The following is a 72,089-nucleotide window of genomic DNA, read 5'->3' on the forward strand; positions in this document are numbered from 1 at the left end:
AGAACTTTCGACAGAAAACAATCAGGCTGAGTAAAGATTCGCCACACTTGCTTAGCTAAAAGAGCTTTATTGAACAGATAAAGATTGTGAAAACCCATCCCACCATACGCCTTCGGTAAGCAAAGTACACTCCACGTACTCCAATGTATGCCTTTGGAAGTCTTATTACTTGTCCACCAGAATTTATTTAAAATTCCTTCAAGTTGTTTACAAAAAGTTTTAGGTAGCTCAAAGCATTGCATAACATAGACCGGAAGTGCTTGAAGCACTGACTTAATAAACACTTCTTTCCCCCCATCGATAAATACCTAAAACTCCATCCCGCAATATGCTTCCGAAATCGGTCTGTAAAATTAGAGAAAGCCCATCTCTTCTTCCTTCCTACCAGCATTGGAAGGCCCAAATACTTGTCTGGATTCGATGCCCATCTAACTCCCAAAATACCAATGATCTCGGATCGAAGTTCCTCTCCCACATTCGTGCCAAAGTAAATTAATGATTTTGACAAATTAATTTTTTACCCCGAGACCAACTCATACTCCGTTAAGATGTTACGAACGGAACAAACACCCTCAAACGTAGCATCTCCAAAAATAATGCAACCATCTGCAAATAAGAAATGAGTAACCGAGAGGTTTCCCCTACCAATTGGAGCACCCTTCAGCTCATTTTTAACCCTAGCCTCCCTCAACAAACAAGAAAGTCCTTCAGCACAAAAGAGAAAAAGGTAAGGACTAAGGGGATCCCCTTGCCTGAGTCCTCTAGATGGACTAAAGCTCTCACTAATGTCACCATTGATACCTACCGTATAGGTAACCGAACAGACGCAACGCATGATAATAACTAACTAATCCTGATGAAAACCCAACCTAGACAACATTCCGGCCAAGAAATCCCACTCCACCCGATCATAAGCCTTACTAAGGTCAAGTTTGAGAGCAAAATTCCCCTGTTTTCCTTTTTTCTTCATTTTTAGACCATGAATAACCTCATAGGCAATAAGGGTATTGTTAGACATTTGCCTTCCCGGGATAAAAGCACCTTGGGCTTCAACAATACAGAGGCCTAACAAAGGGCTCATACGAGTTGCAATAGCTGTAGCAATAATCTTATAAAGCACATTACACAAACTGATAGGACGGAACTGCGAAAGATCCTTAGGCTTATCAACTTTAGGAATAAGAACAATATGTGTCTTATTAATATCACCCATCTCCCTTCTACCATTCAACATCTCCAAACAGAAACTAGCAACCTCATCCCCTACAATATGCCAATATCGTTGGAAAAATAAAGTCGAAAAACCATCAGGCCCTGGGGCCTTCAAAGGCGCCATAGATTTTACTGCTAGCCAAATATCCTCCTTTGTGAATGGTTGTAGAAGCTTATCATTCATGTTCCTAGAGATCCGTTTTTCAACCAGACCAAGTACTCGATCCTTACCTCCCCCTTCCGATGCTGTAAAGAGGTTTGCAAAATACCTCACAGCGATTTCCAACATCTCCTCTGTACCCGTAACCCACTGACCCAAATCATCTTTCAAACCATGAATTCGGTTACGGTTATGACGAGCCACTGCCACCTTATGAAAAAAAGATGTGTTCCTATCACCATACTAAATCCAATCAAGATGAGCACGCTGGGCCCAATACAACTCCTCTTTATCAGCTTCAAAATTCAACCCAAGTTGAACTTCCAAAATTTCACCCAATATTTCATCTGTGGGGTCCTTATCCACCAGCACAGCTAGTCGCTTTTCCAAACCCAACTTATGCCCTTTTTGTTCATGATATCTTGACCGATTCCAATTTTGAAATACCTGCAAATCGCCATGACAACCATCCCACCCCCTCTGAACAACTTCCTCAAAAGCATCATCCAAGCACCACTTAGCCTCAAAACGGAAAGGAAAATTTGACCGGCTAACCTTTTAATATACCTTGCCACTAGTATTCAACAAAAGCGGGCAGTGATCAGAAAAAGCGTGATTCAGATGCTTCAAAGAAAATTCCGGAAAAAAAGACAACCAACAAGGATTAGCAACGCCTCTATCCAGACGTTCCCGCAGATTTGAAGAAGAAACCGCCCCCGTTCCCATGTGAACCATCTACCAGAATAACCTATATCATAAAGTGAACAATCCTCTAAAACTGATCGAAATTCAGTCATTTGACGCGCCGACTTAAGCCGCCCACCTTTTTTCTCAAAAGAACTTAATATTTCATTAAAATCGCCCATAACCACCCTTGGCAAAGACTGATCATGTCCCAAACGACGTAATAGATCCCACGAATTTCGCCTATAGCGTGCATCAGGGCAGCCATAAAATCCCGTAAACCTCTATTTCACCCCAATATCCGGATCAAAGATTATCGCATCCACATGAGAAGATGAATAACTTCTAATCGAAACAAGGTCGTTACCATTCCATCCTAATGACAATCCACCCTTCGAACCCATTGCCCCAATATCAATTCCATTATAATAACCACACTTCAAACGCACTAACTCCATTCTTTTTGCGCTAAGCTTTGTTTCAATAAGAAATAAAACTCGGGGATTCAAGGCTCGTAATTTATTTCGGAGCCTATTAACTGTCCGAGGCCTCCCCAAGCCACGGACGTTCCAGCTTAGCAACTTCATGGCGCCCAGCTGCTCTGCCCAGCAGAGCCAGCCGATAAGTTACGCTGTCGCTCTTTCCCCTCCTTAGCATGAAGCGGATCATTTTCAACATTTAGCATCAAATCCATAGGTTCTTGACCCACCATCAACCCATTACTTGGCCGAAGATCCCCATTTGATCCTAACCAATTCCTATCATCTCCTCTAAGCTCCCGAAGCCATCGACTGGGAAGAACCGTTCGCCTTCTCGCCACAGCCCTAATAGATAAATCCCAACCAAAAACTATATTTTCTGGAGCCAATCTAGTCCGGATCGGGCAAAAACTCTCCCCATGCCCAAGTTTCCCACAGATAAAATAAAAGAGACTTAATTTTTCATACTGGAAACGAGCATAAAATATCCTGTCAGAGCCAACCATTACTTTCTTCCTTCGTTTTAAAGGACAAGTTACATTTAACTTGACACGAATGCGCATAAAAGAATAAGTATTACTCAAACGATCAGACAGATCATATTCCATGAATTGACACAATCCCCTTCCATGGTGGACCAATAATATCCAAATCTCATGATTTGTCTGGCCATTGTGAAACCATTGGCATGTGTTCCGCAAACCCCCTCATGGACTACTTCTAGGATTTTCTTGGCCTCGACAGTATCTACACATTTTAGTAACACCTGATCCTTTCTTCTCTTGTATAGGATCTCTCCATTTAGGACATAATCATTGGTCTGCCTTCTTAGCGTCCTATTATCATTCTTGGTTGTTTGCTTAGGGTATTCACGATTCTTTACATATTGCAATATGTCATGGTACCAAGGGTGATCATCCCTTTCTTTTTCCTCGATATTGTAACAATAGGCCAGGGCCTCATAAATGCTCATATGGATTGCTTTTAGTTCATCTTGTTTGTTCACTTTGACCATAGAGGTTAAGGTAGCCGAGACATCGGCCATCTGATTTTCATATCGCGAGAGGTAGCAGAATATGATAACATTAAACTCCTTAATTAAATTAAGAACCAGCTTTTGATAATCAATCAGCTTGGAATCTCTTGTCTCCCATTCACCCCTGAGTTGATAGATTACTAGTGCAGAGTCACCGTATACTTCTAGCACTTTGATCTTGCGTTCTATAACCGCACGGATACCCATGATACACGCTTCGTATTCCATCATGCTACTTGTGCAATCGAAATCAAGTTTACTAGTGAAGGATAATGATCTCTGTTTGGAGATACCAAGATTGCCCCAATTCCGTTACCCATAGCGTTTGAGGTGCCGTCTTTAGTTTATAGGGATATTCTCTTGGAGCACCTTCTTCAGTGGTTGCAACATACATCAGATCTTCATTCGAAAAATTGAGATTTAAAGGCTCGTAATTCTCTAGAGCTCTGCTAGCTAGGAAATTTTCTATTGCACTCATCTTTACTGCCTTCTAGTTTACATAGATTATATCAAATTTGGAGAGCAAAATTTGCCATCGAGCCATTCTTCCATTCAATACGACCGACTTCATCATGTACTTTAGAGGGTTTATTTTTGAAATGAGCCAAGTCGTATGATACAACATGTATTGTCTTAGCCTCTGGATGGTCCAGACCAAGGCGTAACACAACTTCTCGATTAGCGAATATCTTATCTCGCATTCAGTGAATTTCTCGATGAGGTAATAGATTACTCTTTCTTTCCTCCTCGACTTATTATGTTGGCCTAGTACGCATCCCATAAAATTTCCAAATACTGCAAAGTATAGTATTAGTGATTTATCTAGGCTAGGTAGCATCAACACTGGGGTATTGGACAAGTAATGTTTAGCCTTGTCGAAGGTATTCTACCATTTCTCATCCCACACACTTGGATTATGTTTCTTAAAGAGATGGAATATGGGGTCACATTTCTCGATTAGTTGTGAAATAAACCGGGCAATGTAATTTAATCTCCTTAAGAAACCCTGAACTTCCTTTTGAGTACGCGACGGTGGTAACTCTTATATGACCTTGACTTTATCTGAGTAAATTGTAATAATTTTCTCGCTAACTACAAATCCAGTAATTTACCCGACGTGGCCTCGAAAGTATATTTTGTTGGGTTCAGCTTTACCTGGAATTTCTTCAACTTTAAGAATAGTTTTCTTAAGACTTTTACATGCTTATTTTCTGTTCGGGATTTAGCGATCATATCATCGACATAAACCTCAATTTCTTTGTGCATCATATCATGAAACAGAATCACCATGGCCCTTTGATATGTTGCTTCCGCATTTTTCAGTCTAAATGGCATCATTTTATAACAAAACGTTCCTCACATTGTTATGAATGTGGTCTTCTCTATATCTTCAGGATGTATTTTATCTGGTTATATCCGAAGAAACCATCCATGAAGGAGAACAGTGAATGACCTGCCGTGTTGTCCACTAGGGTATCGATGTGAGACAACAAGAAATTGTCCTTCAGGCTGGCCTTGTTTAAATCCTTATAGTTTACACACATTTGTAATTTCCCATCTTTCTTAGGGACGGGGACTATGTTGGCTACCCACTCTGAATATTTGACCACTTGTAAGAATCTAGCGTTAAACTATTTCTTGACCTCCTCTTTTATTTTCAACATACGTTAGGTCTCATCCTTCAAAGTTTCTGCTGAACTGGCTTGCATTCTTTTATAGGAAGTTTTTGTACCACGACATCAGTACTCAGACCAGACATGTCTTGATAGGACCATGCAAATACATCTTTAAATTCTCAAAGTAACTCAATGAGATCTCGCCTTGTTTCTGCAATGATGCAAGTTCTGATTTTCACCTCTTTCTTTTCTTGTTCATCTCTTAAACTCACAATTTCCACAGACTCTTTGTGAGGTAAGATCTATTTCTCATCTTGCTATTCCATTCTTAGTAGATTAGGAGACAAGTTACAATTTTACTTATCTTCAAAGTCCTGAGGTTCTCCTAGGCACATCTCTTGCTCAAAAGGAGGCTTGGAGTTAGCCGCAACGTCGTTCATATCTTTGATATCTGGATACCTGTTATAGGAATAAAAGAAATTCCAAGGAACAAATGAATTTAAGAATGATTAACTGTACGGTATTAGTATGAATGAAAAAAAAATAGTAGAATGTTTGCCAAGTGGGACACAAAGGTGCATTGTTTTCATTGAAATAAAAATAGTGGACATGCGCCTTTTCACAAAAGGATCCCTATTACTCTCAAGCTTAGAGCAACATATGTGTTTTGAACATTATTTTAAAATAGTCCTAAATACTACAGGGATCTCCTCTACAGTCCAGTTGTTCAGAATACTTTCAGGGGTATAGAGACGGATTTTTTATAAGTTCCCTTCCTTAGTTCCCTCTTCGGAGGCACAAACATATTCCCTTTCTGAATCCTCAATATCTTCAAAAAATTCTAATTCCTTATTGTCCAATAAACTTTGTACTAGATTTTTGAATTCGACGCATTTTTGGATCTCATGTCCTTCCGCAGCGTGGAATTCACATTAGTTTTTTACTCCTTCTGGTACCTCTTCTGAATTTTGAATGATCAAGCCCACGTTTACCATTTTTTGCCAAACCCACTTTAGAGGGAACTGCCACAATTCCTTGATTAATTAGGGGACTTTTCATGTAATGAAATGAATGTAATGAAATGTAATGCTAATGAATAGAAAAGGTGCATGCAAAAGGCGTTCATTCTAGTTCAATTCCATTAGAGTAGATTTACTAGAAAATGTTTAGTCATTGTTGCATATATAAACTATTAATATATTATCAGGGGCGAAGCCAGGAAAAAAATTCAGGAGGGCTAAAATTAAATTGTCTATATCTTTATAAATTTTAAAGGATTAAATCAAAATTTTATCATTTTTAGGGGGCCAAAGTGCAATTTTTCCTTTACTAATATTTTTTTTTAAATTTAAAGGGCCAAAATGGAAAATTAGGGGGGGCTCAGATATTATAGTATATGATATGATGTAGCATTATATAATATAGTAAGAGGACTAACTTTCAAATGTACGAAGAGTATAGGGACTTAGAGCATATTTCAACCAATATAATAATAAACAATAATATATGATAATAATTAATATATATATATATAATGTTCTACTATTATATTGTAGAATATAATAAAAGATATAGTATTACATGATATTATAATGTTTAATTATTAATACATATATATATATATATATATATTTATATATAAACTATTAATGCATTATATAGTATGTGATATAGCATTATATAATATAGTAGGAGGTTAACTTTCAAATGTAAAAAAATATAGGGCTTAGAGTATAATAATAAATAACAATATATGATAATAATTAATATATTATGTACTACTCTTCTATTAAAGTATGTGATATGATACTATATAATGAAATAATATATTTTATAAGTATTAATATGTATAATTATTATATTATAGATTATAATAAAAGATATAACATCAATAGTAATTAGTAATTAGTAATTTAGTATATTAAAATGTATGTTTATAACTATAACTAGAAATATATAAAATATTATTAAAAATTTAATATATTAAATTAGATTTTAAATTGGACATTTTACAAATTGTATTTGGGTGTTGGGTTTAATTTATTTTATTTTAGACTTAAGATTTGGGGTATAATTAGTGTATTTTGAGTTTGGATAATAATGAGTATATTATTTGGGTTCTAAAATAAATATTTTAGAATATGAGCATTAGGTTTATAAATTAAATAAGAAAGATAAAAGTTATTCTATTGCCAATATAATAAAATAATGAACAATAGAAGATGTTTCCGTTAATTAATATAATACCATAAAATAATAAATTTTACATACAATAAGGACTTTAATTATTTTATATAGAATAATTTTATTAATTATTTATAATTTATACTTTTATAAGCCAAATTTAAATTGTGTTGTCATCGTATAAAAGTAAAATAAATTATTACATTCGAAATTAAAATATGCATAACTTATATACTTTAAAAATATTTGAATCCGTCAAAGCCAGATCCGAGCCGAAATCAAAAAAAATTTGAGTTCAAAAAAATCGAGTCCAAAAGACCTCGAACTCATAATAAATCCACCAAAACAATACATTTTTTTGAATATGTTATACATCAAATCATCATTTCTTTTGATCAAATTAGGGATTGTGAAATTTCTTTTTAAAAATGAGGACCCATTATTATTTTTAACTTATCTCAATTTTAAAATTTTGGTAAATAAAAATTTAGTGAGTATCCAAACCAGATATATGAAAATACTTTAAAATTTTGGTAAATAAAATTTTTAATATATGAATAATATTTATTAATAAAAATTTGGTAAATATTAATGTGAGTGAAATATGTTTGAAATTTTATTAAAATTTTTATTTATCAAAATTTCAAAAATTGGCAATTTTCATATATTTGATTCTGATACTTATTAAATTTTTTAATTTGATATTCACTAAATTTCTTATTGCTAGTCCTATATTTAATTTTTTGTCTCTTAGATTTTGAGAGCTGATTGTTTGTCAAATTACCAAAAATGAATGAAAAAGTTGCCACAATAAGAATTAATCATTTTTAAACTTTAAAATTAAAAAATATAAAAATTATTAAAATTATAAAAAACATAAAAAAATAAAAATATTTTTAATTTTTAAAAATTAATTAATTGTTGACATGGCATACACATGAATTGTTACGTCAACAAAATTAACAGACATTAACATTTCCATTCATTTTAGGGTGAATTGATAAGTATAAAATTTGAAGGTTAAAGATAAAAGTGAGAATTGAATTAAATAGAAAAATGCAAGTGTCAAAATGGTAATGAAATGAAGATTTGGTGCATGAGAGATTAGAAAAGACTACATTTTCTCCTCCTCTCTCGTAACAAAAAAAGCATGTTGTTTGTACTGTGGGATAAGTATTGAAGGCTTTTTAATGGATTTTCGTCTCATTCTCCCTAAAATCAAACAACCCACTCCAAAATTATATCTTTTTCAATGGAGAAGATAGTAGCTTTATTGAAGATGATAATAATGATGTCCTGATTGACGGAATTAAAGTTGAGTACCAAAATCAACATTTTCAAATAAGTAGTAGATTAGAAGATTTGGTAACATACAATGGGCAAATATGCTATTATCCCTAATATTTATGCATATGTAACACGCAAAGATGTAACAGTCCAACTGCTAGTAATCTTTTATTAATATATTAAAAGTGAAGGCCAAAGTCGTATCACTTTGAACTAGTCCACATGTCAACCCATATTTCATTTTCCCCAAAATAACAAGTTAGCACCTTCTATTAGTCAACACATAAACAAAGAAACAGTCTAAGCTAAAACTGGAATCTGATGAATCTTTATTGGGAGGGCCAAACTAAAATAATGTATAATGTTGAAATAAGAAAATATTTTATTTCTAAGTACGCATGTGGGAATACAAAATTTGTTTACCAAATTGTCTAATTCCTGATTGAAACCAAAGATACTAAAAATAATTACGAAGCCTATTGGAGGTTTTGGTTATGAAAGAAACTAGACATTAATTTTTGGTTGAGAGGTCAAGGAAAAATATAAATTGTTGGGTCAAACCTAAAAGTTTTATGGTAAAAAGGTTAAGTTGAATTGATAACTTTTAAAAAGAGTCTAAAATTGCAATATAACCATTTTATCTGAGGGGGCTAAGGCCCTCCTGCCCCATTTGGGTTCTCCCTGAATGAAACTTTGGAAAATATATTAAACAATTCGTCAACACCAATTTCAAGTCCTAAACCTTAAAAGTCTTGATTGTTTCTCTACGCATCAAAGTAAAGTACCATATAAAAACTTACGTAATCTGTATCTTAAAATAAAAGTAAAGGAAGAGCTTTGACTTTTGATATCAAGAAATTAAAGATTTTCACCTCATCAAAAGAGACTGATTCAATGAGCTACCTTTTTTCTTAAAACATCTTTGTAACTCCCAGAAACTCTCAAGTCTTCAGGTTCTGCAACTTCACCGAATACACGGACGGCTGTGGTTTGACGATGTCGGTACGAGCTTTTCCAAAATCTCATTCTTTGTTAAGTAGCAATCTAGAGGCTCAGGATCAATTATTCCTCCATTAAAACTTGCTTATTAGCATTTCCATGTTTCAATATCATCTGCAAGACACTACATGTTACATAGACTCCTCATTTCTTTATCAAATATTGCATACATTCGGTTATGGATATATGATCCTGCAATTGTATTAGGGAAAGAAAATTTACGTATAACCATGCCAAACGCATACCTGTATCCGATACTTGAATCCAGATAAGATATGTTTAGATTGGTGAAGTACAATCATAGACTAGAAAATTGCCAACTTATGGGAATGATTCCTATGAATTTAATCCTGGTGAACCTTCAAGCATCCCATGCTTTTAGATAAATAGATATTATTATATAGCTGAGATTTGTTCATATGAGACAAATGAAACCACCAATGTGATCACCATCTGTTTCTATTTTTGTCAAACAAGCAAATTCATCTTCAAGTCATGAGCAATGCTTTGATTGTATCCTGGACTATGCATATTGGCCTTATTTTCTGAATTACAAGAAACAGAAAATACTTATATCTTGGCTTATAGCTTGAAGAAATCATTACTGATCCAACATCTCAATTCTTTTGATCTTTTTTTCCTTTTTCAGATAGACAACACTGCTTTTGCTGGTCTTTTTGCATCCTTGTTGGCTGATATTACAGCAGTCACAGAATCAGTAGAGTGCATAGAAGTAGAGCAGGAGAGTTTCTTTGAAGCTGGATGCTACCTTTATCGAGTTTTTCCAGTGATAATGGAGTTGAAGTATACTGAGAAAACCCCAAAAAATGCAAAAGAGATTCTAGAAACTATTTCCCAGAATGTCAATCTGGCAAAAGATCTTGTGGGAGATTGCGATAAAAATAACCAACCAGTTTCAGATTCTGAACTTGGAAGCATCATAGGCCAGCTGGAAGGGGTGATAAAAGACATAGGTGAGTGTTTGTGCTTGATACCATCTGCAACATTTGGGGGCGAGGGATATGCAGAAACTGCAGTCCGGTCTCTTTCGGAGGAAATGCAGAATGTCCGCTTCAAAGTTAAGAGACCTCAAGAACTACGAACTAAAGAGCTCAAACCACAGATATCTTTTGCAGCAGAGCAGCATAAGAAATCTGAAATGGCGACAGAAAGTTCTCAAATGCCACAACTAACGCAGAATGTCCACATTGAAGTTAAGCAACCTCAACCTCAAGAACTACGAACCAAAGAGCTCAAACCGCAGACATCTTTTGAAACAGAACCGCATGAGAAATCAAAAATGGAAATAGGAAGTTCTGAAATGCCACAACTAATGCAGAATGTCCACATTGAAGTTAAGCAACCTGAAGATCTACGAACCAAAGAGCTCGAACCACAGATGTCTTTTGCAAAAGAACCACATAAGAAATCAAAAATGGCAACAGAAAGTTCTCACATGCCACAACTAATGCCAATGGAATCAGATCTTTACTCTGTCAATGTGGAAGTCTCAGTCTCCACAGAAAGTTCTCAAGCTTCGAACATGCCATGCCTAAATGATTTCCTTAAAATTACGAATCAGAAAAGCCAGAATGAGAACGTAAACAAATCCTTGCCAAGATTGCCACAGGTAGCTCATTATATCGAACCTATGTATGACACTTTCTTCTGTCCATTGACTAAGCAGATTATGGATGACCCAGTTACCATTGAGAGTGGAGTGACATATGAGAGGAAGGCGATAATGGAGTGGTTTGAAACGTTCAGTCATCTAGAGGATATAATCTGTCCAACAACAGGGATGAAGCTCACGAGCAGGGTTTTAAGCACCAATGTTGCTCTAAAGACCACAATAGAGCAATGGAAGGATAGGAACGAAGCTGCAAGGATCAAGGTTGCTCGTGTGGCATTATCTTTGGCTAGTTCGGATAATATGATACTAGAGGCAATAACAGATCTGCAACATATCTGCAAAAGGAAACAGTACAATAAGGTACAAGTGCTTAGTGTTGGAATATTGCCATTGCTTATTAAGTTACTCGGATACAAAGATAGAGATGTCAGATGTGGAGCCCTGGAACTATTACGACAATTGGCTGAGGAAGACAACGAAGGAAAGGTTTGGATTTTTACCATTTACAGATATTTTAGTACACTACTGCATGCATGATTGTAGAGCTTAACCTGAATATCTATTACATATCCTTCATAATGATGCAAACTGTGGTGGATATGAACATTCCTGATCCTGTCTTTATTTGTAATCACCAAAACTAGAAGTTTTAAGTAAGCACAAAGACTTCAGAAAACTTTTCCCTGGAGATATGCACCAATTTCTTTATATTTCCTGCAGGAAATGATTGCTAATGCAATGGATTTATCAACGCTACTGGAGTTGTTATCGAGTAGCCACCAGTCCGTTCAGCATGCATCATTGCTTCTCTTGCTTGAGCTTTCAAGAGGTCAAGCTTTACGTGAAAAAATTGGGTCAGCAACTGGAGCCATTTTGATTCTGATCAGAATCAAATATAACCATCAGGTCGATCCCTTTGCTTCACAAAAAGCAGATGAAATTTTAAAGAACCTGGAGAGATTTCGAGACAACATAAAGCAGATGGCAGAGTATGGGTTCTTGGACCCTCTTTTGAATCATCTAACCGTAGGTAATTTACCTTTCTTTATGATTGACCTTCTTCCAAATAATAATTTTAGAGCATTAGTTAGCTGACACCAACATTTCAAGGGAACTATTTAGAAACTGCACATTAAATGGCAGTTAGATTAACTGAAGAATGTTCAAGTTTGATCATAAAAGTCAAACGAGTTTTGAAGTCTAAGACAAGTATGCTGATGTGTAAATAAGCAGGTTCCAAGGAGGTGCAAATGGAAATGGCAAGCTACTTGGGGGAAATCATACTTGGTAATGACAGCAAAACTTATGTGGCCGAGAGGGCTTCTCCTAGTCTCTTTAAAATGGTGCAAAGTGGTAACACCATTATCAGAAAGGCAGCATTTAAGGCTTTAGCACAAATCTCATCTCACCATCCAAATGCCCGGATACTAGTAGAAGCTGGTGTTGTCCAAATTATGGCTGAAGAGATGTTCGCTCGTAGGATATATGATGAACCAATGAACTCAAAGAAAGAAGCTGCTGCAATACTTGCTAATATTCTCGAGTCGGGGGTTGAGCATGATAGCATCCAAGTAAATCCCCATGGCCACAGGATAAGTTCAGATTATGTTGTCTATAACATTATCTGCATGCTTAAAAACTCAACAGCTCATGAACTCGACATCAATCTCATCAGAATCCTCTTATGCCTCACTAAGTCACCCAAGTCAATGGCAACAATTGTCTCAGTTGTGAATGAGACTGAAGCAAGCTACACTCTCATTGAACTCATCAATACCCAACATGAACAACTTGGGATTGCAGCAATCAAGCTACTCATTACCCTTGCATCACATGTCGGTAACACACTAGCAGAGAGGCTCTGCAAAACCAGGGGGCAGCCTGAGAGTTTAATTGAGAGCCAGACTGAAACTAACCACATCACAGAGAAGCAGGCAGTTTCAGCAAAATTCCTAGCAAAACTCCCCCAACAGAATCTAACACTCAACCTTGCTCTTCTGCACAAGAATGTTGTCCCCACGATCCTTCAGAGAATCATTTTGATCCAAAGAAGTGGAATAAGAACTAGCAGGCATGCAACTGTTTACTTAGAGGGCCTAGTTGGGATTCTTGTTAGATTCACAACTACACTGTATGAACCACAGATCTTGTTTCTAGCAAAAGCTCACAACCTCACATCGGTGTTCACGGAATTGCTCACAAAGACATCCAGTGATGAAGTTCAAAGATTATCAGCAACTGGACTAGAGAAGCTCTCATTAGAGTCAATTAAACTATCAAAGCCACCAAAAATTAAGAAAACCAAGCTTACGAACTTGTTCCACCTGCCAAAGCTTCTATCTTCCAGTTCATTAAAAAGGAGAAAGATACCATTACTGTGTCCAGTTCATAGAGGGGTATGTTCTTCAGAAACCACATTTTGTTTGATCGATGCAAACGCTGTCGAAAGGCTATTGGCATGCCTGGATCATGAGAATAACGAGGTAGTTGAAGCTTCATTGGCAGCTATATGTACTTTGCTGGACGACAATGTTGATGTGAACATGAGTGTGAGCCTTTTGAGTGAAGTAAATGCTATTCAACATATCTTGAATGTGGTGAAAGAGCACAGACAAGAGGGCCTGTGGCAGAAATCATTTTGGATGATTGAAAAATTCCTAGTTAAAGGTGGAAATAAGTCAGCTTCAGACATATCACAGGATAGGTTACTGCCTGCCTCATTGGTTAGTGCTTTTCATCATGGGAATGGTAGTACAAGGCAGATAGCTGAGAATATTTTAAGACACTTAAATAGGATGCCAAACACCTCAACTAGTTATTACACCATGTAAAAAAGATACCCCAAATTCACTCCGATGTTAATTTAAAGCACCTGCCTTTATGAAGTACACCCCTTTATTATAGTATCAATCATTCTAAGTTGTTTCAGAAAGGAAAAAAAAAAAAAAAAACCTTAATTTGTGTTATACTGTCAAATTGTCTACCAAATCTATAAATCTTATTAACCAGAGAAGACAGATATGCTAGGACGATGTTTTCAAGTTCAACTCACTCAGACAATTTTATCATTATTATAGTCTAAGATCAATCCATGATACATTTTATATTGCTCTTTTTAAAGGAATATGAGCAAGTTTTAAACGGTGGAAACACCATTGCACAAAAAAGGGAGAAATGTAGTGGAGGCTTTTGGTCAAAGAGGCAATCCTTTCCAAGTTTTGACGTACCCAGAAGTCCCAGAAATACTGATTAACCATGGAGACATGAACTAGAGAAATAGACAGCAAGGCAGCAAAGAAAATTAGCCTTGGCATGTAGCAGAACCAATTGATCTGTGAAGTATTTGTGGGTTTTTGGCAGGCAGGATTCAGCTGGCAGCCTGTCATATACAGTCGTTGACATAATAACCGTTGTTTTCAACATTCAATACATCTTCCTGATAATACCTTCCGAGACCAAGTCCTTTTTATGCGAATAATCCAGTGATTTGGTCATTTGAATAGTTAGCCAAAGGTTTGATCTACTCATCATCAGTTTTGGGCACAGAAAACAGCATCACCAGAAATCTCCACACGAGCATGTTCCATCTTTAAACAAGTGGAAGCGGACAGCATCTCTTACTAGTATCTCTCTGTGTGTTATCTTAGAAATATACTTAGTTGCATTATGGCAATCCCCACACACCCTAAGATTTTTAACTATCCGTATGGGAAGCCTGGGAGGGATAAATATCAACCCAAATGCAATTGCAAGCCTCTCACTGTGGTAATTAAGCATCTTTTTCTTTTCTGATTCCTCAACATCATGAAGAACAGTACTCAGATCCGGTACATAACCCTCTTCTATCATCTTGTGGTTTAGTTTGTCAAGCTCAGCATATATCTGATCTGAAAATGGACTTGTCTGGTCATCTGCTGAGAAAATGTGCACTTTGCCTTTATATTTGATCCAACTGCATCCCGGTTCCTTTCTCACTCCTTTATCTCTCATTCCCCTCCTTAATTCTGACACATAATCCCATTTTCCTTTAGCAGCATATATGCTTGAGAGTAAGATGTAACCTGCAGGATTGTTGGGCTCTAGTTCCTGAAGGGATGCAGCTGCCCATTTCCCAACTTCCAAGTTACCATGCAGTCTACATGAGCTAAGTAAGGTGGACCAACCAATTGCATCAGGAGGCATAGGCATTTTGTTTATAAAGCATCTTGCTTCCTCTAACCTTCCAGCTCGGCTAAGAAGGTCAATCATGCAAGTATAATGATCAACAACGGGCATGATTCCATGTTCTTTTACCATTGACTCAAAATACTGATACCCTTTTTCCACTAGTCCTGCCCTACTGCAAGCTGATAGAACACCAACAAAAGTAACTTCATCAGGTTTTAGACCATGAGCTAACATTTTTTGAAACAAATCAATTGTTTCATCGGCTTTACCAAACTGAGCATACCCTGACACCAATGCAGTCCAGGAAACTTCATCCCTAAAATTCATCTCATTGAAAAGGCGGTTAGCATCTTCTATACTTCCACATTTGCTATATAAAGTAACAAGTGCATTAGAAACTGTTGTGAAAGAAAATAAGCCAGAAACTATTGCTTGGCCATGAAATTGTGAACCCTCTTCTAAGCTTGCTAGGTTTGCACATGAGCTAATTACACTTCCTAGAGTATAATAATCAGGGTTGATGCCATTTCTCTGCATGTCACAAAAGACTCTAATAGCTTCTTCACTGTACCCATTCTGGCCATAACCCACTAGCAGTGCAGTCCAGGACACAACATTCTTGTGGGTCATCCTCTTGAAAACTGCCTCGGCAAACGCTATCCTTTTGCACTTGCAATACATGTCAACAAGTGCACTGCCTACAAAGACATTATCCATATGATTAGTTCTAATTACAAAAGCATGAGCTTGCTTGCCTTCTTTCAGGGCCATTAAACCCCCACAGGCCGTCAACATACTTCCAAAGGTAAACTGATCCATAACCAAGCCTTCTGTCCTCATCTCTCTGAACAAATCAATAGCCTCTTTATACAAACCATTCTGAGTCAATCCCGTGATCATAGTTGTCCAAGAAATGGCATCTTTTTCCCGCATACTGTGAAACAACGACCAGGAATCCTCCACCATACCACACCTCAAAAACCCAGTAATCATTGTGTTATACATTACCACATTCCGCTCTGGCGTTTCATCAAAAACTTGTTTTGCATCGTAAACAAACCCTGCCTTTGAATACATATCCATCAAAGGACAACTCACAAACACATAAGATCCAAACCCAAACTTCACAATCTGCCCATGAATCTGCCTACCCAAATCAATACACCCTTGACTAGAAGACAATATAAGCATAGTAGAAAACGTAATCCTATTCAAATTAGCAGCTCCATCCCCCAACATTGAATTATAACCCTTCACGGCATCAGTTACCAAGGCACGAGAAGCATACCCCGAAATAAGGGAATTCCAAGAAACCCCATCACGCTTAGGCATGCGGTTAAATATATCATTCATGTCTGAAAGATTCCCAGACTTCGAATAAGTAAAAAGAATAGTGTTCCATGAAAAGAGATTTGGTTGGGGAATTTTATCAAACAAGTTGCGTGCGTAGGTTAAATCCCCTAGTTTACCGTATGCATTAACAAGATTGTTTAATAGGAATGTTTCAGGGTCTTTTATGGTTCTAAGAATGTGGCAATGGATTTTCTTTGCTTGTGACCGGTTTCGGGTCTCGGTGCAGATTTTCAGTAATGAACAGTAGCAGTTAGAGTTGGAAGACATTTTCTGTCTATTGAAAACAATTAGTTGGCGGGAATTGGCGTTTGCCCTTTTCGGCCTAAAATAAGAGTAAAAGATATATATATATATATATATATATCAGCTGGTTTCGGTGTGTTTTATTGGCCTGTTTGAGGCATTGGGTCTTTTCTGGGCAGCTCTTTGTTGGACTGAATGCTGTCAAATTTTTTATACAAGGGTAGGGTTATCCAAAGATCGATATCAGCTGGAAAATATCAAGTAAGTCAACACTTGAATTCATTTGACTTAGTTACGAAATAAAACCGTAATTGGTTTCGAAGAGGGGAAAAAATGAGTAGCAAGATTGAAGAACATTATATGTCCTTAAAAAGTTAATCAACAAATAGCAACTTACATCTCTGAACTGAACAAAATACATCTCTTCCATCACTAAATTACAGTAAGACATCATCTAAGAATACTTGATAACACATTACTCATATATCACAAAAGATTTCCATATTATCAATCTATACAATCATACAAATGTATCACTGCCCTAACATTACAGTTAACGAACCACGGGCCTTCAAGCATGTGCCTCAGTTGAATGTTGACTCTGATATTCCTAGCTATAAAACCAGGTGAATAGCATCTTCGGTTATTCAATAAGAACAGGGTAGTAGTGACTGCATATGCTTATACTTCAAAATTTCGAAAGAGTGATTTGCGTGTCCTTGGCTACCTTCAAGAATGCGGTATAAATGTAACAGGTAGAGGGTCATATGAGCTGCGTGGGATAGAGCTATAAACCCTTTAGGATCAAAGTTCTACTTTCGTATGACCTGAAGGTTGAGAACCTGCAAGAGAAATAGATTAATTATAGTCCGATTGGAGAACATTCTGCCTATGACAGGCTGCAAAGGGCGTGTTGATAAAAGAGAGTAAATACCATTTACTTCTTGGCTGTCAGAAGCAGTACTTGTTCCATAGTTCATTTGGACAACATTGTGGAGCTCATCCTCCCATGCATTTGATAGCTGGAACCAAAATGTAAGTAAATTTGTAATCCTCATACGCTCATGAAGTTAAGCAAGATGTCAATCACATCATGCACTAAAGCCAAGTCTGGTTTTAAAATATACTAATAAAAGAACAAAAGGACTTACAAAGACTCAAGAGTCATAGGTTTCCGAATAATTAACCATTGGATGCTATATATACCCAAACACATGCTTAAAGTGTGAACTATAAAGAAAAGAAGAGAAGTAAAACCTGATTAGGCTCCTTGAATCCTCCGGTCATTGGTGTGAAGTGGGAACTGAGAGTTCTACGAATAATATCAGCATTATTCTCCATGACAGGAAAACCACCTGGACCAAGTCCAGGTTGAGATGGATGTAACGGAGGATAACCCACAGATAAATCAGGAGAAAACCCCAGAGTTGATGGACCAGCTCGTGATTGAATAATCTGTACTTCAATGGATTAGAAGAGACATATAGACATGAGTAATTGCTAAATCTACATGGATCAACTTACATCTTTTGCAAGAAGCCCTTCTATATTACAATCTACCCGAGGATTCACTGTTGCAAGTTTCATTGATAGAAACTGCAAAAGAAGAAAATAAAGTGACACATTAGGGCTTGTGAAGGAAAGCTGATGGTTATATCTATACAGTATATGCAAATCAGAGAAAGTAATTGATGAAAGGCTCAGGAATACTACCATATAAGCCCTGAGGTTGTAACAATATATACATCAATCTAACAAGATTCACAAGTTACTTTAGTTTGTATATATATTTTATCAGATCATTTTTTATAAGATCGAAGTGTGCACCACTATACCACCACTAACTACACTAGATCACCAAGGAACCAAGGGTTTGGAAAAGTTAAGTTGTGAATTATGCTCCAATACCTCAACCTGCCGCTGAAGTGACTGCACGTAGTTAATGATTTCATCTAGCATCACTGCCTTGCCTGTAACCTGCAAGAACCAATAAACCCTTAGAAACTGAACTACACTAGCTGGTCCAACTGCGGCTAAGAAGTGAATTTGACTGTACTCCTTAAGCTATACCCTCCAAGAAAGCATACCTTATTGCAACCAGGTACAAGATCCTGCAGAAATTTCATCCTTTCACTGATCTTTTCTCTTCTTACCTGAAGTCATAACCAATTAACTCCAATCAGATGATTTAAATATTGCTAAGCTTTCAGTAAGTTCCATGTAATCTTTACCCTTTCTGCAAGACTATGGCTGTTTGTTGCCTGCCCTCTTCGGGCTCTGACATGGATGTATTCCTCTTTTGGTGGATCAGAAGCTTGAGAACCTTGTTTTCCATGTTTAGCCGTAGTCTTATTGACCATTGTAGTTTGGTTCTGGTCTACTTTCTGTTGATTTTCAGCACCATCCTTTGTAGCCTCGACAGGTGATTGGCTTCCCTTAGCTTGATCAACCTCAGCCTCCTGCCATAAAACCAAGTATAAACAAAAAATGCATTGTAGATCAGGGAAAGAATTTCGTAAACAATTTTTTTTACCTGTACGCTCCTTTTTCTTTTCTTAGAACTAAGAATCTTAGCTGAAGATTCACCAGCTGTACCATCCAATGCAGAAGGTTCATCATGACCTCCAGCACCGCCACTAGACTCAGCCTCATTAGACTCATTACCAGAGCCACCATTTCCTTGTTTTGCTTCTTCATTTGATCTCACAAGACTTCCACCGTTCCTCTCATTCTTGAGTGGGCTTTCTTGAGTAGCCCTATTTTCAGCTGGCAAATCTCTAGAAGCTTCAGTGGTAATCAACTTACTTCTCTGAGATTCCACACCAGAAATTGATTTAATCCCACTGATTGTGTAAACATCTTGCGGTCCTTGCATCAAGCCCACACCTCTAGCATAGACACCCATTGCTTCAGGAATACCAAAAGGGTTCACGATATCACTAAAATTTCCCCCATTAAAGCTTGAGAACTTGGCAGCACGCTCGATGAAAGCTGAGTCAGTTGGTAACTGAGATAGGCTCGAAGGTAGAACCCCAGAAGCATTCGGTAAAAATATACCCCCTTTCAGCATTGAACTTGAAGCATTCCATCCCATCTCAAATGGTCTATCAATGCTACCTCTCACAGAGGCAGGACCACCTCTACCGATTCCCATTGCATTTGAAGAGCTTGCACCATTTTGCACATTAATATCACAAAATCCCAAGTTTTGTGAATTAGAAGGGTGCTCCCAAAGGTTAGAACAAAACGAGTCTCCCATTGAAGCTGAAGCAGATGAAGAACCAATAACCAAGGGATTATCACTAGAAACTAAACTCATAGGAGTACTTGTGAGATTGGAACCACCAAACTGCCAAGCCGATGACATACTGGATGCCTGGTAGTTTAAGCTATTGTCATTTCTCTTCTCTAGCTCATATTTATCCTTTTCACCTACATCCATTCCTCTTCAACAATAATGCAGAATAACTTTGAACGCCTTTCTCCACAACTATGTTTGAACACCTAGGCAATAGTCCAAAGTCAGGCTCCTTAAAGATTTGACCACTACCTAAAAATACCCTCAACTGCACTTAGTCTAAGATTATCAACCAAAGATCAAAGACCACAAAAAAGACAGGTATAGAGAACAACAACAAACATATCACATGGGAAAATTATCTAATTCTTTGACATATATTAATACACAATAACTTTGCCAACAAGCTTCAAGCTAAGTCCAGAAGGGATCTGAAAACTTAAGATATAAGAAATTTATAGTCCTAAAAAGCTAAAATTCACCCACCCCAAAAGAAAATCATAAGAACTGCTCAGAGGAAGTATCAAGAAAACCACTTCTGCACTTCAAGTAGTGAACCCCCAAAAAAACATAACTGGAATTATGTACCACAAGCTGAAACATCTGCCATTTCCAAAGCAACAACTGAAAATTGGAAGTACCCAAACTTGCATAAATTAAAAAGCCTTCTTCAGGACAAAAAGATAGAACAGACCAGAAAAAGGAAGTTAAAAGAAAATCTGTAAAAGAAAGAAAGAAAAAAGGTCCACCAGAAGCAGTCAATTTAGTCCAAGAAAACAAAAGAGAACATTGGTTTCAGTACAATAAATAAAGCCACCCTTCTCATTCAAAACCCTAGTCAGAATTTAGCAGAGAACCCAGAAAGAGAAAGGAACTCAACAAAAAGTAGAGAAAGAGAAAGATACCCATATTCAGATTCTGTGCTTACTTTTATTGTACTCCCTCTGCACTCTCATTCAAAGCCTTCTTTTTTTCAACACACCCAGACACACAAAAGTTAAAGCTTTTATAGAATTTTCGCAAAGCTCTTTTCTTTTGTGTGTGTGTTTGCTCAGCAACAGAGCAACTCTGTTACAAAACAGTCAAATAAAACCAGCGAAGAAAAGTAATAAAGGAGGGAGTTTTATTACTTTAGAGTGAGAAAATAAATGGGTATTTGTCTATTTTGAAGAAGACAGAGTGAAAGAGAAGAGTAATGGCAAATGTCCTGCATTTATACCCACGCTTGCATCAAAAAGAGAGCTGTTTGATCATTAACCACCGCCACTGCTACTGTTAAAATATTACAAAACACCCTTCTTCTCTCTTCCTTCAAAACTTCAAAACTTTTGCTTACTCTGGTCTATCCGATGTAGGGAGTATTTTCTTTTAGAAAAAAGCAAAAAACTTTAAATCACTTTGGGGTTATTTTTTTAAGCCTGTTTTCAGTGTTTTTAATTTGTATATTTTAGTTATAATTATACCCATTTGAGCTAGCAACTGACAATGCCAACTACCATTAAATGATTTTTTTACTATCCCAGCAGTATTCTTTTTTTCTTTTCTGTTTATCTTATTTTATTTGTCCTTTTGATTAAAAAAGAACCTTGGGAGGAGAGCTTCAAGATCTTTAATGGAGGTTTGTTTGGTCAAGAAGCTAAAATCTAGCTCATTTCACACTAAATTATTATATTTCGGGGCTCACAAATTTAAATATCCATATGGGTCACTTATGCAGTGGCCATTACTGTTGATTTTCATTATGGGGAAGAAGATATGGTCTCTCTTGGATAACTTAACGATCTTATCCCTCTTTTACTGTTCCACTGTGTGAAAACTTAATATATGCTGAAAACGCCCGGTTTACACTATTAACAAAATCAAAAGAACATTAGATGGCTACTTTCCCAATAGTATCCTAATTTTGTTTACTACTATAAACATAAAACCAATTACAAGTCAAAATTGCAACATTTATACAACTCTTTTAACATTACAAGTCAAAAGAACATTAGATGTCTTCCTTTGTCATTTTTGACAAAACTCTACAACAAAAATAAAACATATCTCATAATCATAAATAAATTAAACAGACTATTAAAACAAGTAAAGTCCCATCAATCATCCAACTGGCATAGTTAAGCAACAATCCTCGAGAATTTTAATGTTTACAAACTAGCGAATAGCAATAAAAACTAAATAACTAAGTTCAAAAAAACACAATCATTCATCAGTAGTCTGAGCAGGAAAAAAACTACTTCACTTCCCCTGCATCCAAGCTCCTAGAAGAAATTGAAGAGCTTATTTCTTTGCCTTGTTGATTTGATGAACCTGAGCATTTCGTGATTTGATTTTGCTTTTCATAAATTTGATCATTCTAGCTCGTTGAGCAACTTCCAAGTTTTGTGGAGTTGTAACATTAGGTGCAACATGTTCATCAGCAACAAGGGAGTCGGGTTCAACATCAAAGTTAGAATCATCAGCCTATTTCTCTGTCTTCGGCTTGTATGAGATCTTGGCTAAAGGAGGAGATGGCTCAAAATAATAAGCTATAGACACAATATTATACGAGATCCAAGATTAAATGAAGACATATTACCAACTTTATGCAGTAATAGTCCCATGGTTTTATTGATTAAATTCCTTTGAAGAGATGACATCCAATTCCTTACAACAATTTAATGAAGAAGAACATACTTTAAACTTAGTTGAGGCAGGAACAACCTTATTGCCAGGCCAAGTGGGCGAACCCCTTTAGTAAATTCCTTCACAATCTTATTAAAGTCTTCTATATAATCAACTTCTACACCATTATGCTTTAGAAAATTGTTAACCAAGGCAGGGGAGAACATAAAGGTATGACCTTAAACATACACTTTCATGTTGGTGATGGCCTTAAGTAGGTTACTGTAGATATCCAAGACAATAGTCTTCACATATGGCTTTAACATCTAGGGTTGAGTAGGGGTGAAGCCAAAAAACTGTTATAGTAGGGGCCAAGAATGAATCATAATTTTTTTTTTGAGGCCAAAATACTATTTTACCAATATACTAATATGTAATTTCATAAAATTTTAATGGGCTAAATGAAAAATCTGTCATTTTTTTTTGGTGGGGGGGGGGGCAAGGCCTCTGTCTGCCCCCCTTTGCCTTTGCCTCTAGGGTTAACATTAGCAAGTTTGTGCATGTAGCAAAGTAACCACATATATATACCTTGAAAACCACCCATGTTGATGTTCCAATCATCAATAATATTTTTTCCATGAACTTCATTCTCATTTTTCATACATCATTCAAGAACATAGATTTATTCTAAATTGGCTCATTTACAACATCGAGATTTGTAGCCTCAACTTCTTTCATTTTCTTGAGCTTCTACTTGACAAAGAGAGGCTAAGAAGATCTCTTACCCATTTTTCTTTGCCATCTTTAGCATAAGATGACTAACACTGTAACACCTCATACCTGACCCAATCGTCGGGTCTGAGCTACAGGATATCACATTTGTTGTCGGAGTAACTACGATCAATTACATTCAATTTATGCCATTAAACAATTAATTACGAGTATTATAAGCATATGATACAATATAAAATCATTCCCGAGTGCTACACAAGCCTACGAAATCTCTATACTAACCTGAGGTCAAATTAGGATTAAATTTTAATGTTTTCAAAATTCCAAGTTGTCGTCGTGACTTTGGGGGTTCCTCTTCGTGACGCAACATACTAACTTGGTCTCGTCGCGACGACAAATGGCCGATGTCCGATGTGATTGTCTATTTCTACATGGTACAAATTGACACCAATATGCAAATACCAAATCAATCAAATTACACTTCCATAACACATTTTCAACCAAATACACTGTTAGGGATCGTCCCGATTAAGCAACAAATAAGTAAAAATAGCGGAAGAAATTGAGAAGATGAACACACAAATTTAACGTGGAAAAATCCCTCCAAAGAGGATAAAAAACCATGGGCAAAGATAATTTTACTATAATGGCAAAAGAATGAAGAGTACAAAAGATGGAGATAAAACTAAACCCCGAAAACTTGAAAAACAAAGAACCCTCAAAACGTAAACACAAAATTCTCTGAATGTGTTATGAGTTCTAATCTAATGGGTGTATTTTCTAAGGTTGTACAAGAGCCTATTTATAGGCTAAATTCATATGTAAAATAATAATAAAATAATCTAAACTAATCAGTGTTTGACTGAAATAAATAAACAGAGTTTAACTAAAAGATTATTTCTCAAATTTGACTGAAAATAGGAGTCATACTTAACATACACAATGATCATGACTCAACTATGAACTACAACACCTTATTCATAATTGTACCAATGCCATATTACCATTTCTTCAATGCCATATAACCTATAAGTAAATTACCTAGTACAGTTCATCCAAAACATTTGACATATATGCATAATCAAATAGGCCATGGACAATTCAACATTTTATACATTTTAAACCTTGCATTATACTCAAATACATATTGCATTCATATGACCATTTCCATATTCCAAATTCTAACTCAAATGTTCATAAAATCATTTTATTACACCAACATTGATTCAACCTAGGTACATGCCTTATATTTAACAAAATGGGACTATAGAAACTTTCTTGAGTCGGGGATTGCTTCCTGGATGCTAGATCAACTATACGCATTCTTGAGGATCAACTATACTTGAGAACGAAGAAAACAAACTGTACAATGAGCAAAAATGCTTAGTGTTATTTCCATGATTCAAGTCAATACAAAACAAAATTTAAAACTATTGAATGCATTCAACTCAAGCTCAATTCATAATCAATTCTCATGCCATTTCATGCCAAAAACTTCCACTATTACATAACATACATATAGTCATTCCTAAATACCAATTCACTAGAAATACACCTAAATTTGCTACTTTTCATTCATTGCATATAGTACATAATCAATTCATTTTAACAACTATAGGTACACAACTACTTATTCTTATACCATCATCAACATGTATACATATATTCTAAATTTTATATTAGCATTCAACCATTTTTGAGGCTCTTGGCTCATTATTACTCAATCGGCCTCTAGGGCTCGTTTTTGACTTATTTCACATGATATTTCACATGTTGTCTATGTTACATTTCAATTCACATTTCATCTCATATACCATTTAGCCAATTCATGTTTTTATAACCCCCATTAACCATACACAGACTTAGGATGAATACACGGATCTGTCACTTCGAGTTACCCGATGGTGATGACACTGAACATGTACATATTACCACATCGAGTTGCTCGACAATGATGGTTTTCACAATCTGAATATCCTGTCACCCCAGATTTCTTGACAATGATGACTCTATATGTACAATCTATCACCCCGGGTTGCTCGATAACAATGGTTTTCAATCAATACCCTAACTCTATGACATGCCAACTATATCCGACTTTGTTCGAACAGTTAATAAAGTAACACATTTTTCAATTTCATTATATGATTCAATACATATTTCATCATATCCAATTCACCATCAATTCATCATGTAATATAGCATGTTTCAGCCCAATTTCATACTAACTATCATATATAAATTAAATCATACTACTTTCCATTCTATTCAATTTAGTCATTGTTTGATATTCAATCTCAACCATAACAATTCAATTAAAATAACCATTGATAACTCACCTTAAAATTATATAATGAAAAAGTCATGAATATGTAGTAATTAAATTGATCTTGAATCATAGAAATATAATTCAAATTTTTGAGTCACTTGTCGACAACATTCATTTTTCCTTTCCCTCTCGAAGGTTCTGCGTCAATGTTAGCTAAATATAATCACAAAGCATAAAACACCATCAATTTTCATTCAATTCACAATCAAATACAATATTAAGCATATTTTTCAATTTATTCAATTTAGTCCTTAAACCCGAGACAAGCATAACTTTTGATCTAAAGATTCAAATTGAAATTTGATTTCACTTTTACTTATTAAAGACCTTTTAATTTATATTCCTATTGAAAATTCATGAAAATTCTGCATTTTATTCAATTTGGTCCCTAATGTACAAAACCAATAATTAAGCTCTAAAATTTAGTCCTTTTTACGAACTAAACTTAATTTCTATCAATTTCACACCTAATTCTTCAAGAAATAAACAATGTAAACTTTTAAAAAGTTTAAAAGTTTCACAAATTAATTAGTACATGGGTTAGCAAAATGAAGCTCCATGGTTCAATTTCCATAAAAAAAGGGCTAATGACTTGAATTAAATGGTTGAATACCTTAAAACCCCAAAACGGCGTCCTCCCTTTGGTTTCTTTGTTTTGGCCGGTTGGAGAAGATGAAATTGCACCTCTCCTTCCACGTATCTCATATATATTATCTTTATAATTTAATTAATCTTAATTTACCTAATTAATCATGTTTAGTTAAAATTAATCATAATTAAACTAAATTAATGGCATATACTATCATCACCCACTAACCTTCTATAACATCTCGTATTTCAATGGTGTCAAAAATAGTGGTTTTAAGACCACAAATCCAACGAGTGAGTTCATATAATTGGTATTTAAATTATATGAGTTAATAATAATTTTTATTGAATTTTGTTTGAGGAATTTTAACCAATTGAAATAAAAGTTAGTATGAGTGGTTTGGTTAAAAAGTCAAGTGGTTATTGAAAACGAAGTATTAGGACCTCATTTCCGTAATTTAAGGCCATCAATATTTTATTAAATATTAAAAAAATTGTATTATATGTGAATTGAAGTTTGGTCCAATAATTTTGATGATTTATTGCTTAATTACGGTAAAATGATTAAATTGTAAAAGAGGTAAAAGTTAATTGTTATAAATTTAATATAGTAAAAAGACCAAAATGGTAACTAAACCATGGTCAAAATGTTCAAGTGGTGGTGGCATGATTAAATCCACTAACCTTTGGGCTATTTGTTCATTTAGTCCTAATTAGTTTAGGATTAAATTGAAATTAAGCTTGTTTAGTTAAAATCTAAAATAATTGAAGGACCAATTGTGAAATTAAACCTTCCTTGGTTGGTAATTATACCATATACTTATATTATGGACATTTATACACATGATTTAATAGTTTTACAAGTAATATTAATAGGGTAATTTACTAAAAAGTTAAAATTAAAGTTAAAATTAAAGAAATCAAAAGATATTATCATCATTTTTTTCTTTCTTCTTTGTGGGGGGAGGGGGGAGAACCAAATACACAATGGGAGGACCTTGCAAGTTTCGGCCAAGCTAGGGTTCCTTATTTAGTAGATTAAGAACGAGTGTAAAATTAAGAAAAAGAGAAAATTATCAAATAGCCCTGTACTTTGTCGTTGCTGCAGTTTAGCCTGAACTGAAATAATGGTTGATAAAACATTAGTTACTATTAATATCTCCTGAGTTGATGAACATAGGATAGAGTACAATTGGCATGCCAATAGGTTATTTTGCGCACAATACGAGCTTGATATGAGATGTGATGGGGATTCCTTTATATTTCTTTTGCACTAAATATATCAAAGTTCTGCATTTGTTGCGGACTATCGTGTTATATTACAGTGTTTTCTGGCATGTTACCGGGGGCGAATGTTAGCCTATGGGCTAGGCACTTAGTGCCGAGGCATGTTATCAGTTGGATTAGCTCATATGAGCGTATGTCATGTTCTCAAATCGTTAACCGTGTACTCATATCCGTATATCGTTCATTGGTAATGTTCTTGCATTAAATGTCTTGTTATAGAATTGTTAAAAGATTATTCGTGAATCTCCTGATAGCATTGTGGCTTGATAATGAATGATCTCATACTTGTTTATGTATAAACTTACTTGTTGTGATCTATGGTTGACAGGAATTCTGTTAAGAACCTTGTTGACAGGAACTTGGTTTATTAATCTTGTTATTTGAATTATTATGTTTAAATCAATAATCTTTATTGTTTAATCGACAAACTTACTAAGATTTATAAAAGCTTACTTGTGTTTGTTATGTTTTTTTAAATAACATTTTATGGATAATCGGGTGATCGGATCAACTCGAAGATTTACACTATCTAGGAATCTTTGGCAGATTTTTAATTTTGTATGGCTTATATGGCATGTAGTAAGGTTAATGAAATTGTTATAAGTTTATAGCTACGTGTTGGTTGCTTGGTATGTTTTTGATGATATAAACTTTAGAAATTCCTATAGTATGCCAAGTTAATTCTTAAGTTGTGCTCAATGTTTGATCATGAATGGTAGTAATTGGGTTGGATCTAGGCATGGTGTTCAAGGTCATGGTAAGCAAATTCAATGTGTGTGTATGGTGGCTTGTATGTTTGATTTAATAGATGAAGATTATAAATATTATGTGATGTGAATTTGAAAGACAACTTAGTTAAATTTAGGTGAGCATAATTGACATGTTTTGGTTGCCCTTGATGTGTTTTAGGGTGTTATAATGCTGAACTTTGGCTACTGTCTTGAATTGTTTTGGTAGAAGTCCTTAGGGTATTAATAGAAGTCCCATGCCAAAACTACCTTGCTCACTGGAGTGCGTTATACCGATAGAAGTCCTGGTTGTATCGGTAGAACCCAGAGTTGTATCGATAGAACTCCCAGTTCTACTAGTAGAATTTTGTAGCCTTTTCAAGGTCTTTCCATTTTTGAGTTCTACCGATACTTGTCCACCTAAGTAGCAGTAGAAATCCTTCAGACTTTAAAAACTCGTTAAGAATTAAATTAATTCAAGGTTCTTTAAAATGTTTATTTTGTCCAACACTTTGAAAATTTTTTTTTCAAGTCCCCGTAGGCTCAATTAGGGCCCATAAATGAATGTATTACTCCGATCTGAATTATTATGAAATTCTGATAATTAAATTGGCAACTTGATGCTATCTGTTATTGATTGTTCTGGATTGTACAGTAATATGCCATAACTCTAATCCGACGACAGGGACGGGCTATGTGTGTTACACCTTCATTTTAATTTGGTTTATTTACCATTTTAATCCTTTAGATCATTGCTATCTAAGTCCTTAAGCCTTTCTAATTAAAAATCTATAGTGATTAAAATTTTACAATTTAATCCCTAAGCCTTAATTAACCATAATTTCAGCTAAATTACTTAACCAAATTTCAATTCATCAATACGCTAACTTCGTAAATATACCTATTTAATATTTATGGACTTGGTTTACGAAAATGGGGTTCCAAAATCATGCTTTTCAATACCACTAGAAACTAAATTGTTGTAAACACCACATCATCACTTTTTCAAAGGACTAGCTTCGATAGCCTAAGCACTAGCTAGTTCATCCATTGTTTTTTTAAAGGGGTTAATATTTTCTTCTTCTATTTTTTCAGCTCTAAGATTCTTAGCCTTGATTGTTACAACATTAGGAACACCATCCTTTTCCTTTTTGACTCATTTAGTAATAAAAGCCTCACTTTCCAATGTTGTAACATTTGAAGCAACATTCACATCTAAAGCTTTTTCTTCTTCAGGATCAGAACCAAGTAATCTTTTAATAAACCTAGTTTATGTCTTTGACTTGCGTATCTAATATAGCAAATTTCTTTAGTGTATCTAATTCCAATGCATGTTTTAAGAATAATTTCTTTAGTGACTTCGAATTTTTCTATCAATGTTTTCTTTGATTCTGATTCTTTTTCTCCATCAAGAATCATATAGTTATCAATAATAAGACTGTCAAGTTTGTTCAAAAGATTAATACTCTATTTAGGAAAACTTAGTACATTATCAAACAAAATTATACTAGAATAATACTTCCTAGGTTCTGATGATGCGTTTGGTAATATTATCAAGATCAATAGAAGTTTGACATTAGTAGATTCATTAGATACAATAATTTCAATCAACCAACTTGTGACACATCTTGGATGGTATCCAAGTATGCTTGAGTTAAGTTCTCTTTATAGATCGAAGAGCTGACTCTTAGTTTCACAACACACTTTGAAACACATCAATTCGAGTTTGTGATATAAAGTTATGGTCATTTTAGTGAGGACTATGCAAGTAGAAATTTGAGTACGATGAGTTGAAGCCTTTGGAAGTCTCTTAAGCCACCAATTGTTATTTTTTAGGCTTAAATTTTAGCGTTTTATATTACTTATAATTTTATTTAAGATACTAAATATTTATTCATTTACTTAGAGTTTCAATTATATAAGACTTATAAAACCAAATATTTAATTAATTTTAAGAGTTTTTAATTTCTTGTTTATTCATTAAATAGAGTTCGAGTATAGATTAAAATGTTAATGCTAACATTTTATATTATTTTCTGAGGAGTTTATATTTCCTTTAAACCCATTTAAGAAGTTGCTCTTGACATCTATTTAAAAATTATGATGTTCAAGTGACTAGATACAATAAAAAGCAATTTTATGGTTTTAAGAAGTGGTACAAGGGCAAATTTTTCATCAATGTCAACCTTTTCAACCTATATATATATATATATATATATATATATATATATCATTAAGCAAGAAGCTTAGATTTATTTCTACTAATGTTCCATTGTTCATCAGTTTTATTTTTGAAGATTCATTTTAAGCTAATGATGTCGCACCCTTCATGATGAAGTACAAGTTGTAAAACATCATTTCTCCCAAATTGGTACAACTCTTCTTGCATTGTCTAAATATGGTGTTCATTATTCAAGACCTTCTTGACTTTTTGGGTTCAATAGAAGAAGTTTAACATTCCAGTCTAACCATTTCTCTATAATTAGTTTTATGCATATCTCTAATTCTCTTACCATCATGCAAACTACTAATTACATTATCAATAGGTGATTTTTGTGTACATTAGATGAATGTTGTAGATAGATTGGATTATCTTATGGTTGATCTTATGTTTTTGTTGCCTTTTTGCAACATCCTCTAAGACATACAGGTTCCCAATAGATTATGTTGTAGTTTCTATTATTTTAAGAGCATCATAAACCACCAAGTTGACTAACTTTATCATGGTTTTTGTAACCTCCCTAACCCGACCTAGACATTATGGCCGAATTCTGAAGACTACATTGGCCACCAAAATGACCCAGTTAGACTTTTCTATTTCAAATGTACTTTTAAACCATTTACTTATACGCTCAAAACTAGTGAAATCGAATGTTTCTCTTAATTTCGCAAAAATATGTAAATTTCAAAAATCGATAGATTTTAGTATTATATTTGTAAAGATTGATTATTTTGAAAACTAAGTTGAATTTTTATTAAAACTTTTTTCCATATTGCAATGAAAAGGAGTGATGTTGATGATTTTATTAAAACCAAGTTTCATGCATAATCATTTCAAATAACAATTTAAGCAATTTTCTAAAAAAAAAATATAATGTCATGCAATCAAAATAATCCCAATTTAAAAACCCATTACACAATCCAAATGAAATTTATTACAGTCCCAAAAAAATTATTAAAAACAAGTTTAAATACTTTAAATATAAAAACATCCAGGTTGCTCCTTCAAAAGCCATGTCCGAGTCTTGACCTCAAGGATTATCTGAAAAATAAATTAGTAGACTAAAGAATGAGCTAATAAGCTCAGTGTGAGTCATAACTCAAGTATTTAGTATAAGACAGTAAACATAACATTCAAGCCAGTAAATTAATAGAGAATTTAAAACAACACAGATTTACAGTTTTCAACATGCATGAGCATGTCGATGTAATAATTCAGAGAAGTTCCTACCCAACTCCGCTACACACCACAGTAAGAGTTCCCCATAACTCATCCATCTAAAAACACACTATATTGTGGACAAGTCACTAGTAATTGAAGTTAAGCTGTTAGAAATATATGTGGACAAGCCACCAATAATTGCATTCAAGCTGCCAGAAATATATGTGGACAAGCCACCAGATATGCAAATATAATGTCAAAAATATGTGGACAAGCCACCAGTAATTGTAGTTATACTGCCAGATCTTCCTCTTTTCATAAACACCCTAACCCCAATGCAATACAGTGTAACATACAGTGATAGTAACAAAATTGGTACAGTAGGCATGATTTTAACATGCAACTAGATTTACCAGAAACAGTAGGCATGTTTTAAACATGCATTCAATATGTACGGTAACAGTCAGTTGTATGCGTACATGCAATCAATATACGTTTCAGTCAATGGCATGTTATACATGCAATCAATATAGGATACAATCAGTGGCATGCTATTTAATATGAAACATGTAATGTCATACATTCAATCAATCGATAATGATAGCACTTCCACACCCGGTTACTTCATTTTAGGGTTATATATCATTCAACTAATGCTTATTTGGGTCATTTAGATCATTTGGTCACCATGACTTACCACAAACCAAAATAAAAAAATTAACATGCTTTCAATTAATCATCAACACAAAATTTAGGACCCACACCTGATATATGCAAATCCAAAGCCTTATTGTAAATCCACAACTCCTAAGACCCATACTTGATTAGATTTATATCAGATTTGTACATAAGATGAGCATTAAATGGTTAGAATTCAACCTCTAAATCCATATAGGGTTTGGCCAAAATAAGAAATGACTATACTTTTCAAATCTAGATTCAGTGATTGCTACCCACACTTCCACTCCTTTAAAACTGATATCCATCAATCTTTTGGTGCTAATAAAGATCTGAGTGATCCAGATTGAAACCTGCAACAAAATAGTATACATAAGATTAACATATAGAATTCGACCCTAAAAAAGAAAAAATAAATGAGATTAGATTAAGCTAATCACCACTTATGCTTCATCGGAGTAGATCAGAATGTTATGGGCTCAACAAAAAATCTTGAGTAAGTAGAGTGATTTGGCTAAGGAAAATAAGTGATGGAGAAATAAGGTAAAGATCATGTCACATAAAGACAAAATGGTTAAGAAGGAAGAAAAGAAAAAGAAAAGAGAAAAAGAAATGAAAAGTATTTACGGTGGCAGTTCGGCAGCAACTCGGCGATGACACGGGGAAGATGGGTAGCGTAAGAAGGGGTGACAATGAAAGGAAAAGAAGGGTAGTAATGAAGGTAAACTATGGTGAAGTGAGAAGAAAAAAAGAGAATGAAATAAAAGAGGAGAAGAAAAAGGATGACGACAGTGGCGGCGGCACAACGGTGGCATGACGGCAGTGCGACAATGGATCAAGGTGGAGGGTGTGGTGGTGTGACGGTGGTGCAAATTGCAGTAGAAAGGGAGATATGGCAAGAAAGTGAAGAGAGGGAGAAAAATGAGGAGCTAGGGAATGGGGCGACATAGGGTGGTGGTTTTTAGAGAGAAAAATGACAAAAGAAACAAAAAAAAGTTGGTGGTTTCTTTGGTGATAGGGACAACCCAAGTTAGGCAAATGGGGAAAAAAGGTAGGTGAGGGAATAAAGGAGAAGAAAGACAAGGAAAAGAGGTAGATGAAGGAGAAAAATTAGGAGAAGATTAAGGGATGGACAACTCACTTTGGGAGGGCAATGGAAGGGTTGACTAAGGGGAGTTGAAATTTAACAAAAATGCTAGAGAGGGGACTCAAACTTGGATCTCAAGTGTAGTTACACTACTTCTTAACCACTAGACCAGAACTCATTCTTGTTTAAACTGTTACAACAATAAATTATAAAATGGGGTCTGACAACTTTACCTTCCTTAAAAGAAATTTTGTCATAAAAATTTACTTGATCCGAACAGATGAGGATACTGTTGACGAATTGAGTCCTTTGGCTCCCATGTAGGCTCTTTAGTGCCTTGATTCCTCCACAAAACTTTTACCAGTGGAATTGCTTTTTCCCCAGAATCTTAGCCTCATGCTCCAAAATCTAAACAGGTTCCTCCTTAAAAGATTAATTCAGTCTCACCTCTCTCTCCTCAATTAGAACCACATGAGATGAGGTAGATCGATACTGCCTCAACATAGAGACATGTAACACGTCATGAATATAGTCCAACTTAGGATGTAACTCTAACTGATAGGTCACCAGTCCAATCCTCTTAAGGATCTTATAAGGCTTAATAAAACTTGGGCTCAACTTGCCCTTCCGACCAAGTCTCAGAATTTTATTCTATGGTGACACTTTCAAAAATACTTAATCCACGACACTGACCTCTATGTCCTTTCTTTTCAAATTTGCATAAGACTTATGTCGATCTGAATCTTCTTACAATCTATCCTAAATCAGCCTAACCTTACCCTCAGTCTCCTGAACTAGTTTTGGACCCAACATTTTCTTCTCACCCAGGTAAGTCTAACACAAAGGTGTTTGACACTTTCGACCATATAATGCCTCGTAAGGTGCCATTTATATGCTCAACTGAAAGCTGTTATTATACACAAATTCTACTAATGGAAAGTGCTCCTCCCAACATAACTCCTCAGCATATCCTCAAGGATCTGAATAACTCATTTAGAATACCCATCAGCCTGTAGATGAAAAGTCGTACTAAAATCTAGTCGAGTACCAAGTGTCTCATGCAGATTCTTTTAGAATCGAGATGTAAAATGAGGATCACAATCCAAAATAATTGATGCTGATACCCCATGCATCTCGCTATCTCAATGATATATAACCTTGCCAACTTCTGCAGAGAATAACCCGTAAGAATCGGTAGGAAACGAGCTGACTTAGGCAATCTATCCACAATCACCCAGATAGAATCTTTCTTAGTAGGTGTTGCAGGCAACCCAGTAACAAAGTCCATAGTCACTTGCTCCCATTTCCACTGAGGAATCTTGATAGGCTGTAACAAACCAAAAGGGAACTAGTGCTCAGCTTTCAGTTATTGACACATCAAACACTTAGCCACATAATCTGTTACCTCAAGCTTTAGACCAAGCCACCAATAAAGTTCTTTCAAATCGTGATACATCTTATTTCCTCCAAGATGCATAGCATAAGGGCCACTGTGCTCTTTCTAAAGAATAGATTGTCTTAGATCCTTATTATCCGACATACAATACCTCTCTCAAAAACACAAAACACCGTCTGAATTGAACCCAAAATTCGTAGCTTTACCTTCCCCAATCTGTTTAATCCGAGGCAAAAGAGACACATCCAAAGGGTGCTTCTTTTTAATCTCATTAACCAAGGTACGCTTTACTTGCAACTCTGCAAGTAAGCCACCATCCTCATACAAACTCAACCTAGCGAACATTACTCTTGGATTGATCATCGACCTTCTACTAAGATTATCTGTCACTACATTAGCTTTCCCAGGATGGTACTCAACGTACAGTCGTAATCCTTAAGTTCAAGTCATTTTGGGAGAGAAAATACTTAAGACTCTTGTGATATGTGTAAATAATACACTTCTTACTATACAAATAATGCTTCCAAATTTTTAGCGCTAACACCACTGCTTCCATCTCAAGATCATGAGTCGGATAATTACACTTGTGTGGTTTAAGTTGCCTTGATGCATGGGCCACAACCTTATCGTCTTGCATCAATACACAACCAAGACCAGTTTGAGACGCATCACTATAAACCATATTTTCCAAACTTAAGCTGAATCATAATCTATGCTTGAGTTAACACAAACTCACACTTTTCAAAACTAGCTTGCTAATCCTTGGTCCGTTTAATAGGAAAACTATTCTTCAATAGCTTAGCTAAAGGAGCAGCAATCAAAGAAAATCCCTCAAAAAACCTCCGATAATAATTCACTAGTCTAAGGAAACTTCAGATTTCAGAAACATTTTTTGGTTGCTTTCCAGAATACCCTCTATCTTTTTTGGATCCATACGAATACCTTTAGTAGATGCCACATGACCTAGAAACGTCACTTTCTTAAGCCAGAATTCACGCTTACTAATATTAGCATAAAGCTTCTTTTCACAGAGAATTTAGAAAACAACCCTAAGATGTTTATCATGCTTGGTCTCAATCTTAGAATAAATCAAGATGTCACCGATAAACACAACAACAAAATGATCTAAAAATGAATGAAACAATATCGCCCTCAGCCCGATCTGATTTTCCAGATCTGGATCTTGGGTGTTACAAAACAAATATAACTTATCTTGATTCCCTCCTACAAACTTTCAACTATTTAGAACTTAGTTAAGAAGAATATTCTAATAAAAGTTTAAAAATGAATATACAATAGGTAATTAAATCATTGTATAGGGGATTATAGGCCAATCTTATAACTTAAATTACATTGTTTTAATGTGTAACCATTAAGTAATGTTACCAACTTGATTTGTCTGCGTAACAGCCCACCTCACCACTCTTTTGGAATAGCTTTAGCGTTGCCTCTTCTAGAGTAGACCCAAATCAACTTACCTGTAATGTAATACACAAAAGTAAGTTCATGAGAACTTAGTGAGAATACTCTAATTACCTGATTCATGTTGTACATCACATCTAGTAATTCAACCATCTCATTGCTCTTTATTCTTTAACCTGTCTTCTGGCGGATACCTCTCTTCGGAGTCCATTCTTTACACCATAAGGGCAAACCTCTACCATGAAATCATGCCTTATCTTTCACACCTTTGATACTTTACTCGAGTTCTACATTCCACACTTTCGTGGTCCCTTGACCAATCCCATTCCGGAGTCCTATACAAAGTATTATTATTTTTATATACATACTTTAAGTCATCGTTTCTTCTAAATTCATGAATGATTTCGTGCAAATACAGAAATACATTCTTCAATTTACCAGACCTATTCTTTACTTAGTTTTTATTCTTCTAAATGCTCTTGCGCATTGTAGTTTCTCTATTTTTATCTTAATACCATGTAAGATCCACCCCAACGACTTATATGGAGCTCACCACAAAGAAAACTTATTAGATTATCTTATCGAAAGTGTAACATGATATGCCACAAGTCTTTTCCTTCAGAGTTAATTATACTTATTATTTCTTTAGAGTTTGCCATGCATACTATCCCTTCAATGTTTGTCACATATACTATCCCTTTAGAGTTATTCGAGAATATTATTTATTTCTTTTAGGGTTCGCCATAGAGGCATTTACTTCAGATGGTTGCCATAAGGGCCATTCTTTTGTGTGCGTCACGAAGATGTTCCTTTCATCCTTTTCCACAAGGGCTTCCCTTTCCTTAGATTGCCACAAAGGCTCTCTTTTCATAGATTGGCACAAAGGCTTCGATTTCATAAAAGGCCTTCAATTCTCTAGCGTGTTCACGATAAAGATTCACCTAGAATCACATTTCGTGAGGTTTGTCCGTCATCCTCCTGGGTCACTCAGAGAACCCCATTAGGTAATAACCTTCATTTAGTTCTTTCCACATGATGCCATAGCCCACCAGCTATGGTCTTACACGATATTGTCTTTTCATTTGATGCCATAGCTTAGCTATGGTCTTACACAATATGGAGCCATGACCGTAGACTTTGCTTTCAGAGATTGTGTTTAAAGTCTCGATGGACCCCTTTAAACGTCATCGCAGAGATAGACATAGACTCACTAGTAAACCTTTCATGCATTGAAACCATTTAAACGTAACACATAATTCACCTCATACATTCAAAACATGCCCATATAGTCAAGCTTCAACTTTAGATTATTTATCACATATTCTATACCTGTAAGATTCTTTCGAGTCATGCATGCAACCATCTACTAATATTCACGCATTAACATATTCATCATACCATCCTTCTCTAGTTTTAGTTTACAGTTCATACGGTTCTTTATGGAAGCATCTTGAATAAATAGCGTACACACATGAGTCAGTTTAGAGACTCACCTGACAACCCCAAACAACAATATGATCCCTAGGTCCAAACATCCATTAAGAAATCTTAACAACCATTACTTATAAAACATAGGGATACCGTTAAAACTCATTCATATGACTTTTATCAATATTGGGAACGTAGATAACCTCTATACAACATCTTACTTCTTCATCTTACTATTTACGCAAATAAAACAAACTTACTCTTTCAGAAGTTAAGATGCAAGTCTATAATACTTACCAAAAATATGAAATAACTTTCTGCATGAACTCCGATCCTTAGTTTTTAGCTCAGTAATAAGGATTCCTAATTAGCTCCAAAGCAATTTGACAATGGTGTTTTCAAATAAAAGGAAGAAGATAACTCTCCATTTCCTTATAAAGCTCACATCAATATATATGTAAAACCAAGACTGCCCTTATTAGTTGCTTACAACTTTAGAGAAAGGTATAGAAGAATCCAAACTCTTTACGTATCTTTGATTTATCCCGATCCTAAGGAGGATCCGGGAATGGCGTGTCACTGTCTTAAAATCATTTTCTTGGAAACCATATTTCTGGCGTATACCAATTTACTACAGTTTAAGCTAGTATGAAATATAAACTATTTCTCAATCAAATATAAATAAGATGATACACTTTGAAAACCATAAATACTTAAACTTCAATTGAAATCATAGTTTCGTAAGAACAAGTTTAAATAAAAAATTTATTCTTCGAATGTGGACATTTGAAACCACCTACATGTCATGCAGAACACAAAATACAAGGAGTCTTATGGCAACAATTGTCTTCTGGCGTAGTCTTTAGAGATTCCTTTACTTCGTCAGCAGGCTTGAGAAAGAAAGGTAACTAGGTAAGTTCATAGAACTTAGCGAGTTCCAAAAGAAAGTATTGCAATAGTTACATATAATTCAAGTCAGCCTTTCCACCTCAGTAAAGTCACACAATTTACCAGTTGGCAAATACAAACCACAAATAGGCTATATGCAAAACACTATTCCTTTGGCGTGTACACTATACCCATGCAATCATAAAGACTACCTTATTCTTGTTAGCCACAAACCCTGGTCCATATATAGAGCCATATCAATCTTTCATTCATTTTTCTTTGTCATAATTTTCCAATCTGGTTTGTAATAACACTTGCCCTACCAGAGGTTACATGACCATTTTCATGTATCGTAATTTGCCAGTTCAATTCTCATTTCATTGAAGGCAACACCATGAATTCATTTCTATGTATCATATTATGTTATTCATTTCAGAAGCAAGGGGTAGTGGCTTAAACACGAAAGAAGGTTCTTACATCTTAACATAGACGACCAAACCAGATCAATAACAACAAGCATTCATCACTTTTGTACAACCATTTCATCTTCACAAAATATGTATACTTACCTTAAACTAAAAATAAAAAAATGTATTACACACACATGGTGTAAGAAGGAACTTACCAAAAAAATACAACAAGTTCAAACAGTAGGAATTTTGCCCTTATCATGAGAACCTTCAGGATTTTCTTGAGCCATAATATAAATAGTTAAACTTATCAGACTGTATGCCAGAAAACTAAACAAGCATGCAAGTAACATCATTACAAAACCTAGATTTAGGAAGTTTTCTTCCTTATACTAAAAAATGACTCTTAAGTGTGTATCCCTAAAGTAACGTAAATAACCTAAGGTTCATTGAGATTTACCAGGTGCTAAAACAATGAAAGAGTTAGCTAAGTACAACAAAGCTAAATATTCAAGCAGGTCTCTGGTCTTAGGCTTTTCGAGAGAGAAGTGTGGAGAAAGTTTGAAAAGAATACGGGGACACAAGAGACAATGTGAAAGCTTGCTCAAGAATCTAGTACCAATTGTATACAGATAGACACGTAAGCTAGGTTTAGTGGATAAATCTACTTATCCTACTAACCTCCTCGATTCCTATGACTAATAACTTTATTTCTCATCATAAATGTGAGTCTTATTGGCTAAGGTAACTTATTTATATTCTAACCAATTCCCATTTGTCTAGCTAAATTATTCAACTAGAATAATAAAATAACAAAATAATAAATGATTCTATCAAATTGAGAACTTAAAATATTCGTCTAACAGTTGGGCTGGCGTATAGTCTTCAAAAGAGTCCGCCAAACCATCAAGCTCACCCATCAAAGGTTTTGCCCAAGTGTGCTCTCATAGACATACATACTTAGTATCTCTCATTAGGTTTTCTCTTTCTCAAGTAGCTATTTTAGTACTATGACTCCTCCATAACACTTTAACTAAGGGAATTCTTTTATTTCTTAGCTCCTTAACTTCTCTCGCTATAATACCAATAGGTTTTTCTTCGTAGGACAAATTCGGTTCAACCTCTAGTTCTTCAATTTGCAGAACATGATTAGGGTTGGAGCTATACCTTCTCAACATTGATGCATGAAACACATTGTGGATCATTGACAAAGCTAGCCTGTATGCCACTAGTCCCACACTCTCTCCAAAACTTCATAAGGCCCTACAAACCTTGGACTAAATTTTCCTTTCTCACCAAACCTAATGATCTTTTTCCAAGGGGAGACCTTTAAAAATAATTTATCTCCAACCTCAAAGGAGATTTCCTTCCTTTTCAAATCTGCCTATAACAACCCGTTTTCCAGTGGTGTCAAAAATAGTGGTTTCGGGAACACAAATTTGACGAGTGAGTTTTTAAATATTATTATTTAATATTTATGAGTAAATTATAATAGTATATTGAATTTTGGTTTAATAATTTTTGTAAATTGAATGAATTGTTAAGTACAAATGGGTTGTCCCTAAACTTAAGTGGTTTTAGCAAATAAGGTATCAGAACTTCTTTTCTCTAAACCAAGATCGTAAATATTTAATATAAATATTTATGAATTTATTATATAGGTGTATTGAAATTTGGTCCAAAAAAATTAATGTTTAGATAGTTAATCAAGTAAAATGGACTAAATCGAAAAAGCTGCAAAAGTTAATTGCTATGAGTTTATTAATGCTTAATGGTTATAAAATCATCGTTGGATGGCCTTTTTCGGTAAATTGACCATAATTAATTAGTGGGGATGGCTAGTAGGTGCATTAGTTAAAAATAATATGTATTTTATAACAATAAAATTATAAATAAAATATGTTAAAATAAGTAAAGCAAAAGTCATCTTCCTTATTTTTTTTCTTCCATCGAAATAGAAACATAAAACTCCCATGTTTAAAGCTTAAATGATTCGGCCAAGTTGTGTTCATGCATGGTATGCCTTTGTTAATCCATTTTTCGTAAATTTTATGATTTTGAGATCGTTCCAACTAGGTCAAGCTAACCTGTATCACCGATTTCAAAACTATTAAATATTTTAAAACTTTCCATTGATGAATCTTAGAAATTTTGATAGGAATTATTAGATTTGGAAGCTATGAAATATTTTAGGACTATTTTGTAAAGTGATTTTGGTTAGTTTTTGGTTTAAGGACTAAATTGATAAAATAATAAACTTGGCATGAAATTCTTGTGATATTTTAATAAATATGGGCTATAATTTCATAGGGAAAAATTCTGCTAGCATAAAATTGGTTTAATTGTGATAGATTTGAAAGTTTCGAGTTTAGGGACTAAATTAAATAAAAGGTAAAAGTTTTGGTTAAAAGTGTAAAATGTTGATAAAAGGTCAAATATGTGAATTTTAGTATTTAAAAGTAATTGAATGGGATAATTTAATTAAATTATTATATAGATTAAGAAACAGATCAATCGATAGACAAACGCGAAAAATGAAAAACTGTTGATTAGACTTTGGAGTCGTTTTTACTGCAGAATTACTTTAGGTACGTTTGTATTTGATTTTGGTGATGTCTATTGATGTTTTGAATTAAAAATATGATATATGTGATTAATTATATAAATATGTATTTGTATGTATTTATGATTTACATGTTTAAGGAAGGTAAGTTTTTAAAATGGAAATAAAGAACCAATTTGTAAACTATGGCAAAGGTATATGTATGAATTGAACTTTAACAATATTATGGAATTTAAAGGATTATGTGATCTATTGAATAGTTATGAAATGGAACAATAATGGATTGAAATCTAAAGTATAAAAATGTTACAAATTGAAAATAAATCATATTATGACATGGTATGTGTTGATCTTGTGAAATATGGTTCAATACAATAAAGATGGAAAGATTATGGAATGTATGTGATCAAGGCAAAAGTTGTAAGCACGTATAGGTTATGTTATATAGAATAAGCCTGTGTGAACTTAGTGAATATCTTGGATACAAATGACATGTCATTAGGGCGTATCAGGCTTCATGCCAGTTTATATTTAGCGGCTTCGTGCTGATGTTTTTAGTAGCAGGCACTTTGTGATGGTGTTTTATTTAGCATGTACTATGTACTGATGATGGATACCATACTGATGGCTTGAGGTCCTGTATATGTTACAGATTTTCTGAAGCTTGTGTGAGCAACATCATGTATCAGTTAATGTCTTTATGTTAGCTTATGTGAGCATTACCTTCTCGTGTATCTGAAGTCAATTTACGATTGTTCTCTGAGCAAAACAATTAATTATCGAAATGAAAATTGAATAGAAATATATGATAATTTATATCTTGATATATGATTATTGGCATGTTACGTTCGGTTAAATGAAAATAGATATATGAAATGCAATATTAGATATAGACATTTGGAATGAAATGCGAGTCTTAAATGTGTTTACTTGTAATGTTTATGACATGATAAAGTTATATGTTTTGTATATGTTAACTCACTAACCTTGTGAGATTTGGTGTGTATAGGAAGTAAATGAACTCATGACCTTATTTATGAAATTAATTGTGAAATGTTTTAGTTACAACAATTATGGTAAGTTAAAATTTAAGTTTAATACGAACTTACTAATCTTTATGTAAGCTTACTCTATTGGTTGTTTATTCTTTGTAGATTATCAGACTTTTACTGTCGATTGGAATGTCATTGGAAATCACACTATTCGACAACTTATGCGGCAGCTATTTGTTTATTTTGGCTGGTTATAAGGGACATGTAAATAGAGTTTTGGTATATATGTATGTTTTAAGCACTGTGGTTATATTTTGTGTCAAATGAAGTATGAGATGTGTATATTGATGGGAATCGCAATTAGTATTTTGGTTGATTGTAGTTTATGATGGTGATGAAATGTTTTTGGTTTTAAAAGCATTTGGAATAGGTGATTTGGTACAAATGCTTAGGTAGCTTAGTAAACCTTGGTTGTTGATTTTGGTCCTGATAAATAAGGTATATTTGATAGTTGAATTAGTATGAAATGTTCAGTAGTAGTATTTGAATGGATTATGTTTTATATGTTGAATTGTGGTGCCAATAAGGACATATTTGTTAGGCACTTAGGTTGATTGTGAGTTGATATGTTTTGACTTGTATAGGCAGATTTTGGATATGTGTAATTGTTGGTTATTGCATAGCTTGGAGCCCAAGAATTTGGATGTGAAATGGCTTGATCTTAAAGGTAGTTTTGAGCACACACAACCTATGACACAGGCTGCCACACGACCATGTGTCCCACATGGTTATATGACATAGCTATGTGATTATTTAATTTTTGGTGCAGGATCGTCCATCTGGTCTTATAGAGTTACATGGCTTGGCAACACGATCGTCTGACCCTAAATTCAAATTGTACATGGTTTGAGAACACGGTTGTGGAGTAGCCTCACGACCATAGTTGGGGCCACACGGGCTGGTATCTTTCACAAGGCCTAGCCATCCGGCCGTGTGACCCTTGTTTACACATTTTACTTAAATTTTTGTAGAAGTTTCAATTTAATCCATATTTGATCTCAGTTTATTTTATATGTTCTGTAAGCTCGATTTAGGTCATAAATTGATTGAAAAGCATGAAAAAAAATTTAAATGCATTATTTGGTTGTTATTAGACCTGATCATGGGTCGGGCCACCCAACCTGGCCTGAAGGCCTGCCCAAAATGTGGGAGGGATTGGGCAGAATATAAGACCAAAAAATGGGCTTAGAAAAAAAAATAAGACCCGTTTTAGAAACGGGCCGGGCCTTAGGAAAGGAATTTTTGATTTTAAATGTTATTTTCTTGTTGTTTTCTTCCTATTTTGCTACCATTTTATTATTATGTTGCTACGATTTTGTTGTTATTGTTTGGATATTGTATAAAACTTATTTTATTGTTAATTTTTTATTATTTTAAAGGCATTTGTTAATTTTGTTATTATTTTAGAGGCATTTGCTTGTTAAGTTGCATTTATCTTAGTGTTATTTAAGTCTACTTATTTTTTAAAATTTATTTTCAATTTTTTGGGAAATATTTATTTTGATGTTTTTAGTATTTTGGATGTCTTATATATATTTAAAAATTATATAAAATTAATATAAAAAATTAATATGGACGGGCCGGGTCAGGCTCGATTTTTTTATTTTTATCCAAGTCGGGCTTGGGTAAAATTTTAGGCCTATTTTTTGGGACGGGACGGGCTCGGGCCTAGTAAGTGGTCCTGAATTTTTATTTGAGCCCAGTCTGAACCTGACTCGACCCGACCCATGAGTACCTCTAGTTGTTATGAAATACTTTATGAAAGTTGTTCAAGGTTGGTTGTCGTAACACCTTATAGCTCGAATCGATCGATTAGACCTGGTATAGGGTTTTACATTTAGTGGTATCAGTGCTATGATTTAGTCGATTCTAGACTGAACGTAACATGTATTAAGTCTAGAATTACATGCCACCGTATAACCTGTGATAGTATGATGCCTCCTAATCAATTTGACCTGTTTTCTTATAGATTAAAGATGTCAAATGAATCCAATCGAGCATGTTCTGACGGAGTTTTAAGTTATGTTCCAGCCACAGATCAGGGGCTGCTCTTAATGTGCCCAAATTTGAAGAGCCTTGAGAAGAGGCTTACAATACCTTTCTTAGAATGATAAGTAATATATTTAACTTTTATATGAGAGTTAATTCCGTGACTCAACAACCTCCACCCATCGTCTTCAAAGCCCTATACTATGGATTATTCAGAGGATTTCTTTTGATAAAGTCCGAAAATACAAGGCTGAAGTGTTTCGCAGTAAAGCGAGTGATGATCTTTCTAGAGCCGAGTATTAGTTAGAACACACAAAAAGTTCTAGATGAAATGCTGTGTCCTCCCGAAGATTGTTTGAGATGTGCAGTGTCACTGTTAAAGAAATGATTCTTTTCATTGGTGGTAAACTCTAGTTGCGGTTGTACCAAAAGAATGGGTTCACTGGGAATTCTTCAAAACTAAGTTCCGAAATAGATACGTCAACAAACAATATTTTGATTAAAAAAAGAAGTTCCTCAAATGAGACAAGAAAATAAATTAGTTAAGGAGTACGAGTGTGAGTTTGTTCAGTTCAGTAAGTATGCTCGGATTTTTAGTTCTTCTGAGAAAGAAATGTGTATTCATTTTGAATATGGTTTAAATGATGAGATCAAGTTGTTAGTTTGTGTGCGATGAAAACTAAAGAGTTCATAGTTTTATTTGATCGAGCTCAGAAAAATGGAAGAAGTGTACAAACATAAGAAATAGAAAGAAACTGAAGTTCGTGATCTCAATAAACTTAACACACCCAGAAAATTGTGTACTTCCCCATAAAAGAAAATAGAAGAATCGAGTAGCCATTTTTTTAGTGCCATTAGGGTTTTTTAGTAGAGACCGAATGAAACAAAATAGAATGAGATCATTGACATCTTTAGTAGCCAGCGCGAGTAGCATTCGAAATATAAATAAACCTGAATGCAACCATTGTGGCTGAAATTACTTTGGAGTGTGTAGATTTCCTGTTTTATCTGTGGATCTCCTAATCATTTCAAGAAAGATTGCCCGAATCAAACTGAGTTGAATAGAGATTAGATGCAAAAACTATTGTTACTTTTACTAGAGGCAGATGACATGGAAGTAGTGGCACTGCTGGAGCTAGTAGAAGTGAGACCAAAGATACATCAATTTGATCTAAAGCTCGAGCTCCCGTCAGAGCTTATGCGATCCCTGCACTCAAGGAGGCATAAGCTCCTAATGTTATTACCGGTACCTTTTCTATCTTCGATGTTACTGTATATGCATTAACTAACTCTGGGTTGAGACATTTGTATATATGCACTATGTTAGTAATGAAAAAGAGTTTACTGGTTGAGTCAACTGAATATGTTGTTTAAGTAATGAACCCTTTAATTCAAATGTCACAGTCAACCTGGTTTGCAAACAGTGTCCACTAAAAATTTAGGGTTATAACTTTCCTACTGATTTGATGTTACTGCCTTTTAATGAATTTGACATTATTCTGGGGATGAATTGGTTGACTATTGATGATGCTATAGAGAATTATCGACAGAAACAAATTGATTTGAGATGTTAGAGTGGGGAATTGATTTCTGTTGAATTTGCTAAGTCTAATTGTGTTTTTAATATGATTTTAGCAATATCCACACAAAAATTGATCCAAAAAGGCTTTAATGTGCTTTTAACTTATATCATGGTCTCTAGAGTGTCAGAAATGAAAGTTGATCAGGTAATGTAAGTTTGCGAGTTTATAGATGTTTTTCTTAAGGAATTACTGAGTGTATCGCCTTGGGGCGCACCTATGTTGTTTGTGAAAAAGAAAGATGGCTAGATGATATTGTGTACAGATTATCGGTAGTGAAATAAGGTCATGATAAAGAATAAATATTTGTTGCCTCGTATTGAAGATCTATTTGATCAGTTGAAAAGTGCTTTAATGTTCTTGAAAATTGATCTCAGATTTGGTTATTATAAGTTGCAAGTTAAAGATATCGGTATGCCAAAAACAATATTCAGAACCTAGTACGGAAACTACAAGCTTCTACTTATGCCTTTTGGATTGACTAATGCTTTTGCAGCATTAATGGATATGATGAATCATGTTTTTTAGCCACATTTCGACAGATAATTCATTAAGAATTTCTTCATAATTGTATTTTCGATGACGAAGCTATTACAAGAAAATGTTGAATTTGTTTGATCAGATAAGTGTCAGCAGAATTTTGATCAGTTGAAAACTATATTGACAAAATTTTCGGTACAGATTCAGCCTAAATCCAGGGAAGAATTCGTTGTTTACAGTAATGCTTCACTCAAATGACCTTGAATTATGTTGGTTTAATTATTATAGAGTTGAGAATTTGTGAAATGCAAAGAAAAGATTTGAATTTGTTAGCTAAACAGGAATAGATTCAGAATGATCAATTCACTAATTTCAGCATTGATTATGATAATAGTCTATATTTCCAAAATTTAATATGTGTGCTGAACAATTCCGAGATTATATGAAACATCTTATACGAGGTTCATAGCAGCGTTTATTTGATTGAAACCAGGTAGCGACAAAATGTTTAATGACTTTAGATAGAGCCACCAGTGGCTGGGAATGAAATGTGAAATTTTAGAGTTTGTACCGAGATGTCTGGTATGTCAATAAGTCAAAGTTGAATATCAAGTTCTGTCTAGGTTATTACGACTTGTTTTAATTTCTGATTGGATATAAAGACGAGTCACGATGGATTTCATATATGAAGTACCTTTGACATTGAGAAGGAAGGATTCGATCTGGGTTATTATTGTTAGACTTATTAAATTAGGTCATTTTATTCCGGTAAGAATGAATTACTCGCTTGAAAGGCTAGTGGAGTTGCATGTATCCGAGATTCACTTCTAGATTTTCAGAGTAAATTTCACGAAGCTAGGGCGCAAACAAATGGATAGTTGGAATAGGTAATTCAGGTTCTATATAACATATTACGAGTTCAATTGTGCGAGAACAAGCTAGTTGGGACAGATTTGGCTTAGAAAACTGATAAGCCTATGAGAACACAATAATAGAAACTATTATGAGGTGAAAAATTTTGAGGTAGAAATTTTTTCTAAGAGAGGGAGAGTTGTAACAACCCTTTTTCTAGTGGGGTCGAAAATAGTGGTTTCAGGACCACAAATTCGACAAGTGAGTTTGTAAATATTATTATTTAATATTTTTGAGCCAATTATAATATTATATTGAATTTTAGTTTAATAATGTTTGTTAATTGAACAAATAATTAAGTACAAGTGGGTTGTCCCTAATGTCAAGTGATTTTTGAAAATGAGGTATCGAGACCTCGTTTTTGTAAACTAAGACCGTAAATATATCTATTAAATATTTACTGATTTATTATATAGGTTTATTGAAATTTTGTCCAAAAATTTTAACGCTTAGATAATTAATTAAGTAAAAGGAACTAAATTGTAAAAGCTGCAAAAGTTAATTGCTATGAGTTTGTTAATGCTTCATGGCTATAAAATCATGTTTGTAAGGCCTTATGTGTTAAATTGACCATAATTAATTAGTGTGGACAGTTAGTGGGTGAATTAGTTAAAAAAATAATATGTATTTTATAATAGTAAAATTATAAATAAAATATGTTAAAATAAGTAAAACAAAAGCTATCTTCCTTTTTTTGTTCTTCTATCGAAATAAAATCACAAAACCACCATGTTTGAAGCTTAAAGGATTCGACCAAGTTGTGTTCATGCATGGTAAGCCTTTGTTTATTCAGTTTTCGTAAATTTTATATTTTTGAGATCGTTGCAACTAGGTTTAGCTAACTTGTATCACAAATTTCAAAACGGTTAAAGATTTTAAAATTTTCCATTGATGAATCGTATATATTTTTGATAGAAATTGTTAGATTTGGCAGCTATGAAATGTTTTAGGACTATTTTGTTAAGTGATTTTGGTTAGTTTTTAGTTGAGGGACTAAATTAATAAAATAATAAACTTGGCATGAAATTCTTGTGATACTTTAATAAATATGGGCTGTAATTGCATAGGGAAAAATTCTGCTAGCATAAAATTTGTTTAATTGTGATAGATTTGAAAGTTTCGGGTTTAAAGACTAAATTGAATAAAAGGTAAAAGTTTCGGGTAAAAGTGTAAAATATTGATAAAAGGTCAAATATGTGAATTGTTGTATTTAAAAGTAATTGAATTAAATTATTATATAGATCAAGAAAGCATTAATTGATAAACAAACACGAAAAAGGAAAAATTGCTTGATTAGACTTTGGAGTCGTTTTCTTTGCAGTAATTGATTTAGGTAAGTTCATATTAGAATTTGGTTATTTCTATTGATGTTTTGAGTTAAAATTGAATATACGTGATTAGGTTTATAAATATGTATTTTTATGTATTTATGATTTACATGTTTAAGGAAGGTTAGTTTTGAAAATGGAAATAAAGAACCAATTTGTAAAATATGGCAAAGGTATATGTATAAATTGAATTGTAACAATATTATGGAAATGTAAAGTAGTATGTGATCTATTGAATGGTGATGAAATGGAATAATAAATTAAAATGTAAAGTATAGAAATGTTACAAATTGAAAATGAATCGTATTATGACATGGTATGCGCTGGTCTTGCTATAAAGATGGAAAGATTATGGAATGTATGTGATCAAGGCAAAAGTTGTAAAAATGTATAGGTTATGTTATACAAGATAAACCCTTTTGAACTTAGTGAATAGATAGGATACAAATGACATGTCATTAGGGCGTAGCAGGCTTCGTGCCGGTGTATATTTAACAAACTTCATGCCAATATATATTTAGCAGGCTTCGTGCTGGTGTTTTCAATTGCAAGCACTCTGTGATGGTGTTTTATTTAGTAGTTACTATGTACCGGTGATGGATGCCATACCGTTGGCTTGAGGTCTTGCATGTGTTGTGGATTTTCTGAAGCTTGTGTGGAAGCTTTGTGTATCGGTTAATGTCCTTATGTTAGCTTATGTGAGCATTACCTTCCCATTTATCCGAAGTGAATTTACTATTGTTCTTCAAGAAAAATAGTTAATTATCGAAATGGAAATGGAATAGAAAGATTTGATGATTTATAACTTGATATATGATTATTAACATGTTATATTCGAGTAAATGAAAATAGATATATGAAATGAAGCATTGGATATAGAAATTTGAAGTGAAATGTGAGTCTTAAATGTGTTTACTTGTAATGTTTATGACATGATAAATTTATATGTTTAGTATATGTGAACTGACTAACCGCATGAGATTTGTGGTGTATAGGAAGTAAATGAACTTATGACCTTATTTATTAAATTAATTGTGAAATGTTTTAGTTACAATAAGTACGGTAAGTTAAATTTTAAGTTTAATGCGAACTTACTAAGCTTTACGTAAGCTTAGTCTATTGGTTTTTTTATTATTTGTAGATTGTCAGACTTATTCTTTTGATTGGAATGCTGTTGGAGAGCACATTATCTGGCAACTCATTCAGTAGCTATTTGTTTATTTTGGCCAATTATTAGTGGCATGTAAATAGGGTTTGGTATATATGTATGTTTTAAGCACTATGATTATATTTTGTGTCAAATGAAGTATGAGATGTGTATATGGATTTGAATCTCAATTAGTATTTTGGTTGATTGTGTTGTGTGGTAGCAATGATATGTCTTTGGTTTTAAAAGCATTTGGAATGGTTGATTTGGTAGAAATCATTAGGTAGCTTGGTCGACCTTGGTTGATGATTTTAGTAATGATAAATGAAGTATATTTGATAGTTGAATAAGTATATTTCAATGGATTATGTTTTATATGTTTGAATTGTGGTGCCAATGAGGGCATATTAGTCAGACACTTAGGTTTATCGTGAACTGGTATGTTTTGGCTTGTTTATGCACATTTTGGATAAGTTTAATTGTTGGTTATTGCATAACTTAAAGCCCAATTATTTTGATGTGAAATGGCTTGATTGTGAAGGTAGTTTTAGGCACACACGACCTATGGCACGGGTTGTCACACGGTCGTGTACCCTACACAGTCATATGACACATTCGTGTGATTCTTTAATTTTTTGTGCAAGATTGTCCACACAGTCCCAGAGTGCTAAATGGCCTGGAGACATAGCCGTTTGACCCTAAATTCAAATTGTACACGGTTTGAGAAAACGTGCATGTGGAGTAGCCACACGGCCATGCTTGGGGCCACACAGGCTGGTCTCTTTCACATGGCCGTGTAACCCTTGTTTACTCATTTTACTTAAATTTTTGTAGAAGTTTCAATTTAATCCAGATTTGATCCCGGTTTGTTTTATATGTTCCGTAAGCTCAACTTAGGTCTCAAATTGATTTAAAGGCATGGAAACGATTTAAATATATTATTTGGTTGCTATTAAATGCTTTTAGAAAAGTTTTTCAAGGTTGGTTGTCATAACACCTTATAGCTTGGATCGGTCGACCAGACCGGGAATAGGATGTTACACTGCGTAAGTTTTTTGTCAATCTTGTGCAACTTTTAAATGACTGTGAATGATAGCAACTTTCTCCTTAGTTTGACGTGCCAGATCTGGTCCCAGTATCTTTTTCTCAATAATTTCCATCCAACATGTAGGTGTTCTACATCTTCTACCATACAAAGCTTCGAATGGCGACATCTTCAAACTAGGGTGGTAACTGTTATTATAGGTGAACTCGACCAAAGGAATATACTTTTCACAGTTTATCCCAAAGTTGATTATACAGCTCCTTAACATATCTTCCAAAACTTGAATAACTCTTTCTTATTTGCCATCTGTTTTAGGATGAAATGCCACTAAATTACAGCTTAGATTCCAATGATTTCTGTAACTGATTCTAAAACCTTGAAGTAAACCTTTGATCTCCGTCAGACACTATGGAATGTGGTATTCCATGCAGGCATACTAATTCAGCAATATAAAGGTGTGCTAGCTTCTCCAGAGAATAGGCAGTATTTACTAGAAGAAAATAAGCTGACTTTGTAAGTCAATTTACAACTACCCAAAATTTTTTTTTCTTTGATGGACTGAAGGGTAACCCCGATACAGAATCCATAGTGATCCCATCCCATTTCCATTATGGAATTTCCAAAGGATATAGTTTGCCGGAAGGAACTTGGTGTTCATCTTTAATCCTCTGACACGTTAAACAAGTTAAGACATACTCAACAATTTTTCTTTTCATGCCAGCCCACCAATAAGAGCCCTTCAGATCTTTGTACATTTTGATGCTTCCAAGGTGTAGTGAAAAAGATCCTTGATGAGCTTCCTTAAGAAACTCTTTTCGCAACCCATTTCCCTCTGGTACAAACATTCTGTTCTTGAACCTGAGCTCGACATCTTTTCTTATACTGAAGTTTACTGCTTTGTGAAACTTCATTCTTTGCTTGAATTGATCACACTGACTATCTTTCATTTGTTCCTCTAATATCTGTGAAAGATGGGTTGGTTTCACGACTGATTCTGCCATCAAGGCTCCATTAGCAGAGATGGTTACCTTAGCTTAAAGAGACAACAATGTTGCCGTAGTTTTCCAACTCAGAGCATCCACCACTACATTTTGTTTCCTTGGATGATACTCAATGGTCAATTTATAGTCCTTTAACAGCTTTAACCATATTCTTTGGTGCAGATTCAAGTCCCTCTAGGTAATGAAATATTTCAGACTCACCATACAGATAATGTCTCCATAGTTTCAATGGTAAGACCAGTGTTGCTAATTCTAGATCATCCGTAGGATAGTTCTTCTCATGAGGCTTAAATTGTGTGATGCATAAGCTATGACCTTGCCTTTTTGCATAAGCATGCGTCCTAATTTCACTGTTGCTAATTCTAGATCATGCGTAGGATAGTTCTTCTTTTTCAACAACCTAGTGAGAGGTGATGCTATCATCGGGAAACCCTTCTCAAGCCTTCTGTAATACCCAACTAACCCTAGAAAGCTACGAACTTCAGAAATATTCTTGGACGAGTTCCATTCTAGAACTGCCTTAACCTTAACCAGAATACGATAATGTCCCAAAAAATGCACTTCTTTTAGCCAAAACTCATATTTACTGAACTTTGCATACAACTAATTATCACACAAGGTTCTCAATACAATCCTTAAATACTCCTCATGATAAATCTCATTCTTAGAATACACAAATATATCATCGAAAAAGACCACAACAAACTGATCTAAATAAGGATAAATTACCCTATTCATTAATCCCATGAATACTGCTGGTGCATTACTCAACCCAAATGACATTATCAAAAATTCATAGTGCCCATTCCTTGATCGAAAGGCTGTCTTGGGTACATCACCACCTTTAATCTTTATTTGGTAATAACATGATCTTAGATCAATCTTGAAGAAAACTGAAGCCCCGCTTAACTGATCAAATAGGTCTTCAATTCCTGGTAGAGGGTACTTATTCTTTACCGTTACCTTGTTCAGTTGACGGTAATCTATACATAGGCGCATTGATCCATCCTTCTTCTTAATAAATAAAATTGGTTCACCCTATGGTCGCACACTAGACCTAATAAAACCCTTACTCAATAGATCTTGTAATATTCCTTTAATTCTGTAATTCTCTCTCAAGAGGCATCCCAGGAAGTTCCTCAGGAAAAACATTTAAAAACTCTCACCACAGGCACTTGACTGATCTCACTCCTAGACTTAGGTGTATCCATGATGTATGCCAGATAAGCATCTGCGCCCTGAACAATCATTTGACTATTTACCAGACATCATTATCTTTTTATCTTCAACACTTACTAGGCATACACTTCTAGTTCGATAGTTATCCATAACATTATGCCTAATCAACCAATTTAATAGCATCAAACTTGTGAAAACTCAACAATAGCAAGTCTCCAAAAATACATGCTCGCCAACAACCAATACACAATTTCTTATCAACTATTCACTACTGTAATTTGACCAAAAGGGTTCGTTACCAGTACATTCATTTCAGAGCATTCTATCTCAAGACTAAGACCCTCTAGAACCTTAGTAAAAATTTAAGAATGAGTGGAACCAGGATTAAAGAAAGCATAAATATTATTGCCAATAAAAGAAAAATTACCAGTTATAACCTCTGGTAAATCTGCATCTTCCTTAGCCTTCATCACGTAGGCTCCAACTGACGTGCAAAAGCTCGTCTTACTAAAGTTCTTCCTTTGTGATACCTTTACTGAGCTAGACTTAGATGTCATCTCAGATCTACTCTCGCTTTGGAACTTTTGTGCACTTCTAATTGATTACTCAGTGCTAAATTTAGAATTTGACGGGTAATCCTTAACTAAGTGGTCTCTGGATCCACAACAAAAACGAGCTGACTTGTTGAATTCGTCAATTTCTAGCTGATGAATTGTGAGTATTTCCTTGGAGCTGAAAAAGTGTGGTCCTTAGGTTTCTTAATACTGGATGAATGTAGAGGACTTGATCTGCATCTTTTCAATATTTCTCTCTCAAAAGTTTTGCTCATATCCCTGATAATCGATTCCATCTTTTGGGCTTTAGCTGTCATTTCTGCCAGAGTCTTCCATTTCGAAGCCACCACCAAAGCTCGGATTTCATCTCTAAGTCCCCATTCAAACTTATTGCACATATCTTTTTCTGTCTAAAACATATTTTTAGTGTAGCAACTGAGCCGAAAGAATTTACGCTCATACTCCATAAGAAACATTATTCCTTATTTCAGATACAAGAATTCCTTCTTCATCAACTCTACGAACATTTGATTGACATATCTCTCTCTAAAATTTTCTAGGAAGAAATCCCAGTCAATCATTGGTTTCTGGGGTAAAACTATCCAAGGTTTCCCACTATTGGTAAGCTTTTCCTTAATAACCCTACACAATCGAAATAACTACTGCTCAACTATAGTGAGGTCATCTACCTTATCACCATGGAATTCCTTGATGCATTTTTTTAGAATCTCTCAAACATGATCAACCTTAGGGGAAGCTGTAGCAAGCATAGATAGGGCAGGTTGAGCTGGGCGAACCACTTTAGGTTGTGGTTGAGGACGGTGCTGTAGTTGTTGTGGTTGTTGTTCTTGTTCATTTTCCATGAATTGGTCAAACAGTTGAGTCATCATAGCAAAGAACATATTTCTAAATGCATTTCCTGTGTTGTTGTTGGTAGTGGTAGCCTGTTCTTGGGTAGGGACATGACTTCCTATCTCCTCACTAACGATTTTTCTAGAGCTATCAGACATTGTTTTACTTAGTGCAAAAGAAGTGTTATCTTAGCACAAAACATTAGAGACTAAGCTAGAGGTGGACCATGCATGATAGGGGTGTAACATTGCCTTCGATATTTCGGAATTAGCTAAACCTTGACTCTGATTCCAAACTTGTAACACTCAAATCCCGATTCTAAGGAGGATCTAAGAATGGCATGTCACTACCTTAAAATTATTTTCTTGGAGCCATATCTAACGTATACCAGTTTATTACAGTTTAAGCTAGTATGAAATATAAACTATTTTTCAATCAAAGATAAATAAGATGATACACTTTGAAAATAATAAATACTTTATTGAAAATTCATTGAAATCATAGTTTTGTAAGTACACGTTCAAATATAAAATTTGTTCTTTGACTATGGACATCTGACAACACCCCTATGTCATGTATAATACAAAATACAAGGGTCTCATGGAAATGGTTGTCCTCTGGCGTAGTCTTTAGAGATTCCTTTCCTCCGTCAGCATGTCTTAGAAGGAAATGTAACAAAGTAAGTTTAAAGAACTTAGTGAGTTCCAGAAGAAAACATTGCAATAGTTACATATAGTTAAATTAAGCCTTTCTAACTCAGCAAAGTCACATAGTTCGCTAGTTGGAAAATACCAAACACAGATAGGCTATACTTCAGACACTATTCCTTTGACGTGTACACTACACCCATGCAACCATAAAAACTACCTTCTTTGTGTTAGCCACAAACCCTGGTCCATAAGTAGAGTCATATCAATCTTTCATTCATTTTCCTTTGTCATGATTTGCCAATTTGGTTTGCAATAACACGTACCCTACCAGAGGCTACACGACCATTTTCCTGTATCTCTATCTTCTAGCTCATTTAATTGAAGGCAACATGATGAATTCATTTCTATGTATCAGATCATATTATTCATTTAAGAAGCAAGTGGTAGTCGCTTAAACACAAAAGAAGGTTCTTACATCTTAACATGGATAGACCAAACCAGACTCATAACAACAAGCATTCATCACTCTTCTACAAGCATTTTATTTTCACAGAATATGTATACTTACCTTAAACCAAATATAAACAAAGGTATTACACACACATGGAGTAAGAAGGAACATACTAGAAAATGCAGCAAGTTCAAACAATAGGACTCTTGCCCTTATCACGAGAACCTTCAAAAGTGCCTTGATTTACAATATAAATATCTAAACTTATCAGACTGTAGACCAGAAAGCTAAAAAAACCTGAAAACTAAAAAAACTTGCAAGTAATATCATCACAAACCCAGATTCAGGAAGTTTGCTTCCTTACACTCAAAATTGACGCTTTAGTGTGGAACCCTAAAGTCATGTAAATAGCCATGAAAATAACCTAAGGTTTATTGAAATTTATAAGGTGCTAAACAACAAAAGAGTTGACTTATACAACAAACCCAAATCTTTAATCAGGCCTTTGGTCTTAGGCTTTCTTAGAGAAAAGTGCAGAGAAAGTTTGAGAAGAAAATGTGAATACAAGAGAAGACGTAAAAGTTTGCTCAAGAAGCTAATACCAACTTTATACATATAGACACGAAAGCTAGGTCTAGTGGATAAATGTGATTATCCCACTAACATCCTCGATTCCTTTAACTAGTAACTTTCTCTGTCATCATAAGTATGAGTCTTATTAGCTACGATAACTTAGTTCTATTCTAAAACATTCTCGTTTGTCTAACTAAATTGTTTAACCAGAATAATAAAATAATAAATCGTTATATCAAACAGAGGACTTAACATATTCATCTAACGATTAATGTGGCATATAATCTTCAGAAAAGTTTGCCAAACCGTCAACCTCGCCCATCACAGGCTTCACTTAGGGGCACACTCATAGACTTACATACTTACTCACAATTAATACCTTACCCACTCAGAACTTGCTCTAAACACCATATTTCGATAAACAATTTTTGAAAACTAGGAATACATTGAGTGGGATGCTACAGGACAAGCCACCAGTAATTACAATCAAGCTATCAGAAATATATGTGGACAAGCCACCAATTATCTAGATATACTGCAAGAAATATGTGGACAAGCCACTAGTAATTGAAATCAAGCTGCTAAAAATATGTGGACAAGCCACTAGTAATTGCATTTATACTGCCAGATCTTCCTCCTTTCATAAACGTTCCAAACCTAATGCAATGCAGTATTACATAAAATGAAAATAACAAAATTAGTACAGTAGGCATGATTTTAATATGCGATAAGATTTACTAGAAACAGTAAGCATGCTTTAAACATGCATTCAATATGTACAATAACAATCAGTGGTATGCGTACATGCAATCACTTTAAGTTTGAATTAATGTCATGTACATGAAATCAATATAGGATATAGTCAGTGGCATACTATTTAATATGAAACATGTAATGTCATACATTCAATCAATCGATAATGATAACACTTACACATCCAGTTACTTCATTTTAGGGTTATATATCATTCAACCACCATGACTTACCATAAACCAAGTTAACATATTAACATACTTTCAATTATTCATCAACTTAAGTTAGGACCTACACCTAATTTACACAAATCCAAAGCACTATCGCAAATCCACAACTCTTAAGACCCAGATATGATTAGATCTATATCAAAGTTGTACATAAGATGAACATTATACAATTAGAATTCAACCTCTAAGGCTATATAGGGTTTGACCAAAATAAAAATTGATTAGACTTTTCAAATGAAGATTCAAGGATTGCAACTCACACTTCCACTCCTTCAAAATAAATATCCAACAATATTTTGGCACTAATGAAGATCCGAGCAAACCGAATTGAAACCTTCAAAAAAATAATGTACATAAGATTAACAAAAGAAAGAAACAATATTAGGTTAGGCTAATCACCACTTACGCTTCACCAGAATAGATCAGAATGTTATGGGATCAACGAAAAATCTTGAGTAAGTAGAGAGATTCCACTAAGGAAAAAATGATAGAGAAATAAGATAAATATCCGGTCACACAAAGACAAAATGAAGAAGGAGAAAAATAAAATAAAAAGAAAAGAAAAGTATTTACGGTGACGGTTCGATGGCGTCATGGCAACAATGGGTGGTGTGAGAAGGGATGGTAATGGAACAAAAAAATGATTAAAATAAAGGGAAACAATGGTGAAGTGAAAAAGAAAATAAGAAGAGAACAAAATAAAGGAGGAGAAGAAAAAAAAGGCAGCGGTGGCTCGATGGTGATGTGGATGAGGTACGGGGATGAGAAAGTGGAGCAAGGTGGAAGGTGTGGTGGTGTGACAATGGTGCAAATGACAATAAGAGGGGAGATGTAGAGGAAAAGTGAAGAGAGGGAGAGATAGGAGGAGCTAGGGAATGAGGCAGCACAAAGTGGTGGTTTCTGGAGAGAAAATATGAAAAAAGAAACAAAAGTTGAGTGGTTTCTTTGGTGATAGGGGAGATACAAGCTAGTCAAAAGGGAAAGAAAGGTAAGTGAGGGAAAAAATGAGAAGAAAGGGGAGGAAAGGAGGGAGAGGAAGAAGGAGAAAAATTAGGAGGAGATTAAGCGATGGGCAGCTCACTTTGGGCGGCAATGGGAGGGTTGACCAAGGGTGAGCAAAAATTTAACAAAAAAGCTAGAGAGGGGACTCGAACTCAGATATTAAGTGTAGTTACACTAGTTATTAACCACTAGTCTAGAACCCATTCTTGTTTAAACTCTTAGAATAATAAATTATAAAACGGGGTGTGATAATTTTGGTCATGCTATTTGATCTGTCGTAATTCAGTGTAGCAGATTAAACTAGTTTTCACATTTATGGGATTTTAATACAAGTATTGTTGTTTTGTTTTAATTCAATTTCTTTAGTTTTGTTTACATTCAATAAAATGTGCACATCGAGTCTTTTATTAACCGTAATGGCCGAATGAAGCCTAAGGGAGAGATAACATACTTTGTGAGTGTGTAGGAGACCATTAATAGGCATTTGGGGGCAATACTGGATGCTATGTCACAACATAGAAAGCAAAATAGAGAAAGTGAGAAACTGTCTTCAATGTCGAGACACATGCTGAGAGTGGTGCAACATACCCCTGAACATGGCTAGAGAGGGACATGCTGGTTGCTACATAGCGACACAGGTCCTGGTGTGTCGCGACATCGACTCTATGAAGATAATAAAACACGAAGCACGAGCGTTTTGGTCTGCACAATCAAACTTAAAAGCTTGAGAACATCAACTATCCTAGGGCTAAGGACGATGACTACCTAAAGGCTATAAATAAACCTCTTTGGCACACATTGGAGGCATCATTCCATTAGCTTAGACTTTCTCTTAAGGTTTAATTTTATTTTCTTCGATTTATAGAGTTTCATTTCCTTTTGTTCTTTATTTTCTTTCAAGAGATCTGAGTTGTAAAGGAGATCGACTTTGGTGGATTCACCTTCATTATCAATATTAATCAGACCTTTCTTAAATTCTCTACTATTAAGTCATTATGATTAATTGCTATACCTACTACTTGTTGTTTATGAAAGTCATGAGGAACAAATTCTTCCGGAAGCATGATCTTTTAACTATTTTGTAGGGTAATTCAATGGATCAACTATTTGGGACAGGGAGAACGTGAAACAAACCTTAGGCCTGACAACCCCGGGAAGTCATGAAGGTGAGAATTAAGCCAAAATTAGTATTGCCCATTCGTGAACACCTTGACCCCAAACCAGTCTAGGCCATGAGGTCGAAAGATAGGTAGTTCTTGCTAACTCATTATGTTAGTGGAATATCAAAAGATCCTTCAAGGGTAGCGACTAGTTGATTGACGAAGAACTCAAGACGATAGTTGATTGAGATTATTGAAGTGAGCTAATCACCAATCCTCAGATTTGATTCACTATATCTATCTTTATCTCTCGTAATTTTAATTCTTTTTTTATTTCATTTTATTATTTTACAAATTTTAAACATATTTCTTTTTTTACTTTCGTACTATAACTGACTTCAAGTATTAAGTAGATCTTTAATTATTTCGGTTAAGATTGATTTAGTACTTGCCTCCCTTGGGTACAATCCTTGGAGTACTCACCTACTTCGTTTTAAAATCTATATTACAACTCGACCCATATACTTGCAGATACTGCGTCATAACTCTTTATTTTATTGTAGTATTCACACTTTGGAGGCGGTCAAGTTGTTGGCGCTATTGTCGGGGAGGCAACGTCACTACATTGATTTTAATTTTAACTCTTGAAAGAATAATTAGGAATTTTCTTTGTTATAGATACGATTTATTTTATTTTAGTATTACTAAAATTTTCTTTCTGGGTTTGATGTATGACTCGTAATAAAGGCACACCTATTGTAGTAGCCACAGATTCAGAAAGAATAATCCGAAGAAATCACCGATAGTAGTAGTAGTAAATGCGAGATCCACCAAGACCAGTTATAGTTAACGTACCATGTGACAATCCATTGTTTCGCAATGCCGACGATAAAAATTTAGGAGACCCATTAGCACCATAGTTACCCGCAAATGTGTAGATGGCTTGAAGTGAGAGGACTCTACGGGACTATGCCTTACCAAGCCTAGACTTGGATTAGGAAAGTATAACAAGGCCATCGATTACAACTAATAGTTTCAAAATCAAACTGGTGATGATACAAATGATCTAAAATATTATGCAGTGTAGGGGCACTATGACAGAGGACCATAAATAGCATTTGAAACGTTTTCTCCAACTCTTTGATACTTTTAAGTATAACGGGGTCATTGACGATGCCATTCGTTTTTGATTGTTCCCCTTTTCTTTTATTGATAATGCTTTTTCTTGGTTAGATTCGTAGGCACCAGGATCTATTACGACATGGGAGGAACTTGTTGGAAAGTTCTTACAAAAGTTCTTCCCGATTAGCAAAACAGTTCAACTAAGGCGAGAGATTGCTGTCTTTAGAAATATTGAGGGAGAAAGGTTCTATGAGGCATGGGAACGCTTCAAAATGTTGATTCAAAAATGTCCGCACCACGAATTTCCTGAGTGGATGCTACGGTAGGTATTTTATAATGGGTTAGATGCAAACACACGATCTTAACTAGACGGAGCAGGAGGAGGAGCCCTTATGAATAGGACATATGAGGATGCGTACAAAATTATTAAAAATATGGCATTAAACTCCTGCCAGTGGCCAACTGAACGTTTCACATATGGCCAGAGAACTGCTACGGTCAAAGCTATTCAAGAGGATGATAAGTATCGATAAATAATGGATAGATTAAACCATATTGAATATGCTTCTACATTGTTTATGTATGGAGGAGACAAGCCACTCTTCCATTATATCAATAATCCTGCCGAGGATGTGAACTACATTGGGAATAGGGGTGGAAGCCTTTATTCGAATACATATAATCCCGGCTAGAGGGATCACCTAAACTTGAGATAGGGAGGAAACCAAGGAGGAGGTAACAATTCAAATCAAGTTAAAAATACTAATTACCAACCTCCTTATTTGTAGAAACCCCAGGACAAAACCAACCCAAGTGACCAAACTGTATGTGGTCAACGTTTGGATAGAATTGAGGAAGAGAAGCAGTCTGTGAGAACAGATGTCAAACAGGTGCAGTCTGAGTGCACCAATTCAACAAGAACATTCACAAGACTTCCTGACTAAAGGAAGACTATTTGTTAGAAAGACTACGCCAGAGTGTTGTTGCTATTGTGAGTTGTCTGATTTGTTTTGTATCATGCATAACTGTTGGAGGTGGCGTATAAATGTATTTTAGAAGTAATCTGTATAAAGAACTACTATTTTGACAAGACTTTTTTTTAAGAGCTTTCTATTAAAATATCAATGCTTAAATTTGAATCACTATATTCTATTCAATGAAATAAATTTAATAAAAACTTAATCGCCAAACGGTTTTGAACGTTATTTTGATCTGCCTAAAATGTACATTGAAATCTTCATAAAGTAAAAGCTCGGCACATGTTTTATTCTCTTAAATTTGTAAAATTTTGCAATATTTCAATTTCATTTAATGATTTGTATAAGAATTAGTCTGAATTTATGTTCTCACACATCATACTCAGATCCAATTATCGAGTCGGGTATGGCGTGTTACAAACACTTTTTACCTTATTTATTTTAACATATGCTTAATATTTTATTAAACATTACTTAACATATTCTCAATTAATTAATGTCCCTATTATCCACTACCTTTAACAATTTTTCATTTTCAAATTAAACCCTTAAACCATTAACAAATACGCATTTTAGCTAGTAAAAATCAATAGCGATTAACTTTTATAGTTTTTACAATTTAGTCCTTGTACCCTAATTAATCACTAATTCAGTAAAATTTCCTATCAAAAATTCAATTCATCCATATAACCACTCGATAAAAAATAATAAAAACATTTACGAGTTTGATTTATGGAAACAAGGTCCCGATACCTCATTTTCCCACACCACTAACTATAAGGTTAATACACTTGTACCTTAAATAGTTGTTCACTTAACAATTCATCAGGCCAAACTCCAATATAATTGATCGCCTTTGGATGTACGTAGAAATCCTGCACAAAATATGTGAAAAATGGTATCCGTAAGTATACGGGTTAGTTTGTAATAGAGTTATAACCGAGTAGGTAAGTACTCCGAGGATTGTACCCAAGGAAGGCAAACACTAAATTAATTCTAGTCTAATCATATATAGATCTAATTAGTACGTTTAATTGGATTATAGTATGAAGCATCAAAAGAAAGGTTTTTGATAAACTAAAAAATAATAAGAAAGGAAATAAAAGAAAAGTAAATAAATGAGAAACAAGAAATCAAATAATCAAATATATATCAAATCTGGGCATGGGTGATTAACTTGTTATGGTAGTCATAATCAACTGTCGTCTCAGGCTTTCTCGTTCAATCAACTAGTTAATACCCTAGAAGGATCTTTCGATTCATCCACTCAAATGCCGAGTCAGTAAGAACTACTTATCTTCTGACCTCACAAAGTATATTAGCTCACCCTTAGGCCTCATTCGGCCCCCAAGGTCAATAAAAGACTCAAATTATACATTTTATTAAACTTAACTAAACTTATGAAAATGTAATTAAAATAACTAAAATGCTTCTGTTCAAGCTCCTAAAGTGCGAAAACTAGTTTAATCTACTACATCGAATTACAACAAATCAAACTCCCCCACACTTAAGTCATTGCATGTCCTCAAGCAACACAAACAAAAACAATAAATGAAAAGACGACCCTTGAAAAAAGTATGGTACAAGTGCTAGGTTTGGAGCACATGAATAAGCATTTTATATTCATACATAATCTTGGCAAGCGATATAACTTAGTTACCTCTTTTGGTATCAAACACCTAAGTTTAGTATATTAGAAAGAATTCAAGCATTAAGGGTCTCAAATGTAAGAATCCATCAATAAGTTATACAAATAATTTGATTATCCTGGTAGAATACAACCAATCATAAATGCAATTATTAGTATGATTTTGAATCGTGAATAAGTTTACCTAGATCACATAGGGCTTTTTGGCTTGTAACATTATGAGGCTTAAGACAGGTACGAATTTCAAGAATAGTAAGCATCAAATAGTTTTAAGCATGAAAATGGTTTGACACATCATATTGTCCCTTATTCTCCCCCTTAGTAACACTTTCCGGCTCACTGCCTTATTTCACCTTCTCTCACCTTCCTTATTTCTCCATATAGGAAATCACTGCATAATATAATAATCAGAGTTAGCTCACGATTTTTTATGCACTAATGAACCAGCTTTTCTTCTTTTGTGACTTTGTCACATTTATTTTTTCAATACATCTCCCTCACAAATGCTTTTACTTCTCAAGTATTTTTTCTATTCGTTTTGATTTTCTTTTTGAATTTTTTTTGTTGCGCATATTGGCTAACCTATAATCAATAAATCAAATTGATCCTTCCTATTTCACTATTTTTACAAAATCCACCATAATGTTCTACTTAACCCTCAATATGTATGGTCAGACGTCTATAATCGTGCATTTCATGACCAAAGAAAAAAAAGGCAAGTACAAATTGTTATTTTGGCTCGGGTTTTATATGAAGGTATATCAAGAAGTATTTTATGGCTCAAAAATAGGTGCTAAAGATAAACAATAGGGTTACCTTTTTGGCTCTGGGTGTATACCAAACAATGCCTTAGGTCATCCCTAGGCATTTTAATATTCACAGCTTTAGTCAACCAAACAATCACAAAGTCAACAATTTATCATTCATACCAGCATGCTCGTTTCCTTGTATTCTCTATATCATTTGGTAAATTCGACTGCTTGATACCCATTTACAATGTAATATATAGAACTTTATAGTCTAATAATAAAAATTTTAAAATAACCTATCCTCATGCTAAATTTACCATGAATACACTCAACTTATGTACATACTCTTAACCAATCATTTGTATTTCTACAAGCTCAAACACACAATTGACAATAAAATAAATTTAAAACAAATTTTCTATGTTACCCCCGATAACACATTGTCCTCAATGTGTAGCCTCGTAAAAGATAAGGAAAGAAGTTACCTCATTGATTGTGATGGATTCGTGAGATGTTGGTGGGTGCTACCTTCTTTGATCATTGATAACTCAAATTTGTTGTGCATTTACTTTGCAAGGTATTTTATAAATAATTTAAATCCATTAATTATAACGAATTACAATACCCTAAATTAATAAAAACAAATATATCATAAAAAAATTGATTTAACTCCCTTAATGCTATTTACTCCTAAAAAAATCCTAATACATTAGTTTGATTTATCATTCATTGTCCTCTTGAAGTCCTCAACTCCTCCTTTCCTCCTTTTTCTTTTTCAATATGACAAACTATTTACATACGTCATCTCTTAGCAGTTTCTTTGGAGGATTCATCATTTTATCCAATCACTCTATAGGTACTCCTACTCTTTTTCACAATTCTGTTATCAAGTGGAGAAAGAATATTCCTTTTTCTAGATTTTTTTTGCGCATTCAACCATATTCCTATTTATTGATGTATCAATACATATTTGCTTCTTTTGTAGTATTCCATATGTTATAATAGCTTGGATTGGATTGATGTCAGACAAGTCAGTTGTGTGCTAAATTTTTGAACATACAAACTTCATCCAAATTTTAGCTTTTGGCGTCATTAACGCTTGGTTGAATGTTTCAGGTATTGTTGCGCCTTTCTGATATGTCCATATCTCTTTTCTTTCAATAAAAAATCTTAGGATCTCCTTTGTGTCAACGTTTTTGAACTCATTGAGATGATAATCGTGATAATAACATAGTGTATCATAAAATTGACAAATACTTCATTCAGTTACCAGGACATTAACCTCTCCGACCTTGAAAGAAGATCGCATCTCATAGAATGGTCTTTTCACTTCCCTCACTTTCAATGATAGATAGAATTCTTACACCACAGGAATTTTTATGGGTTCTTCAGGTGGCAAACAAAAGCTGGTCCACTTCCTTTCTGTTGCGATCTCCCATACACCTTTACAATTTCTCATTAAGGGATCAAATCCTTATTCTTGAATAAAAGTATAAGGCTACATCTATTTTAAATATTTATCTATGTCTCTCTCTTGGAATTCAATAGATGGGCTTGAAATGCTGCACATAAACTTGCCATTCCTCAGACCTGATCTTCTGTTATAATATTTTGTTCTAAAAATTAATGAGCTTTTCACGACAAAATTGTATTTCTTCTCAATGGTTGTAGATTCTAATTGACCTATTTATTTTTAAATAAAATAATAACATAATTAAATTATAATTTAATCCTACTTAGTAAAGGGTTAAAGATTTATAAATCTAATGGAACTAAACTACACAAACGTCAGTGGTTAGTTTCAATTTGGATAGCAGAGTTTATGTAGTGATGTCATGACGTCGAAGACAGTTTACTTATTTTGAGTGTTGTCCAATGTCACAACATAAGGTTCTGGTTTCGCAACATGTAAGCCAGGTCTTACTTTGTTCCTTTTATGTTTCGAAGTCATCAATTTCATCACTATGTTCTTCATCATTCTTTTTATTTACCAATATCCCTTCAGTCCCCCTGAACTCTATATAGATTTGCACTGTAGGAACTGCGTGTCGACAACAATATTCATCATTCCCCCCAAATAATGTTTTACACATTTTCCATTTACAAGGAAATATTGTCCCCCTTTCTCGATGAGTTATATTGCTCTATGAGGTGTTACCTGGTTTATGGTATATGGGCCTATCCATCTTGATTCAAGTTTACTAGGAAATAATTTTAACATTGAATTAAACAATAGAACTTTTTACCCAAGCAAGAATTCTCCTTTTTGGATTTTTACATCATGCTGGAGTTTGCTTATTTCCTTGTACATCTTGGTGTTCTCGTAATCTATAAAATGAAATTCATCCAATACTTGTAATTGGAATAATCTTTCTTTCTTTGCCAATTTGGGATCTAAGTTTAGTTATTTGATTTCCCATTATGCTTTTTTTTCTAATTCAATTGGTAAATGGAAAATTTTTCCATAAACTAACTTGTAGGGAGACATACCTAATGGAGTCTTATATGTTGTCTTAAAAGCCCATAATGCATCATCCAATCTTGCCACCCAATCTTTCTTATTTGAGTTCACTGCTTTCTCTAGAATTTGTTTGATCTCTCAGTTAGATACCTCTGTTTGACCATTAGCCTAAGGGTGGCATGTTGTTGTCATTTGATGTCGTACACTCTATTTGGCCAAAGTGGACTCGAATTGTTTACTTCAAAAATGGCATCCTTCTTCACTTACCAATGCACGTGAGGTTCCAAATCTGGAAAAAATATTTTTTTCTCAAGAACTTAACTACTGGTTTTGTGTCATTAGTGGATAAGGCCACAACCTTGACTCATTTTGAGATATAGTCAACAACTAATAGAATGTACTGGTTCCTGAAAGAACTTGGGAATGGGCCTAATAAAGTCAATCCCCCAAACGTCGAATATCTGTACCTCAAGTATCCCTATTTTTGGAATTTCGTCCCTTCTTGACATTCTCCTAGTTCTTTGACATCTGTCACATTATTTGAACAAATTCATATGAATTTTTGTTCATGGTTGGCCAATAAAATCATAATTTGAGTACTTTTTGGGTTTTTTTCCATCAAAATGTCCCCTATATTAGGATGTATGACATCCTTGTGGAATATCAGCTACTTTTTTTTCTGCTACACATCTTCTTACCAATTTATCGACACATTATCGAAAAGCATACGGATCTTCCTATATATAATTTTTCGCTTCATGCATGATTCTTTTCTTTTGTTGCCATGAAAATTGTGGTGGAAAGACGCCCTTAGCAATATAGTTTACATAATAAGCATACCACAGCGTACCATTATTTCTGAACCTTGTTTTGTGGATATCTACTCTGAACAGCTGTTCGTCAAAAAAGGTTTCTTTTATTTCTTCAAAGTCCGCTTGTTCCGAGTCATTCTCTATTCTGGATAGATGGTTTGCAATTTGATTTTATGTTCCTTTCCTATCCATTATCCATAAATCAAACTCTTGAAGTAGTAATACCCATCTTATTAATCTAGCTTTCGTTTCATTTTTCTTCATAACATATTTCAATGCTGAATGATCACTGCAAACATAAACTCAATTTCCCATCAAATATGGCCAAAATTTTTCACAAGCAAACAATGTCAAGCATTTCCTTTTCAGTTGTAGTGTAATCGCACTGTGCCGAATTGAGTGTTTTACTTGCATAATGAATAACTCCGAATAGATTATTTCTTTTGTCTCAGTACTGCCTATACAACATAGTCACTAGCATCACACATTATAATAAATGGTTTTGACTAGTTAGGAATAATAGTTATAAGAGCATAAATAAGTTTTTCTTTTATTACCTCAAAAGCTTTGATGCATTCCTAGTCAAATACGAACGATCTTGTTTCTGCAATAGTTGATTGAGCGACTTAGAGATTTGAGCAAAATCTTTTATAAATCGCCTGTAGAACCCGACATAGCTTAGAAAATTTCTCACTCCTCGAACTGTTTTAGGATTTGGAATGTTCTTAATAACCTCAATCTTAGCTTTGTCAACTTCCAGATCCTTTCTTGATATTTGATGCCCTAAAACCAATCATTCCTTGACCATGAAATGACATTTTTCCCAGTTTAGTACTAGGCTAGTTTCCTCGTACCTTTGTAAGACTTTTTCAAGATTGTCCTAAAATTCTTAAAATGAATCTTCATATATTGAGAAATCATCCATAAATACATCCAAGCCTTCCTCTAACATGTCAGCCCAGTCATACATCTCATAAAGGTTGTTGGGGCATTATAAATCCTAAATGGCATTTGTCTGAAAGCATATGTACCAAAAGGACATGTAAAGGTAGTTTTCTCTTGGTCATCCGAATGTATTGGGATTTGATGGTATCCTAAAAATTTGTCAAGGAAACAATAATAGTCCTTTCCCGCTAAACTATCAAGCACTTGATCAATGAAAGGAAATGGGAAATGATATTTTTTTTGTTGCATCATTTAACTTTCGATAATCGATGCATACTCTCCAACCAGTTTACATAACTCAATATTAATTCCCTTAATATCAACAATTGTCCATCCTATGGCTTTTGTGTGTGTTTTTAAAACACTTAATAAAGCCTATTCTTGTTCTAAACTTAGCCCGATAGCTATAATCACTGGTAATTGTTTTACTCCCCCAAATATTTGTATTTTAAGTGTTCTAGAAAATGTTTTAAGTCTAACTCAAGAGGCTTAATAATGGATGGTATCATTTTTGTTGTGCTTAAAGTAATTTGTTCTTTTCGTCTTTTACTTTGATGCCACCAATCCAACTGAATAGGTGTCTGAGCATTTTCCTGTTCAGTATCATCCCATTTTTCTTCCTTTGATTCATATTTATGATTAGCCAAATCTACTTTAATGGTCTCCAATTTATTGCACTTTTGCTTTGTTTTGCTTTCTTTCAATTTCCCTACTTCTAATTCTTGATGTATTCCCCAGAAAAATTTATTTTCACTGAATCTTTCTATTATTTCCATTAATTCCTTCTCGGTTTTCTACCAGATGCTCCCTCCAATCATAATATCAACCTTTTGCCTATTTTGACTATTCAATTCGTTATAGAAATGTTAAATTTGAACCGTAAAATGTAAGCATCTGCCCAACACTGATATGACAATGGTTTTAAACCTTTCCCAGGCTTGTCCTAATGTTTGAGTAATGTATTGTTTGAATTGAAATAGTTTTTCTTAAACACTGAGTACTTGAGTCATGGGGAGGACCTGACGAAGAAATAACTACACAAAATAAGTCCAAGTAGTAATAGTATTAGGTGAGAGTGCATCTAATTAGGCTTTCATTTTTCCATCCAATACGAATGAGATTAGTAATAATTTGACAGTGTTTGGTGGTACTCCAGTGTAAACGACAGTACTGAATATATATTTAAATTTTCATAAAAAGACTATAGGATCCTCTGTCTTAGGATCACTAAATTGGACATTGTTAGAAATCCATGTTAGTAAAGAAGGATTTAGCTCAAAGTGTGAATTATAAATAATGGGACAAGTAATACTGGATTGTAGCCAATCTATATAAAAAATTGTCCATAATGTTTGCATCGTACTTCTTGGATTTTGAAGTTAAAAAGAAAGGAATTTTAGCAACCTAGTATTTAAATTTTGTATCTATAATATGTAAATTTACTAGTTATTCTATTAATATGTAAAAATTAAAACTACTAAACTGGCGTTGCCTTCCCGGCAATGACACCAACAACTTAATTGCCTCTGGACATACCAATGTCTAGAGTAGATATCTTGCACAACAGATGTGAAAAGTGGTATCCACAAGTATGCAGGTCAAGCTGTAATATAGTTATAATAGAGTAGGTAAGTACCCTGAGGATCTTACCCAAGGGAGGCTAACACTAAATTAATTCTAATTTAAACATATATAGATCTGATTAGTATGTTTAATTAGATTAAAGTATGAAAAAAAAAGGTTTTTGATAACCTAAAAAATAATAAGAAAGGAAATAAAAGTAAAGTAAATAAATAAGAAACGAGAAATTAAATAATAAAATATATATCAATTCTGGGCATGAGTGATTAGCTCGCTTTGGTAGTCATAATCAACTGTCATCTTGGGCTTTCTCGTTCAATCAACTAGTTAATACCCCAGTAAGATCTTCTGATTCATCTACTGAAATACTAAGTCGACAAGAACTACTTATCTTTTAACCTCACAGTCTATACCGGTTTAAGGTTAAGGTGTTCACGAATAGGCCATACCAAATTTGGGTTAATTCCCATCTTGATGACTTCCTAGGGTTGTCAAGCCTAAGGTTTAGATCTTTTCTTTCTTGAACAGCTGACTCGTTAAGAAATCCCTATAAAATAGTTAATTATTCATTTCTCCACTCGCTAATCCTCCACAGGAGGATTAGTTCCTCATAGATCTAATAAATGATAGAAATAGAATGAACATAAAAAAATAATTCAAGAATAGAGTTTAGAAGTAGCCTGGTTTGTATTGAAATTAAGCGCAAAATCCTCATATAGTTTAACAGTAATTCCAAAATCTAATTTCTCTACAAAAGTAAATAATAAGAACAAAAATAAAATAAAAAATCTAAGAAAAGGGAAAAACTAAAGACTAAATTTAAAGAGAAAATTATACAATATGAAAGTATGTCTATAACATTGCTAAACAGCATATTTATAAACTTTAGGGTGGCTTTCGTCTTTAACCCTAGGTTAGTTGTCATTCTCATGCTTAACGTTTGATTGTGCAAACCAAAATTCCCTTGGCTCGTACTTATTTCCCATAGAGAGGAGATGTCTCGACACACTAGGTCCTATGTCGCAACATCGAGGGCAGTATACTCAACTTCAGGGTGCCTTTAGGGGTATGTTTCGACGTCCTCAAGCAATGTCTCGACATTGAAGGCAGTCTTGGAATTCTTCTATTGTGCCCCATATGTTGCGACATCAAATGATCTGTGTTACAACCTAGTGACCAATATCGATTTAGTACACCTTCTAATAGTGTCTTGCACACTCACAAAGTATATTAGTTCACCCTTAGGCCTCACTCGGCCCCTAAGGTCAACAAAAGACTCAAATTACATATTTTATTAAACTTAACTAAACTCACTGAAATGTAATTAAAACTTAACCAAAATGATTATGTTCAAGCTCATCAAGTGTGAAAACTAATTTAATCTGCTACACCAAATTACGGCAAATCAATAATAATATAATTAACTCGTAAACATTAATAAATAATATTTACTCATTTGATCATTGGAATATGGGATTCTGAAACCACCATTTTTGGCATCATTGAAAATCGGGCTATTACAGCACGGGTCTCATAATATCTATATGCAGAAGCTCCAAGGGTTTTGTTGTATTGATATATTGCCCTTTTGAGGCACTCAATATTCCTTCCCTATCATGCAATCTCCATAAGGATTAGCTACTACTCCACCAAGTCTTTGTAGTCCATGAATTGCATCATACTTCACAATCCTTTGAAGAATTTGATAATGTATATGTCTAAGACATTGATGTCATATTTCCAAATCATGATTAGTGTTACACTTTAATGAATCAAATAATATGTAACAATTGTTAAACATTTTTTCCCCTTTCATGATATGTTTGTTAGTTTGATCTATCACTTCACATGTAATCTATGGTAACATAGTTGATTGATGCTAATTAGGTTTGCTTTGAACCCTTAAATAAGGAAAAAAATTTCAATTCAAAAAATCCTTAAACATTGAGAACTCCTTTCCCAAAGATTCTCTCATTCATCCAATCACCAAAGGCAACCTTGCATTAATGATTGTTTTAAAAATCCTTTAAGAATCCCTTATCT

General features: G+C 34.3%; 4 protein-coding genes and 1 non-coding gene across 9 annotated transcripts; 1 reads left to right on the forward strand and 4 right to left on the reverse strand.

Annotated features, from left to right (window-relative positions):
* Nucleotides 1–9,475: 9,475 nt before the first annotated feature.
* Nucleotides 9,476–14,200, forward strand: LOC105782936 (putative U-box domain-containing protein 42). The gene is made up of 4 exons (XM_012608041.2): nucleotides 9,476–9,660; nucleotides 10,307–11,776; nucleotides 12,011–12,320; nucleotides 12,524–14,200. The coding sequence occupies exons 1-4, from the start codon at nucleotides 9,655–9,657 to the stop codon at nucleotides 14,119–14,121; spliced, it is 3,384 nt and encodes a 1,127-aa protein (XP_012463495.1). The 5' UTR covers nucleotides 9,476–9,654; the 3' UTR covers nucleotides 14,122–14,200.
* A 456-nt stretch (nucleotides 14,201–14,656) lies between these two features.
* On the reverse strand, nucleotides 14,657–17,253 carry LOC105782937 (putative pentatricopeptide repeat-containing protein At1g68930). The gene has a single exon (XM_012608042.2). The coding sequence runs from the start codon at nucleotides 17,075–17,077 to the stop codon at nucleotides 14,846–14,848; it is 2,232 nt and encodes a 743-aa protein (XP_012463496.1). The 5' UTR covers nucleotides 17,078–17,253; the 3' UTR covers nucleotides 14,657–14,845.
* A 134-nt stretch (nucleotides 17,254–17,387) lies between these two features.
* Nucleotides 17,388–21,755, reverse strand: LOC105782938 (transcription factor bHLH49). 5 transcript variants are annotated; one of them, XM_012608044.2, is made up of 9 exons: nucleotides 21,280–21,755; nucleotides 19,587–20,557; nucleotides 19,285–19,512; nucleotides 19,141–19,206; nucleotides 18,962–19,030; nucleotides 18,578–18,649; nucleotides 18,311–18,508; nucleotides 17,988–18,075; nucleotides 17,388–17,895 (listed from the first exon to the last, which is right to left on the reverse strand). In XM_012608044.2, exons 2-9 carry the CDS (start codon nucleotides 20,493–20,495, stop codon nucleotides 17,858–17,860), a joined length of 1,668 nt encoding a protein of 555 aa, XP_012463498.1. In that variant the 5' UTR covers nucleotides 20,496–20,557; nucleotides 21,280–21,755; the 3' UTR covers nucleotides 17,388–17,857. The 5 variants fall into 5 exon arrangements, with proteins under 5 accessions (XP_012463498.1, XP_012463497.1, XP_012463499.1 ...); XM_012608043.2 differs by having other exon boundaries at nucleotides 19,587–20,975; XM_012608045.2 differs by having other exon boundaries at nucleotides 21,257–21,755.
* An 11,231-nt stretch (nucleotides 21,756–32,986) lies between these two features.
* LOC105781414 (uncharacterized) lies at nucleotides 32,987–35,525 on the reverse strand. Its single transcript, XM_012605953.1, has 4 exons — nucleotides 35,369–35,525; nucleotides 35,172–35,263; nucleotides 34,924–35,093; nucleotides 32,987–33,032 (listed from the first exon to the last, which is right to left on the reverse strand). The coding sequence occupies exons 1-4, from the start codon at nucleotides 35,523–35,525 to the stop codon at nucleotides 32,987–32,989; spliced, it is 465 nt and encodes a 154-aa protein (XP_012461407.1).
* Nucleotides 35,526–61,071: 25,546 nt separating this feature from the next.
* LOC128036349 (small nucleolar RNA R71) lies at nucleotides 61,072–61,177 on the reverse strand. The gene has a single exon (XR_008193147.1). It is a non-coding gene; the product is annotated as a small nucleolar RNA R71 (small nucleolar RNA).
* Between the last annotated feature and the right edge of the window lie 10,912 nt (nucleotides 61,178–72,089).

This window comes from Gossypium raimondii, chromosome 13, assembly GCF_025698545.1.
Source record: "Gossypium raimondii isolate GPD5lz chromosome 13, ASM2569854v1, whole genome shotgun sequence".
Classification (NCBI taxonomy): Eukaryota; Viridiplantae; Streptophyta; class Magnoliopsida; order Malvales; family Malvaceae; genus Gossypium; species Gossypium raimondii.

Bases quoted from the DNA above. Each gene is read 5' to 3' on its own strand.
- LOC105782936 (XM_012608041.2), top strand. The intron at 11,777-12,010 runs GTTTGGATTTTT...TATTTCCTGCAG, and splicing joins AGGAAGACAACGAAGGAAAG to GAAATGATTGCTAATGCAAT. The intron at 12,321-12,523 runs GTAATTTACCTT...GTAAATAAGCAG, and splicing joins TTTGAATCATCTAACCGTAG to GTTCCAAGGAGGTGCAAATG.
- LOC105782937 (XM_012608042.2), bottom strand. From the start codon at position 17,077: ATGTCTTCCAACTCTAACTGCTACTGTTCATTACTGAAAATCTGCACC.
- LOC105782938 (XM_012608044.2), bottom strand. From the start codon at position 20,495: ATGGATGTAGGTGAAAAGGATAAATATGAGCTAGAGAAGAGAAATGAC. The intron at 19,031-19,140 runs GTATGCTTTCTT...TGGTTCTTGCAG, and splicing joins TTGTACCTGGTTGCAATAAG to GTTACAGGCAAGGCAGTGAT. The intron at 17,896-17,987 runs GTATTTACTCTC...TTTCTCTTGCAG, and splicing joins TGACAGCCAAGAAGTAAATG to GTTCTCAACCTTCAGGTCAT.
- LOC105781414 (XM_012605953.1), bottom strand. From the start codon at position 35,525: ATGATCAATCCAAGAGTAATGTTCGCTAGGTTGAGTTTGTATGAGGAT. The intron at 35,264-35,368 runs GTAAAGCTACGA...TTCTTTAGAAAG, and splicing joins GATTAAACAGATTGGGGAAG to AGCACAGTGGCCCTTATGCT. The intron at 35,094-35,171 runs GTAACAGATTAT...GGTTTGTTACAG, and splicing joins GGCTTGGTCTAAAGCTTGAG to CCTATCAAGATTCCTCAGTG.